The sequence below is a fragment of the Natrix helvetica genome (assembly GCF_964273705.1).
Source record: "Natrix helvetica genome assembly, chromosome: 9".
Classification (NCBI taxonomy): Eukaryota; Metazoa; Chordata; class Lepidosauria; order Squamata; family Natricidae; genus Natrix; species Natrix helvetica.
Window position 1 is genome coordinate 23,914,451 of NC_138560.1, and position 52,591 is coordinate 23,967,041.

The window sequence follows — 52,591 nt, forward strand, 5'->3', positions numbered from 1 at the left end:
CCTGAGACAGTTCTCCAAAACATATAAGATGTTGGGGGGGGGGGGGAGAAACCACCTGCATTTGAAAGCTTGTTATTCACATTTGAAATAACTCAGTGGTGTCAACTGAACTTTCTTGTTGTTGTTTTTTCTTTGAAGACATTTCGCTTCTCATCCAAGATTGTATATGCTAAATGTCTGTAAGATGAACACTCTTTGGGTGGTGTGGGAGTAAGAATGGATTTCCAGCAAAAAAAATGGGAGACTAAAGAAACCAGAAGCTCCACTCAGGTGACCCTGAGGACACCGATCAACCTTCAAGTGCTTCAATGACCCTCTAAAGAGGACGCAAATGGCCAGCTGACTTCAAGGAATATCGGTCTTTCCGTTCCCTGCTATCCTGTCAGAGCCAGGGAAGCTTCTTGGATGAGAAGCGAAATGTCTTCAAGGAAAACAAAACAAAACAAGAAAGTCCAATTGCCTTGTGAAAAAGCACCTTTGGGACAAGTGTGACCTGGATGACTGAGAATCTCAACAGACAGGTATTTATTTTTATTTATTTCTTTAGTTTGTCATTCATCTACAAGATAACAGGAATAAGAATAGACATGAATAAGAACGCAGGAAATGGGTACAAATAAATGGGGACAGCAGGACAGGGACGGTGGGCACGCTGGTCTCTTAGGAATGGGGTGAGGTCAACAGTAGACAGATTAAGGTTAGAGTTATGGGGTTTGAGGATGTAACAACCGAGTCAGGTAGTGTCAAGAAGTAGTCCTTGACTTGCAAGAATTGAGCCCAAAACTTATGTTGCTAAGTGAGACATTTGCTGTGAGTTTTGACCCATTTTATGACTTTTCTTGCCATTTTTTGTTAATGGAATCACTGCAGTTGTTAAGTTAGGAACCCAGATGTTAAGTGAACCTGCCTTCCGCATTGGCTCTGCCGGTCAGAAGGCCGCCAAAGGAAACCCTGGGCCATAGCAACCGTCCTAAGTAGGAACCAGTTGCCAAGTGGCTGAATGTTGATCATATGACCATTGGGAGGTTGTAAGTGTGAAAAACGGTCATAAGTCGCTTTTTAGGGCCATTGTAACTTTGAATGGTCACTAAATGAACTGTTGTAAGTCAAGAACTTTATTATTTATTATTATTACTCTATAAACCTGAAAATAAATTGATCCTCAAAGAATTCTTGAGGCTTCCGGCTTGGAAAACAGGCCTAGAGCATTTTCTGAAGAGATGTTGTGATGGCCCTTCCCCTGAAGGAAAGCAGTGTCATTTTCTATTAAACTGCACCATCTGGTGGTCAAAGTCAGAGGTTGCAGCCAAAAAAGCACCTGCCTCGTTTGGACACTGAAAGCAGCTGGAGGAGAGACATTTTCTATAGCAGGGCTGTCAAATTCACGGATCAGATGCGTCATATGGTGGCCACACCCACACCCGGTTTAGCAAAAGGGGGGGAGTCCCATGACGCCCCCGTGACGACCTGAGTTTGACACCCCTGTTCTACAGACTCTCTTTCCCTTTACCATTTCTTTATTTTATTTATTTTGTCAAGCATGTACAGTATAAGATAACAGATATAAGTATGTTGGAAGAAATGTCCTTCCTCCAAACGAGGAAAAGACTCTGGAAACATGGCGGCTGCTTGGAAAGATGGTTTAATGGTGGACAGGATCACATGGCTTGAGCTCCTGAACAGAAAAGGGGGATCATCAGATGCTTCCAGATGTTGGGTGAAGAAGAAAAAGGGGCAGAGATGCTGAAAGTCCCTGGTTTTATGCCCTCTCTGGCCTTTGACCTTGATCTTGTCTTCTGATTGGTTGTCAGACTCCCATGGGACCATGCAGGGGCAACTCTCTATAGGCTGTGTTTTGAATCCAGGTTTGGTTGAGCATTGCTTCTTCCCAGGTGCCCTGTGGTGAAATGGGTAAAGGGTTAATGCTATTGTGCTTTAATCCCATCACCCTGGGGCTGAAGGGGGGATCTTTGTTATGCAGAATAGACTGGCTCAGGCATTTTAATGTCCCATTGACAAAGGTGGGGGCTATTAAGAGTGAGTCTGCTTCCTGCCTAAAAACACGTTTCTCCATTTCTTATCCAGGGAAATATAATATTCTGCCTTTTCAATATCTCCCAGGATATTTCATTTTTCTAGGAGAGGGCGGGGTTTTAACTTCCTACAAGTATAAACATGATTATGAATACAGGAAATGGTTATGAATAAGTGGGGACAGGAGGACAGGGACAGTAGGCACATTGGTGCGCTTATGCACACCCCTTACAGACCTCTTAGGAATGGGGTGTGGTCGACAGTAAGTCTAAGGCAGTGATGGATAACCTTTTTCCCATCGCTTGCCAAAAGCGGGGGGAGCACAGGGGGAGGTCGTCCACGGGTGTGCCACACCCATAATGCCATGAGCGCGATCCCCACCCTCCTCCCCCTCGCTTTTGGCACATGATGGATCCATTTTTCACTTTCCCCAGCCTCCAGAGGCTTTCTAGGGGACTGAGGAGGGCAAAAACAGCCTTCTCCCCCCTCCAGAGGCCCTCAAAATTCAGATGCTTCACAATTGGTTCATATTTATGATGATTGTAGTATCCTGGGGTCACGTGATCCCCTTAACAACTGTGGCAAGGAAGGTCATAAAATGGACCAAAGCTCAGCTAACAAATGTCTCGCTTAGCAACAGAAATGTGGGGCTCAATTGTGGCCGTAAGTTGAGGACTACCTGTAGTAGATTTTGCCCATAATGGAAACAGAAAAAAAAATGAAAGAATTCGGGGGGGGGGGGGAGAGAGACTTGTTTTGCAGAAAGAGAAAAGAGTTAGAAGAAATGCAATGAAAAAGTGGGGGGGGGAGGGAAGCCTGCAGAAGCTACTCTTCAGATGGTTTAGTTCAGCGGTCACCAACTGGTGGTCCATGAGAAAATTTTGGTGGTCCGCAGAAAAATTATTTGCATTTTTTATATTGCACTAAATCAGGGGTCCTCAAAACTGCGGCCCCTTGAGACGGACACGTGCACTGAACGTTTGTGTTGCTGCAGAGAGTCTCCCCCTTCGGGGTCTTTTTGTGCAGGACAGAGAGGGGCAAAAATTCCAACTTGGGGTCTGCTTATTTATTTATTTATTTATTATTAGCGTTTATATACCGCCCCCTCTCCCGAAAAGGACTCGGGGCGGTGTACAGTCCGTATTAAAATACAACAGATTAAAACGTAGAAATAACTATATAAATACATGTATAAGAGGAGGGTAAAATATACCAAACTGTACAGCTAATAAATAAATCAATACAAAAGTTTAAAATATCAAGTTAAATTTAAAACAATATCCCTCTAAAAACCAGTAAGAATGTGTATGCCAGGAGGTAGACGTTAAAATTATGCCAAACCAGCCAGTTGGAACAGGTGTGTCTTCAGTTTCTGTCGGAAGGAGCGGAGGTCAGTAGTGGTTCTAATATCGGGGGGGGAGGTCATTCCAGAGGGTTGGGCCCATCACAGAGAAGGCCCTACTCCTTGGTGTCGCCCGTTGGCATTGCCTCGTGGACGGCACCAGGAGAAGGCCCTCCCTGTGAGAGCGGATTGGCCGCAGGGATGTATGTGGGAGGATGCGATCCCGCAGGTAACTAGGCCCTATGCCATGGAGCGCTTTAAAGATGGTGATCAGAACCTTGAAACGCACCCGAAAGACCACAGGTAGCCAGTGCAGCTCGCGCAGGAGAGGTGTTACGTGGGAGTACCTAGTACTCCCCATGACTACCCGCGCGGCTGCGTTCTGGACTAGCTGCAGTCTTCGGGCGCGTCCCAAGGGAAGCCCCATGTAGAGAGCGTTACAGTAGTCCAGGCGAGACGTCACCAGTGCATGAGTGACTGTGCGTAGGGCATCACGGTCCAGAAGGGGGCGCAATTGGCGCACCAGGCGAACCTGGTGGAACGCCCCCCTTGCCACGGCTGCCACATGATCATCCATTGACAGCCGGGCGTCTAGGAGGACGCCCAAATTGCGCGCCCGTTCCACAGGGGGCAATTGTTCGCCCCCTATGGCCAGTGATGGAATCAACTGGCTGAACCGAGGCGCCGGTAGCCACAGCCACTCAGTCTTGGAGGGGTTGAGTTTGAGTCTGTTGTCCCCCATCCAGACCCCGACGGCTTCCAAACACCGGGACATCACTTCGACAGCCTCGTTGGGGTGGCTTGGGGTTGAGATGTACAACTGAGTATCATCAGCGTACAGATGGTACTCAACCCCAAAACCACGGATGATCTCACCCAGCGGCTTCACGTATGCGTTGAACAGAAGGGGCGAGAGGACCGACCCCTGCGGCACCCCACAAGAGAGTGGCCTCGGGGTTGACCTCTGCCCCCCAGTCAACACATATTGCATCCGGCCGGAGAGGTAGGAGCCGAACCACCGTAAAACGGTGCCTCCGACTCCCATCCCCTCCAGCCGGCGCAGTAGGATACCATGGTCGATGGTATCAAAAGCCGCCGAGAGGTCTAATAGGACCAGGATAGAGGAGCAACCTCTATCTCTGGCCCTCCAGAGATCATCCACCAACGCGACCAAGGCTGTCTCGGTGCTGTGCCCGGGTCGGAAGCCGGACTGGCGTGGGTCTAGATATACGGATTCGTCGAGGTGACGTGGAAATTGCTGCGCCACCACATTCTCAACAACCTTCGCTAAAAAGGGGAGGTTGGAGACTGGACGATAATTAGCTAGCTCCGTTGGGTCAAGTGAAGGCCTCTTGAGCAGGGGCCTCACCACCGCCTCTTTCAAGGTAGTCGGTAAGGAACCCTCGCTCAATGAGGCGTTCACCAGGCCCAGAAGCCAGCCTCACGTCACCTCCCAGGATGCCAGTACCAACCAGGAGGGGCACGGGTCCATTGAACATGTGGTGGGTCGCAGCCGTCCACGCAACCCGTCTAAATCCTCGGAGGCAAACTCCTCCCAGAGTGGGCTCACAAGACTCACTGATGTCGGCTCGTCCGGTCCACTGAGGGGGGCCCATCCGCTCCGGATCTGAGCGACTTTGTCTTGCAGATATTCCCCAAACTCCTCTGCTCTTCCCTGCAAGGGTGCCTCCCGCGTCTCCTGCGACAGGAGAGAGCGGGTCACCCTAAACAGGGCGGCAGGGCGGTTATCCGCAGACGCAATGAGAGCGGCACAATGTCTATGTTTGGCCGCTCTCAATGCCACAAGGTAGCATTGAGAGCGGGCCTCCTGGTGCGGGGGCCTCCTGGTGCTTGGGCCTCCTGGTGCGGGGCTTTGGGCGAAGGTGGCAAAGAGCCAGAGGGCCTCGTTCCACTGAATCATGGCCTGGAACTGGCTGACCATCTCAGCCCACTGAGCCCCCAGGCGCCGGTACCTGGCATTGCACTCCCCTCTGCTTAGAAAGCCTATGTTCCTAGCCCTCAGTGAGGTGCTTCTGCTGAGCCTCCTTCTCGATCAGATCCAATTTGACCTGAGCCAGCTGTTTTGCCAACTCTTTCTTGTGGTGGCTGCTTAGCTCCAGCAACTGATTCCTGTTGGGGCCCTAAACAGCCCAGGTGGGCAGGCAAGGAGTGGCTGGGAGAGAGGAGAGGCAAGTAGAGTCCGGTGAGGAACCCCTCGATGTGAGTGACATCAAGTTGGCCACACCCACCCAGTGACATGACCACCTAGCCACACCCACCCACCAAGTCATTAGGCAGATCATATTAATGGTCGGCAGGATTTAAAATTATGAATTCAGTGGTCCCTGAGGTCCGAAAGGCTGGTGACCCCTGATATAGTTGGTCCTGAGTGAAAAGGAAGGAAGCAATGGGTGTCTGCATGTCTGCAAGTCATCTTTTCTTTTGGACTTCAGACCTGCCACATTTTCTACTGTCTATTTTCTATTGTGGGAAAATAGGAGGGGGGATTATACGGAGTTGGGTGATATGTAGTCATAACAACATTCTTCTTAGAAAGCCTAGGTCATTTTTGTCTCTGAACCTGCCTGGAACTGGAGGGGTGGAAGCTGCCAGCATGGCAGTGGAAGATTGGACCATGGGATGGGCTTGTGGGTGTGAGGGGAGGCAAGATCTTGAACTTTCAACTGGGTGGGGAAAACCGGGAAGCTTTCATTTTCGGATTTTCCCAGATGTGCCAACATGGCTCTCTTAATAAATTAGAACTTTGAGGAATCCTTTGCCTCGGACTCTGGTTTAATTTTGGATGCTATTTAGAACCCTGACAGCGTGGCTTGTATGACTGCCACATATTTTCAGCACCAGAAAGTCAAATTACTTTCAGAAACCTACCTTACAGCCTTCCTGTCCTTGGACAACAGTAGCTGCTGAAGGCCACAATTCACTCCATCCGCACACCTGCTCTCTACTTCCAGCTTGTCATTCACAGGGCTATATACAACCTTCGATATGCGACCACAATTGAGCCCAACATTTCTCTTGCTGAGCAAGACGGTTGTTAAGTGAGTTTTGCCCCCATTCTATGACCCTTCTTGCCATAGTTGTTAAATCAGGGGTGTAGTCCACAAGTCTTAAAGTTCCCAAGTTTGGACACCCCTGTGTTAAATGAATCACTGCAGTTGTTAACCGTGCGGTAACATGGTTGTTAAGTGATTCCAGCTTCTCCATTGACTGCTTGTCAGAAAGTAGCAAGGTGAGGACATAACCCCGGGACATTGCAACCGTCATAAATACGAGTTAGTTGCCAAGTTTCTGAAGGTTGATCACGTGGGGCTGCTGCAGTAGTTGTGTGAAAAATGGTCATAAGTCCCTTTTTTCACTGCTGGTGTAACAATAATCACTAAATGAACCGTTGTAAGTCAAGGACTACCTGTCCTTACAGACAGGTAAGGAAACAAACAAAAGGTAAGGAAGATAAAGGGAAAGGTTTCCCTCGCACAAATGTGCTAGTCATTCTCGACTCTAGGGGGCAATGCTCATCTTATTTTGGCACTTCCTTGTCATTTCAATTTCAGGTGAGGATATTTCTATTTTCCCAGCATTTCCTTCCTTCCTTCCTTCCCTCCCTTCACACAGAATGTGATTTATGCTCTATCAGTGGTTCTCCTAGACATATGGTAACTCCATTTATAATGTTATCCTGTATAAAGGTAAAGATAAACGTTCCCCTCGCACATATGTGCTAGCCGTTCCTGACTCTAGGGGGGGCGGTGCTCATCTCTGTTTCGAAGCTGAAGAGCCAGCGCTGTCCGAAGACGTCTCCGTGGTCATGTGGCCAGCATGACTCAACACCAAAGGTGCATGGAACGCTGTTACCTTCCCACCAAAGGTGGTCCCTATTTTTCTACTTGCATTTTTACCTGCTTTCGAACGTCTAGGTTGGCAGAAGCTGGGACAAGTAATGGGAGCTCACTCCGTTACGTGGCGCTAGGGATTCAAACCGCCAAACTGTTGACCTTTCTGATCGACAAGCTCAGCATCTTAGACACTGAGCCACCACGTAGTAGAGTATCGTTCTTCTAAACAGGAAACTGAATGTGAGAAATTTTTCCTGGTGCAATTATTTAGCATTTCCTTAACAATAGTAGCACCCAACTAGAAGCTGAACAGGCCTCTGTTTCAGAGATGGTCTGTTGCAGTGTGTATCTCACTCTTAGCATCTTTAAGATGTGTGGACTTCAACTCCTCAGCCAGCATATTTGGAGTTGCAGTCCAGCCATCTTAAAGTTGCCACAATTGAGAAACATTGTTCTAATGCAGAGGTCCCCAACCACTGGTATGTGGACCGGCACCAGGCCAGGGCATGCCAGAAGCTGGACCACGCAAACAAGTGAAGTCCCATTCACGGAATGCAAGCCACACCCCCTCAGGTCCGTGGGAAAACTCTCTCCATGGGACCAGTCCCTGGCGCCCAAAAGGTTGGGGACCGCTGTTCTAATGTATCCTACAATGAGAAGGGAGTTGGACCACACCAGCGTTTCTCAGTCTTGGCAACTTTAAGATGTGGATTGCAACTCCCAGCATGCTTTCTGGGGAATTCTGGGAACTGAAGTCCACACACACATCCCCCCCCCCTTACAACTCTGAGATTCTATTCAGAAAACAACCATTCTAATTTTTTCTTTACCTCAGCACAGGTTTTGAAAAAAAAAAGATTTAAAAAAGAAACTCAAAACCCCATAATCTTACAAAAGTAATAAAGCGTTTATTTATTTATTTTTAAAAAACACTTTTGAATGGTTTCTTAACATGGAAATAAACGTCAGGAACAGTTGTCTTCTATTCAGACAATAACTTCAACCTCCAATGGAATTCTCATTCTCCTCATGGAATCTGCCTCTTGCCCAACATACATATTCAAAATCATCAGCATATAACATAAAACCATAAAACTATCCATCTCTTTTTTTTTTTTGCCCTGGAAATTACCCAATGCCAATGCCCATGAGCTTCATGGGAAATGCTCATTTTAAGTCACGTCTTTACAATGGTTTCTGGTGAGCCAATTGGCTACCTGTCTGTCACAACCAGGGTATGAGATGGACATACGAGGATTCGGGTAATTTACAGTATCCAACTCAGTGTTTTTCAATCTTGGTAACTTTAAGGTGTGTGGACCTTTAACTCTCAGAATTCCCTGCTGGCTGGGGAAGTCGCCAAGACTGAGAAACGCTGATCTAAATAAACTTTTAAACCCCAATCAATGCACAATTGAAACCTAAATGTATCCCCGTCTCTTAGAATTATAAGGAATAAATATGCAAGCAGGTTAAGGGAAAAAAAGTAATGAAACCTCCTTTGCCTGCAGCTTATTCTACCCTTATTTCTACCCTGTTTGCTCTCAAAGAGGAGTTGCCCTCTATTTTGCAGCTTTAAGCTGCCACCAACACATCTGTCACCCTCCCAAGCATCTCAGGTTGGTCCTATGTAGTATCTACCGTCTTGCTGGACTGGAAACGACTCTAACCCAGCTGGAATCTGAGACAATGCCAAGATCATTTCCTGTGTAAGGAGACTACATGGTTGAGCTTCCAGATTTTGAATGCTGGACTGCATCTGTGTCACATATTGGAGGAGACCTAGGGTTTCCTGCACGGATGGATTTTGCGCTCCAATCGTGTTGGCATAAGGAATCTGGGGTGGAAGTTGAGCCTGGCATTCTTCCACAGGGGTCACGGCTTCAGCACAAAGGACACTCGATGGAAGTGGATTCCCAAAGATGTTTATCCCTTGTGCTCCATAGGGTGAGGCCATAGGAGTTCCATGTTGATCTGGATGTAAAACCCCAGAAGGTAAAAGAGGCCCACGCAGGCTACAGAAATCCGATAGACCAGGATCGATACAAAACTGTATCTCTTCCCCACTCGGACATGGCCGTGATCCCCAAGTTCCCAGGGTTAAACTGCCCAATTGTTCTCCAATTGAAGCAGAATCTGCTGTTGAATGGAAAGTATCGCCCAGAGGAGTTTGATGGACTTCATCTCTTGCATCTTGGGGGCAAGAAGAGGAAGGCGCTCTACACAGTATGTCTCTTTTGAGCTGTTCTATGAGACCAAGAAGACCATCAACTGTCAGCTCCTCTTGCTCTGGAAGGCTTGAGAGAAATTCCCTAGAGGAAAGCTCCCCTGTGCACAGAGGCTGCAGGGTCTGTTCCTGACCAACATCTGCCTGTAAATGTGAAGGGACAGTGAAGCAGCTGTTTTCCAGGCTGACCTTAGAAGTGACCCTCTTTCTCTTGGCTTTAGGTGGAAGATCATGACTTGTCTTCAGAATGTCCGGACGAGTCCTTTTGGGCAGGATCAGCCCTAGCAGCAAAGCTGGGTGGCATCGATCAAGCCCTGTTGAAAGAAACAAAGCCATGGAATTAAAAGGACTTGCCCAGGGACAACTTCACAAGCGTCTCACACATTTTTAAACGAAGCCCTTTCTCTTCACTGGTTGCCAATATTGAAAAGAATGAAGTTTGTAGGGCAGGAATTTGTAGCTCTCGCGCCAGAGAGAAGCATAATGTGAACCTTAAGCATCTCCTTTCCATTCTCATGGCTGTGAAGAGAACGGCCAATTTTCTACCGTCTTTTCTGCAGGAAGTAAAAGCCTACAATTTAAATATATATGGCAATGTGACGGTGAATCTTTTGGGCTTGGCATGTCAAAAATTTGGAAAATGCCTACCTTGACTCCACGGGCATGTCTCTCTTACATACACATATAATACATCCTGAACAAAAGAGACGCAACTCTTTACATATTCATTCCTAATCCAATGCACATCTGGTTGACACAAAGTTGATTACACACAATTGCTGATAGGATGATCATTTTGCAGACTTTGGTTGCAGATATTCTCTATGCTTGCGCCTCAAAAACGATCTTTGCTGTGCAAACAACCACCCTGTGCAGCAGTTGGGATACAAGTGAACTGTGCAGCTGCCATGTTCCCATTGCATTTTGCAAGCTGTGCTCTCTTTTGTGTCACCATCAATCACACCTTTGAAGATGACAAATCATATGCTGTCAGTGATGGGGAGAATCCATTTTAAATGATCTTTGGGTGGTGCCCAAAGATATTTCTCGTGTTTGTATTCATTCAGTTTCTTTGGTCATTCGAACAGGGAGGAAAGTTGTGGTCGGATGTTGGTGAACCCTGGCATGTCACGCAAAATGTCATGGGGTATCATTTTGGACACACATGTCATAGGTTCACTGTTGTGGCCCACACATGTCATAGGTTCACTGTTGTGGCCCGTTGCCGCTGCCACCAGACTCCGAGAGTGAGGGTCCCTATGAGTCGGCTCCAGAGGAGGTGGGGGACCCTGGACAGGGTTCCGACGCTGAGCAGGGATCGGAGAGTCTGGTCGGCCACCAGGAGGCGCCTGAGGCATGGAGCAGCAGTGAGAGCCAGAGGAGGGGGGCTCCCGATGCCATGCCTTGGAGCAGCGGGGAGGAGTCACGAGACAGTGAGTCAGAACTGAGCAGGGAGTTCCTGGATGCTCGTTACCACCGCGCCCATAGACGCAAGGAGCGTGGGCGTAATTATAGGCGGTAAAGAGCTCTCAGCTGCTGATCAGGAGGCTCCTCTCCAGGTTATAAAAAGGGTTGACTGTGCATACGCCCTTTGCAGCAGTCAACAGATGACTTATGCCAGACGTTCTAGTCTGGAATTCTAGCAAGCTGGATAGCTGCTTTCGTGTTTTGTTTTTGTGAGTTTTGTCTTGGTGGTTTACTGCCACGGAACCTTCTGTTTGTTTGTGCAATAAACCTTGTTCCCTTGTACTGTTCCGGAGTGTGTTCTGTGTGGGCAAAGGAGGAAGGGGGGGCAGAACAGTTCACCATCACTGGTACAGATATATAGGCACAGATTACATAGAGATAGAGAGATGGAGATATTTATTTATTTAGTGTGCAGCAGATAAAAATATTGATTTTGGTGGACTGCCATAAACTATGTGTATATGGTTTTCTTCCTGTCTCCATTGAAGGAATTAATCTAAGGGTGTCGTATCCCCAAGCTCTTGCTATACAACACATATTGGTGGGCATGCGAGCTCAGCTCTGGCTGAGCTGATTTTCAGGCCTTCTTCGGGGCCCCCATAAGTCAGGAAACAGGCTGTTTTCAGCCTCGGGGGGGAGGGGGGGAGAGACCATTTTCGCCCTCACTGGGCTCCTAGAAAGGCTCTGGCAAAAAACGGGTCCACCGTGCCATCGCATGCCAAAATCTGGGGGAACGCGGGGGGAGCACGCACATGCACAGGGGGCAGACACATAGAATTATGAGTGTGGGCACACGTGCGTGAACCCCCGCCCCCCACTGTGCTCCCCCCGCTTCTGGCACGCGATGGCCAAAAGGTTAGCCATCAGTGCTCTAAGCAGTTTCCTGAACACGGACATTCTGTAAGAGTCAGAAGCAGAGCTGGGTTCCTACTTCGGATCGGTTCGGCCAAATAAGTGGTAACTTGGCAGGCTGGGTGGCTGGAACCAGCAGCGACCCAGGCCTGCCACGCCCCCGAACCAGTTCTCTCGGTTCATCTTGTTTTTGACTTCTGCGCATGCAGAACAGCGTTCCGAACAAAAGTATTGCACATGTGCACGCAGCTTGCATCAAATGTGCGCACAGTGCGTCCCTGAGCAAACCGGCAGTAGCAGCAGCTGGAACTCAGCCTTGGTCTGAAGAGTCGTGATCTACTGCTCTACGTACGAGAAGCCTGTAAGATATAATAAATACATCCTAACAGTTTGTAAGTCAAACTTGACACGGAGTAGGGGAGGGGGTGGGGGTGGGGAGGAAGGGAAAGCAAATCTTTTGGTAATCTTGGGGTTTTAAAACAAGTCTTCAAACTTGTTGGCCTTATTTATCCAAAAGATTTAACTAACATTATACAGGTGCTGTACAATTATTTACCTTAGTTGCCCTACGGATGCTCAAAGTACAACTCTCAGAACCTTTTCCTTCGATCTGAAACAAACCAAGGCGGTGAAGGAGACTAATCTGCTTTATTTAGAAAATGATGGGATGAATCGCTTTGACCAACTGGTATGCACTCCCCTGCCTCTTCCTCTTCATCCCTCACCCCGGATCTAAGTAAATAGCACACTTGGTCGCTGTACATATGATTCTCTGGTATTTTGCAATGCAAAACGAAAGGACGAGGCCAATTCCAAATGTCGATGGAGAAATTTTAATATCCTGTTCCAGTTGCCGCAGGACAATCAAATACCATGTTGTCTCCAAACAGGCATGCAAAGGTCATCATAACAAAGCCAGTGAAAATGACACATTGGAGGAGGGGAGGGGGAGATGACAGCTGAGGAAAGGAGACATCCTGAAAGGCCCATCATTAAAGATTCTGCAACAGTGCAGGATAGTCTCGGCTGTTTGGAGGTTGATTGTAATCCGTCCCACACCTTGGAGATTCAGCGAAGTTCAATAAAAGTTCCAACATGCCCATGTTTGCCCCTGGTGCATACAAAAGTATAGGACACTGAATCATCCAAGGGGCCTGGTATGCATCACACCCAGCAAAATCAAAATTGAACCCACTGATATAACAGAAAGTTGCATCACCTTCTTAGCACCTGGGGCTAAGTCCATCTTTGCCTTTAGAACTTCATGTGAAATATGAATTTTATGTTATTTTTCTGCAAGAGTTCTCAGTGGTTTCCCTCTCAGGTCACATTAAACATAACAAATTACTGGCAACTTTTAAGGGAGTTTTTGGTACTGTCCATGGAGTTTTCACGGCAAAGATAGTGGAGTGGGTTGCCATTTCCTTCTCCAGTGGATCATGTTTTGTCAGAGCTCTCTGCTATGACCTGTCCATCTTGGGTGGCCCTGAAGAAATTAAAAGAGGCTTGCTCCTGGGGAGGAAAGCTATGGAAAATCTAGACAGCATACTAAAAAGCAGAGACATCACCCTGCCAACAAAAGTGCTATGGTTTTTCCAGTTGCAATGTATGGTTGTGACCATAAGGAAGGTTGAGCGTCAAAGAATGGAGGCCTTTGAACTCTGGTGCTGGAGAAGAGTCCTGCGAGTCCCTTGGACTGCAAGGCGATCAAACCGGTCAATCCTAGAGGAGATCAACCCTGACTGCTCTTTAGAAGGCCAGATCCTGAAGAGGAAACTCAAAGACTTTGGCCACCTAATGAAAAGGAAGAAGGACTCCCTGGATAAGAGCCTCATGCTAGGAAAGATTGAGGACAAAAGAAGAATGGGACAACAGAGAATGATGTGGCTGGATGGAGTCACTAAAGCAGTAGGCATGAGCTTAAATGGACTCCAGAGGATGGTAGAGGACAGGAAGGCCTGGAGGAACGTTGTCCATCGGGTTGCGATGAGTCAGACAGGACTTTGCAACTCACAACAACAAAAGAGGAGTTTATTATCATCTCAAAGCTGTAGGTTGGGCATCCTTGAAACAGATGATATCCTCTTTGGTGCACATATCAAAGCTTTCTGACTAGTGACTCCTTTGCCAACTATCATTCACTTAACTCAGTGGTTCCCAAAGTGGGCAGTACCGCCCATTGGGGGGGGATGACTTGGGGGGCGCTAAGAGGCAAGGGGGGTGGCAGGCGGCAGAGAAGGAGCTGCGCTGAGCCTACAGCTTCAGCTGGCCAGCCTGCCATAAATGCCCTTTCTTTGTTGATCTACTCGATACTACCACTGCTGTTTCTCGCTGCTGCTGCTGTCCACCGCAACAACTTAAGCAACAGCAGAATCGATCCTAACTATCAGCGGCCTCAACCACCACCCAGCAAGAGAGAGAGAGAGAGAGAGGGAGGGAGGGAGGGAGAGAGAGAGAGAAAACATACAGAGAGTGTATGAGCAGAGGAGGGGAGGGAGTCAAAACAACTAACTATTAAACAACTATCTGTTAAAACAATTGCTTTAACAGAGTGACATCACATTGAGTTCCCTAACAATCTTGCTAGCTGCAAAAGGTCTTGACACCATTTAATGTATCTTCCCACAGAAAACTTCATTTCTACTCCCTCCACGATCTTGTGTTCGCTCAGGCTTTCTCATGCCAGCTTTCCTGGATCCTGTTTCTTTTTCTTCGGGTTGAGTTCAAACTGCAACTTTAGAACTGCCTTCTCCTTTGGCCAAGTTGATTACATTGACTGGGGATCTGAGTTCAATTCTTCTTCTGCTTCCACTTGCCTTGTATGTTCTCTTGACATCAGAGAACTCGTCAACCACGGGTGAAACAACATTTTCGTTTGGTTACTCCTGTTCTGCCAGGTACCAATAATCCTAGCAATTATCTGTGTGGTCCTTGATGCTCTCTGAGCTTACTTGTTTTCCTGTAGGGGTTTCATGACCCAACTAGGTAACATCCTCAGTACCAGCCGCTTTCTGACATTCCCTTTCTTCTTCTGATCTTTTTTTGTTTCTTCATTTCTCGGGTTTCACTTGAGCTCTCATCCTTCAGCTGCAAAAGTTCAGGTGCCACTAGATGGTAGCAAAAAGGTGCAGAACACTCTCTTTCCTGTCATCTACCATGTTTCCCCAAAAACAAGACCCGGACTTATATTGGGGGGGGGAGATGCATTAGGGTACTGATGGGGAATCTTTTCAGCACAGAGTGCCCAAGCCGCCTTCTGGTCTCCTTCCTCTTTTCTTTGGCACTCTGGCATGCTGGCCAGCTGGTCTTTGTGTGTGCTGGAGTGCCAAAAACCCGAAGACCGGGTGGCTGGTGCACATGCAGCTGGTCTTTGAGTTTCCGGCAAATGCAAAGGCCAGCTGGCCAGTCTAAATGCACATGCTAGAAACCAGAAAAGCAGCTGGCCATGGTGTGCGTGCTCACCGAGAGGGCTCTGCATGTCACCATCCAGGCTGTTTTTCGGGAAAACATGCACAACGCGGGCAACCAAGAGACAGCGGAACAGACTGACACCCATTTGAATAGACGCAGGCAATTCCAACACGCAGCAGCACTGGCAGCAGGCATAGGCCGGGTTTGGTGGGAGGAGAGAGGGGAGCTGATTTCTGCCATTCTCTTTCTTCTTCAGACTTTTTTTTTTCATTTCTCTAATTTCACTTGAGCTCTCATCCCTCCGCTGCAAACGTTCAGTTGCCACTAGATGGCAGCGAAAAGATGCAGAACACTCTCACTCTCCTGTCATCTAGTGGCCATTCCAATGTCTGCAGTCCAGAAATGGCAACTGTACAAAACTGCTGAAACAAAGAGAAGTTCGCTTGAAAGAGAACCCATAACAGAGAGGTCGTATTAAATTATAATAGCCAAAGAAATAAAAACAAAAAAAAAATGCATCCATTTTCCTTAACGGGAAGCTTAACTTACCAAGAATATTTGTCCTGGTTTTAAACTGTCCAGCTTCCTAAGAACCAACAACCTAGAAGTGACCTGGTCTGGTTCCTACCTGGTCCACCTACTGGATGGAATTGGGAAGGCACCAACTGGTAGGCTGGTAATGGCACCAGGAATATCTCCATCGAACTGCTTTCCACAATGCCGTATCTCTGTCTGTTGTTCAGGTAGGTATACAAAGTGTGGTAAGAATTGAAATCTCTGGATAAACTGGGGCGGAATCGTATCACCCCCATTTCCTAAATGGAAAGGTAAGAGAAAGGCCATTAGTGGGAATAGAAATAAATAATGGGAAAAAGATTTTGCAATATAAAAATTTGTCTACATAATTTATGGTTTTTCTTGCAAGAATTAAAGCAGCACCTGCACACTGCAGGAATAGGCAAACTCTTTGTGAAGTGTGTGTGTTCGGAGATTTACTATACTTTATGTTAAGAGTTACATTGGCAAATTAAGCCTAACCCAAGAAATAACTGAAGAAAAATAAAGAACTGGGTCTGCTCAAATGTCATCCCAAAAATGTATCAGATTGAAGTTATCACAACAACGAAAAGAGCGAAGGGAGAGAGGAAGGAAAGGCAGGGAGAGGAGAGGAGAAGGAAAGAAGAAAGTGGAAAGGAGAGGAAGACATGGAGGGGAAGTAAGTGTAGGAGAGAGGGCAGGAAGGGGAAGAAGAAAAGAGAAAGGAGAGGAGAAAAGAAGAAAGTAGAGAGGAAGGGAGGGAAGGAGAAAAGGAGAGGGAAGGAAAAGTAGGGTTGTGATAAAATAAGATGGATGAATGGGATGGCAAGAGGAGCAGTCCCAATTAGATGGAGAAAAGAATTGTTATAAATGTTAAAAGATATACACACAATATTGATAATAACTATGAGGATGTATAATTGTGAATGTATGTATGAAGAATAAAAACAAAAAAACTTTAAAAAAGAAGAAATAATTGAAGAAGTAGAAACTGCAAAAGTTTTGACTTGTGAGTGTAGAATTTATACCCAAGGGGTGTTCCAGATTTCAACACAGCCAGCTGACTCCATAAGGCAAACAGAGAGGATTTCAAGAAGGGGAAAAAATTCTTCAGGAAGCTTGGGAGGGTCTTGAAAAACAACATAATTAAAGCCCAAACATAAACAGTGCCAGAGAGAAGGGAAAACTGAGAGACAGCTGATGAGACCAGCATCCTTTCAAAAGATGCTCTCTGTTGTGGTCCAGCAGGATCCGGTTGAGCTGCTGATGGACTCGGATAGCGAGGAACCATATGAGTCTGCCCTGGATGATGTGGAGGACCCTGTGCAGGGTTCAGACTCAGAGCAAGGACCAGAGAGGCTGGTTGGCCACCTGAAGCATAGAGCAGTGGGGAGGATCAAAGGGAGTTTGTCCCTGATGCTAGCTTGAGAAGGGCTGAGAAACGGAAGCAGCAACTCCGTAGGCAGACTCACAGAAGATGATTAAGCACAGGTGGTTGTGGATTAGCCCCTCCCAAGAGAGATTATAGGTGAGGCGTTGGGAGGGGACATTTGCAGGAAACAACCATTTGAATTAGTAGTTAAGAAAATCTATCTGTGTATTCTAGCCATGTCTGTTCGTTTGGACTATCTGCGTTGCTTCGTTTGAATTATCTGGGTTGCTCTATTGAACGTGAGTTGTCTGGGCCCTCAGCCAAAGGATTCGTTATCTCAGTAATTAAACAGTGGCAAACAGCCAAGCCAATGTTCTGGTTTATTCACAGGCATGGAGAGTGGGATCAGAACACTCTCTTATAAATTGAGAAACACAAAGGAGAACTTTTTAAAAAATGGAACAAAAGGTTGTATAATGACACTAGAATACAGCCCAAAGATGGGGTCGGGTTGATTAAAACTGAGAATGAATTGAGGCTAGTGATGAATGCAATAAATAAATAAATAACAAAATGTTTTCTTTGAAGTATGTACAGAACAAAAACCAAGGCAACAGAGAGTCTGCTGGTTGGAAAAGATGGCAAGATAGACTAGGAAGAGACCCTGTGAGTGCTAGTCTTTCCTTCAGCATGCAAGCTTCCTAGGTGACTGGCCAGCCACACTCTTTCAGCCAAATCATGGGACTCCAGCTATGGGGAGAAGGTTGGATTAGATGGCCTCCAATATCCCCCACATTGAGTGGTAGGATTCAAATAATTTAACAACCGGTTCTCTGCTCTAATGACCAGCTGGGTAGGTGGAGCTCAGTGGTCATATGACTGGGTGGGCATGGCCAACTCAATGTCATTCACATCGATGGATGCTTTGCTTTAGCTGTTACAAGGTAATAAGGGTTAACCGGAGAGGCAGTTTCTGTAAGCAGGGCAATAAAGATGAGGCTAGAAACAACACCAGAATGTTTCCTTCCTGCCTGCCTTCCTTACAGGATTAGCCTTGTAAAGTGGAAAAAAACAAAAGGAGATTTCTTCCAACAACCAGTTCTCCCAACTGCTTAGCAAGTTAACAACCAATGTTCCCGAATAGGTGCAAACTGGCTGAATCCCACCACTGCTCGCATCCTCTATTTAGAAGTGGAAGTTGGTTTGTTAGGATATGAGTAACCATCCCTAAACAAAGGAAGAATGAAAATACCTCCCTCTTTGTTGGCCATATGCTGTCTACATAAGCCCAGACATCCTTGGGGACAATACATCCCGCTGACCGAAGAACTGTTGGTAAAGCCTGCAAGAAAATAAAAAATGCAAACTTTCAGTGTTGCAAAAAAGAAAGCTCCATATTTGGAAGTAAGGTTAAGCCAATGGATGCACTTTTTATCAGCATTCTTTATGGCAAGGTAAAGATAAAGAAGTCCCTGCACATTTTATTCTGCAAACTTGCCAACTATAGGAGTCGGTGCTCATCTCCATTTGAAGGTCAGTGTTGTCTGAAGACATCTCTCCATGTGGCCAGCGTGATGTCCCAGACTGCTGTTACCCTCCCACCGAAGTGGTACTTATTTATCTACTCGCATTTGCATGCTTTCAAATTGCTTGCTTGGCAGGAACTGGGACGAGGACAGGAACTCACCCAGTAATGGTAGGCTATTCTTTTCACTACCGGTTTGGTAGTGGGAGCGCATGGGCAGAGGTCCATGATGACATCAGGGTGGGTAGGCAGAACTTCGCACCACCACCACTACCGGTTCTGAACTCACCCCATCACATGGTGCTTGGGTCTCAAACCTGGGCTGCTGGTTTTCCAGCCAAAAAGCCCAGCATCTTCACCATGGGCTGAGCCACCACAACACCCATTGTTTATGGATCATAATAAAATAAGAAAACCAATAGGGCCAAAACACCACAGCAAAACCCCATAGATATATTTAAGGCTCTCTAATAAGCTCCTGATGTCAGCCATCTTTTCTTTTGGATCTTTGGCCTGCCACACTTTCTATTATTCTACTATGCATTTTCTATGGTGGGAAAATGGGAGGGGGGATTGTATGGAGTTACATACTATGAAGCCATAACAACATTCTTTCTAGGAAGCCAAGGTCATCCCTTGTCTCTGCACCTCTGCACCTGACCGGAATTAGATGGGTGGAACTGCCAGCATGGCAGTGGAAGATTGGACCATGGGATGGACTTGTGGGTGTGGGGGCAAGAACTTGAACTTTCAACTGGGTGGGGAAAACCGGGAAGCTTTCACATTCGGGTTTTCCCAAATGTGCCAGTATGGCTCTCTTAATAAATTGGAACTTTGAGCAATACTTTGCCTTAGACCAGTGATGGCAAACCTATGGCACGTGTGCTACAAGTGGCACGCGGACCCATTTGTCAGGGCACGTGAGGCGCTGCCCTGTCACTTGGCCAGCGCGCATGTGCGCGCTGGCCAGCTGAGTTCACCTTTTTAAAAGCTATTTTTCGCCTTCCCCAGGCTCCAGAGGCTTTATAGGAGCCTGGGGAGGGCGAAAAGAGCCTTCCCCCCCCCCCGGAGGCTTCAGGGACCGTCCGGGCCTTCGGAACGCTTAAAACCACCCTCCAAGCAAACCGGAAGTGACTTTTAAGCGTTCTGAAGGCTTCAGGGACCATCCGGAGGCTTCCCTGAAGCCTTCGGAGCTCGGCGGGTGGTTTTAAGCGTTCCGAAGGCTTCAGGGACCGTCCGGAGGCTTCCCTGATGCCTTCGGAGCGCTTAAAACCACCCTCCGAGCAAACCGGAAGTTCCGGGTTGCTCGGAGGGTCGTTTTAAGCATTCCGAAGGCTTCAGGGATCGTCCAAAGGCTTCCCTGACGGTCCCTGAAGCCTTCGGAGGACCTCTGGGGGGGCGGGGGAGGCTCTTTTCGCCCTCCCCAAGCTCCTATAAAGCCTCTGGAGCCTGGGGAGGGCAAAAAAAGCATGTAAAAATGGGGGGGGTCACGCGTTGTGCGCGCATGCGCACTGGGGGGTCGCGCGTTGCATTATGGGTGCGGCACGCCCACACACGACCCCCCTGCACTCCCCCCACTTGTGGCACGCGAGCCAAAAAAGGTTCGCCATCGCTGCCTTAGACTCTGATTTACTTTTGGATGCTATTTGGAATGCTGGCACCTGATGGAAGGAGAACATTCCTGCCCCACCCATAAGAATATAAGAATAACTGTGGTCCATTTCTGTAATCATAACCAATCTGATTGCTCCTTCTTTTCTCAATTCCGCAATATCCCTCCAGGAATTCAGTGAACAAACAGTACACATTATTCTAAGCATAGGTGCATTAGAGATGTATACAGTGAGTCCTCACTTAACAACCACAACTGAACCCAGAATTTCTGTTGTAAGTAGTTGCAGTCATTAAGTAAGTCATTATGTGACCTGACTTAATGGCAAATTCATTCCCCTGAATGGGTGTAATACTATATTCCAAATTTCAAATGCCAAAACCCAGCGAAAAATACTGGAAACCTGCAAAAATTGCAGTCACATGACCAGTGTTTCTCAGTCTCAGCAACTTTAGACTGTGTGATTTCATCTCCCACAATTCCCCTCCCAGCATTCATTTAAAAAAATCAAACCACTTATTTGAGATGTGGAGCTATCAAAACTGAATGGATGGATTCACTGCAGTCTGTTTCTTTGCAGACACCACTTCTTGCAACTAAGTGCATTTGCAATGCATTATGTAGTAATATATTTAAAATTTAGCCATGCTGGGTAATGTTCTAATGCCAGAAGTGGAATAATGGAGAAATTGCACACTCCTTCTAGGGGACACAAGAGGGGCTGTGCTAATATTATGTAAGTCAGGACATCAGAAAATTGTCTGCTGCCATCACTGCATCCCAATGTGGAATAGCACTAAAATATGTTGGCCCTTTTTGGTGGTATTATGGGCAAGAAGAGGAATCAGAAGGTAATTCCCATTTCAACTTACAAATGGGAAAGGTGCCCAAAATCACATTGGCAAAATTGACCATTCGGTAGCCGAATTTCAGCAAACAGGTCAGGTCTTGAGGTGCTGACAGGCTGCAAATGGGGTGTCAGGTGTGCATCTCACAGGTAGCCCATAGCTGATTCCGTTACTTAAAGCTACCACTAGCAGCGGGGTCCTTCAGAGCACTCTGAACTTGGTTGTTTTCTGCAAACATTTCATTACTCAACTAGGCAACATCTTCAGTGCTAGACTAGCGCTGATGTCCTAGCACTGAAGATGTTACCTAGTTGGGTAACGAAACATCAGCAAGCAACTAAGCTCAGAGAGCACCAAGGACCACACAGTTCAACTCTTGAGCTACAAATATTCTCTGACTACCCCTACCTGACAGAGATGAGGACCAAAACCAGAAACAGGATATGCTTTGGCTACAAACTGCTTCACGCTGAATGTCTGGATAAGCCCATTCCAGATGACTGAGTAGTTGGACTGCTTTGCCGCAGGTCGATTTCGGTTTGCAGTGCCAACAAAGGCAGACCTAAAGAAAGAAAAAGAAATCTGCAGACCATGGTCTGTTGCACCGGTACACACCAGCTACTTTGGGCAGAAGTGGGTTGCTCCCGGTTTTACTATCGGTTCGCTTCGTGCATGTTTTGCATGAGCACATACTAGATGCGCGATGCGCGCGTGTGCACACTTTAATGCAAATTGTTCTTTGCGCCTGCACATTGCTAAATAGCATGCTGGCAATGTCAGCAGCGACTGGAGAATCAGTTCAGGGGCGTGGCCAGCCTGGGTTGCTGCTGGTTCTGTGACCCAGGCCAAAATACCACTGCCGGTTCGGCCGAACCAGGAGGAACCAACGTCTGACTTTGGGTCTTCCTATTTCATTTCTTAATTAATCACTATGGGTTTCCACTCAATTTTAATATACTAATATTTCTACATAATAAATTTCAAATAGAAATGACTGCTGAAAGCCAAAGCACATTTAATAGAGATTATCTGACATGGATCCAATTGAAAGAATCACTTTGTCGCAGTTTGCAGCAATCCAGCCAGCACACAAGCAAACAATTCAGCAGGATTCATTTATAGAAGAAACTTATATATTATATACAATAATATAAAACATGATGCATGTATACAATACCCATGCAGCTCTTGCAACATGGTAGAGAGAAGTAGAAGTGACAAGGATAAGAAGCAATGAGGCAGAGCACTCAATCAAAGACAAACAAACTTTTATATACAGAGAACAGTTAAGCTAAACAATACCCAGGCTCCAAGATGTCTCACACGGCTCACAACAAATCCTGTGTCTCAGTCTCCGAACAGTTCCCATTGGCTGACTTGTTATTATGGCTATTCCAGTTCATAAATTCTTACACACTGACACACTTCGATCATGAGATGGGCAGCATATACATTTAATGATTGAATAAAATTAAAACTTAATAAAGAAATGCACAACATGTATTTGAGGGATGGTCACAAAACAAGCAAGCTGAGAGATGAAAGATGGGTTTAATATCTAGCTGCCAACTGCAGGGCATTGACCAAAAGGATCTAACCAGATTCTTCCTGGTTTTGCTGATACCTTCTTTTGCCAAAATGCATTGGGCTCTTTTGGCCAAAGGACAAATGCTGACTTTATCTCCTATTCAAAGCCCGGAGAGAAGAAATAAACAGGCCCCACATTTTCTTGGTTCAAATATCTTCTTTCAGAGAGAAGACAGACCAATTTGCATGGGATGGAAAAAGGAACCACTGCTTCAGCCTTTTAAATCTCCATTAAACACGCTTCTTGCTGTCCAGAAAAGAATCTGGAAGGCAATCAGCCATAAATTAGGAGAATAAATTTGCAAAACGCAACCTTGACTGCTAAGAAACTCAAATAATTTAGAAATGACCATTAGATGAAAATAAACAGTGCCACATTTTGCTCTGGCTTCACTGTGTTTGACTTTCAGTATGTGTTCCTCTCCTGAATGTGATAGCGACTGGAAATTTGGGGGCAGGAAGAAGTTTTGTCATTACAAAACTCTGCCTGGTGTCAGCTTGGATGGTGTCCAGCCACCACGTTCTTTGGCAGCCTGATTTCCTTTTACCACTAACTCTTCCAAACACAATTGCTTTCTCCAGGGAATTCCCCCACATGACATGGCCATAGCAGAAGTGGTATTCAGCAAGTTCTAACCAGTTCTGGAGAACCGGTAGCGGAAATTTTGATTCGTTCAGAGAACAGGTAAATACCACCTTTGGCTGGCCCCGCCCCATCTATCCTCTACCTCCCGAGTCCCAGATGATTGGGAGGGAATGGAGATTTTGCAGTATCCTTCCCCTGCCACACCCACTAAGCACACCCACCAAGCCACACTCACCAAGCCACGCCCACAGAACCAGTAGTAAAAAAATTGAATCCCACCACTGGGCCATAGTAAGTGAGTTGCAGTTTCATGATTGTGCCTTTTAGTGATACGTCTGGTGTTATACACTCCAGTACTTTTTTGTTAGTCAGCTGAGAGCCTGGAATATTGACACAGCATTCCTTAAGATTTCTGGAAGCTTTTATTGAAAAGGTCAAGACACTCAAATAGTTTAGATTCACAGAAGGTGGACACATCATTTGAAAATCATAAATTGAGACAGACCTGCCCTCATCCTGAGGTCTCTTGTCAATCTCCGAGCATGTGATGTTTTGATGCAAAATCTGAGAGGGATTTGCCTCCTGCTGAAAAGTAAATTTATAGGTGGCTGGCTCAAACAGCCGCTCATTGTCAGCAGCCAACTGTCCTGCAGAGTCAGAAAGAAAGATACTTCTAAGTGTTGTTTTCAATTACAGGAAGTTCTCAACTTACGACTGCAACTGGGACCACACCTTCCGTTGCTAACGAAGCCGGTTGTTAAGTGAGTTGTGCCCAATTTTACAAATTATTTTTGCCATAGTTATTAAGCAAATCACATGTTGTGAATACATTATGAATGAATCAGTTTAAGTGAATACATGGTTAGTACCATATTTTTCAGAGTGTAAGACGCACAGGAGTATAAGACGCACCAAGGTTTTGAAGAGGCAAATTTAAAAAAAAGGTTTTTCCACTTTACAAACCTCTCAAAATGTTTTTTAATCTTCAAAAAAAGGGCATGAATAGCACTTAGGAAGATTGTAGAGTGCTCCCGGGGGGTGGGGGAGCAAAAAACGGCCCATTTTTTGTAGAAACAGGCCAGTTTTTCACCCAAAAAAGGGCATGCATAGCCTTACAGAGGCTTATAGAGTGCTTTTGGGGGCTGGGGGGGCAAAATTGAGCAAAAAACAGCCTGTTTGTTGCTCATTTCCGCCCTCCCCAGCCCCCAGGAACTCTCTAAAAGCCTCCATAAGGCTATGCACGGCCATTTTGGTGAAAGGGTGGGGCTTCAGGAGGCAAAAAATGCTGTATTCAGAGTATAAGATGCACCCAGATTTTCAGCCTCTTTTTGGAGGGAAAAGGGTATGTCTTATACTCCGAAAAATACGGTAAATGATTCCAGCCTTCCCCCATTGACTGCTTGTCAAAAACCAGTTGGGAAGGTCACAAATGGTGATCACATGACCCAGGGATGCTGCAACCATCGTAAATACCATATTTTTGGAGTATAAGACGCACCCTTCCCCCCCCAAAAAAGAGGGTGAAAATATGGGTGCCTCTTATACACTGAATACAGCATTTTTAGCCTCCCAAAACCCCACCCGCTTTGGAAAAATGGATGTGCAGAGGGTTTGGGAGGCCTGCAAAGTGCTCCTGGGGGCTGGGGAAGGCAAAAACAAGCAAACATGGCCCATTTTTGCCCCTTCTAGCGCCCAGGAACACTTTGCAGGCCTCTCAAACTCTCTGCATGCCTGTTCCGGTTCCGGTTGTTAAGAGCGACGGGCGTGTTTCACTCGCCCTGCGCGCTCTTGGTGGGCTCCCCTCGATCGGGGGGGCACAGGGTGCCTTGAAGGGGCACCCTGCTGAAGGGGCGGCTAGCTGGGGGTCCCCTGCATCGGCGGCGGCCGCAGGGGGGCTCCCTGCATTGCCCTAGGAACTAGGAGGCGAAAGGGGGTGCGCGAGGAGCTTTTATGCTTCCACGCGCTTTCGCGTCGAGGCAGCTGGACGAACCTGACAATCTGAAGGCTACAGGTGCAATGTGGTGAGATGGGATCGCTCCCCGATTCCCTTTTTTGACGGACTGCCAGCCCTTTAAAGGTTTTTTTTTTATTATTTATTTTTATTTTTTTATTTTGTTTAATTACAGTTTATCGATTAAATCACAATTGACATGGTTGAAAACATAGATAACCATAAATTTTGTTTAGAGTGGCTAGATTTGCAGAAAACCACTAAGTGAAAACAAAAAAACTGAAAGAGCTAAATGTACCAAGGCTGTACCGCGCTCATATTATTTTCCATTTTGCATTGGAAAAGGCAATGATGCTTGTAGTTTGCTCATCATAGTTAGCTATACTCTAATTTATTTGGTTTAGCATAATGTATAATCTTAGCTATTATTGCTTTTTTTTGTGTTGTTGTTCATTTTCTTTTTTTCTTTTTTTTATTTATAAACATTTATTTATTTATGTAACAGACATATACAGGTTGTCTTATTAGGAGTAACATTTTCTCCCTCCCCTCCCCCTCCCCCCACCCACCCCTCCATTTCCCCACCCTAACCCTCCCTAACCCAACCCCTGACTTCCCAGATAGAGACAGAAGCATAGTTACCAGCAAATCTGAAAAACAAATATCCCAATAATAATATGCATATATCAGAATAAGAACAAGATAATACGAAAAAGACAAAAAAGGAGAAAAACCATCATAACCTCCTTTCCAAAACCATTACTACATATTTATGAAGCATTTCTCAACCAAATCCCATAGACACTTCCTTTGAACCGTACCTTAATTTTACAAAATCAATCCAGGGATACCAATCTATAATATACTTATCGTAAGAGTGATCTTTTAGGTATACATAAATTTTATCCATTTCGGCAAGATTTGCTACCTTAAGTATCCATTCTTCTATAGAGCATAATTCTGCTTTCTTCCAATATTGTGCTATCAGCAGTCTAGCTGCTGTAATCATATACAATATTAATTTAGTTTCAGCAACAGTGCAGTCAGGTACTATGCCCATGAGCATAGCCCTCATATCAGTAGGAAATCTCTTAGGCCTTGCTCCTCCCAGGGCTTCTGATTGTGTAGGTACATCAACAGAGATACTCGAAGTTTGCTGTATAGTCTTCTCCGTTTTCTTTGCCGTTGCTCTGGTAATTCTCTGTTCTTTAAATTCCAATCCCAAGCCTTCTGCTTCTTCCAGTCTCTCCACAAGCTGTTTATCAACTGACGCAAGCGCCGAGGCTGCTATCTCTATTGGCTCCTGCTGAACAGGCTGGGTCTTTTCCAATTCCAATCCTGGCTCACCAGCATTCAGAACCTTGGAATAAAAGTCTCTGGCCTTCTGAGTAGAATCCAATCGATATCTTTTCCCAAAGTAAATCAAAGTAACGCCAATTGGCAACTCCCATCTAAATTGCAGGTTACGTTTCTTCAGTTCATCCGTCAAAAATTTAAACTCTTTGCGCAGCCTAAGCATTTTCAATGGTATTTCTTTCAAAACTTTCACCTCCTGATCTTGCACAGTACATCTCTGATGATATGCAGCCTGTACAATCTCATTACGCAGGTATCTCCTTTCCAGATGAACCACCACATCTCTTGGCAAATTTCGCTGTCTTGCATACCAGGAGTTAACTCTGTAGGCTTTCTCAATCTGTTGGAGAATCTCTTTTGGATCCACTTGTAGAAGGGGGGCAAAAGCCTCCGCGCAAATCACCCTCAAATCTTCTCCTTTCCCGCTGTCTTTATCCTCTGGCAAACCCCTTACCCGCAAAACAGCCTCTAACTGCTTGTACTGGAATAGCAACTGCTCAAGCTCAATTCTATCCGCCCTCTCTTCCAACTTGTCTGCCCAGTATTCCAATTTTCCAACATCCTTCTGAGTCTCTTTAACCACATCATCCAGGAATTCCAAATTTACAACCAATCCAGAAAGGGCAGAAACAACATCATTTCTAATATCTTGATTAGCCCGAGCTGCCTGATCCCTCATCTCTTCCATAGTTTGGTTCATTTGATCCATTTGGTCCTGTTGGCTTCTCATTTGTTGTTTCAAATCCAACATATTTTTCTCCATATTACCAAACTTAATGTTCAAAGTATCCAATATTTCTTTATTGGTATTTGCTGCAGGTGGTGGATTTTGGGATTGAGATTGAGGTTGTGCCAACAAGGACAGCTGAGATTGTTGTAAAGGAGAGGAGGTGCCCTTAGGCTTGGTACCTCTCTGTGCAGCCATAACTTGCCATGGCGCCAAGCAAGTCAAAAAAAAAAAAAAAGGAAAATCCTCTTTTCTTTTCAATTCCAACCACCAGATGGCACTGTTGTATAAGGTTTCAGTAAGAGTCAATTAAGGAGAACAAGCAGAGAAAGAAAAGTAGCCATTTTAAAAGGAAAAAGTTCTCCGTTTTTTTTCCCCCAAAGTGAAAGTCTTTGTTATAAAGCTGTAGAATAATAAGAGAAAGCAGAAAAAAAAACCCCAAAATACTTGCAGCCATCGCTTCAGTCTCAGTCTGTCCGTTACAATTCAGCACCAATCAACAATGTAAACGGAGACGTGCCTTCCAGAGCTTGCCCTGCAAAGCAGGGGGATCCAGCTGTTGGAGCTTCCTCTCGGGCTACCTGGGGAGCACCGCTTCTACCTCCTTCCTGGAGGGTCCAAACGGGCTCAACCCAGCCCGAAAAAGCTCTCCTCCGCCTCTTTGCCCGAGGCAGAGGATTTTCGCCCCTGGAAATCGGCGAAACAATCAGCTGTAGATCGGACGCTCTAAAGGGAGCGTCCTTTGCCCTGGTGGCATCCGCCGGAAGTCAGCCCTTTAAAGGTTTTCAATATGTTCCTGAGAAGTGTGATTGGAGGGAGGGGGATTTTCCCCCCCCCTCGGAAAAGCGGCTTTGGACTGCTCTCTACTCTCGGAGGAGAGAGAGAGCTTTAAAAAGAAATTACACTCATTGCAAGCAAGCAGATGAATACCCTGCTGCAATTGTGAAAGAGAAGTGATGATCTGATTCCTTTAAAAAAAAACTTTGAAAACTTTTGGTTTGTTGCCTTTTGATCCCGGTGCTGGCAAGGCAAGATGGCACACTTCCGTTGTCTCTACGCACTTTGAAATTTGACTCCACCCATAGAAATTGCTGGCATTTTGTCTTTGCCTCCGTGACACTCAGAAATATCTCTTGATATACTGTATCCTGGACTTGGAATAATTGATTTTATTGTCTGGATTTGAACTATAGAAAAGGTCCCTATTACTCTCTGGACTGCCTGCCTCGTGATCTCTCTTTGCTATCCCCTTTTATAGCAGCTATCTCATTGTATGGACACAGACACCTCTGAGTTTTTTTTTATTAAAATGGCACCGAAGAGACCATGACCTGGGAAACCAGGTTTTGCTGGTTCTGCCCCAACATCTTCAACATCCAGCCCCAGCGGACAACAGACATTAGTATCGCTATTACAACCCAAAGCCCCTGAGGAGGAGTCAACCCATCAACTGCTTCAAAAGATCTTAAAGGGGCAGGAGGACTTGAAAAATCAACTGAAAGAAATGAATGAACAGCTCAGAGAGAATCAAAACCAAACGGCTCAAAATAAACAGAGACTGGAAGTTTTGGAGGAGGGGACGGCTGAGATGAGGGGGGAGGTGAGGGTGGTCCAGAGAGGAAATCTAGAACTTGAGAACCATCTGATAAAAATGGAATTTGAAAGGATGTCTTTTTTCCTTAGATTTCAAAATGTAATTGAGACTGACGGTGAAGATTTGAGGGAGATCATGACAAAATTATTGGCTGAATATATCAAAAAAGACAGACAGCAGTTGGGTGGGGATATTGACCTGGTCTATAGAGTTAATTCAGCTTATGCTAGAACACACAATGTTCCAAGAGAGGTTCACATTAAATTTCTTAGAAAGACTACAAGAGATGAGATCCTGAGTGCACAAAGGGGGCAAATGTTAAAATACAAGGATAGAGAGATAGTCATACTGAAACAAATCCCAAAGAAAGTTAGAGATAAAAGAAAAAAATATGCACTTTTAGCGAAAAAACTATTTGGAAAAGGGCTTTGGTTCCGGTGGCTTTTGCCAGAAGGTATGCTGATATTCTGGGAGGGCAGTAGAGTCAGAATTAATACAACTACGGAGGAAGAGGCCTTCATAGAAAAAAACAAAGCTCTCCTAGATAAAGCTGATGATACTACACGAGACACACAAGACACGGGAGGTGCTGAAGCTTCGCTGGCGGGGGGGGGGAGGCAACACTGAGAAAACTTTGGTCACAGAAGTGAGCTAGAAAAATAATGCAATTGCTGATACAGGGAATTTTTTTTCTGTTAGATATAAAATAGATTGAAATTATTGGAAGATATAAGGTAAAAACAAGCTGTAAAAATAGGTAAGTAATAATTATCTTGTTTAGTAATATGTGAAAGTTATGAGAACCGGGGGGAGTACCATTTCCTGCATAATGTAGCTGTCAAAATTTGTAACCATACCCATTACCCTTTTCCTCAAAACTTTGTAAAACTAATAAAAAATTGTATTAAAAAAAAAACTCTCTGCATGCCTCATTTTTCACAAAAAAAAATGAGGCATGCAGAGAGTTTGGGAGGCATGCAGAGTACAAAAATTTTACCCCTTCAAAATCTTGGTGTGTCTTATACTCCGGTGCATCTTATAGTCCAAAAAATACATGCTGGTTGCCAAAGGTACAAATTTCGATCACATGATTTTGGGTACTCTATAACTATTGTTAAGTGCAAAGATCAGTCATAACTTTCCACACTTGTTAAACGAATGATTGTAAGTCAAAGACTACCTGGGCATTTTAAATGCTCCTAAATTTTAAATTTTTCAAAACCCATGTTCACAAACGCTAACATAAAAAGTTAATAAACAAACACAGAAACAGCAAGCCCCGATGTTTGGGATGCACTGTGTCACTTAGATTCCATGATTGACCTTGCTCTATTTATTATTTATTCAAAAAACACCAGTATGTCTTTCTGGTTAAAAGGGCTGGACCCTTGCAGGGTTGGTTTTTCTCCTCCAAATCATCCCAGGCTCCCTCTGACAATACCATTCGCTGGTGAAAAAACTGATCCTGAAATAAAGTAGGAACACAACCTAAGAAAGAGAGGCATGGCCGTGCCATCACCTGAAGGTTTGCAGACTCCCCAAAGGTGGTTAAAAAGAAACCATTTGAAAATCAACATTCGGTTCCATTCCTTCATTTCAGAATGACAGTCACTGGAAAAACAGCCCGTAGATTTTACACCAAAGCCTGGAATCCGTTGTTTCTTCCAGAACCTCGAGTGGCTTGAATGCAAAATTCCGAAGCACCAAAAGCAGTTTGTGAGCCTCCCCTACTCTAAGTTCCAAATACAAATAAAATAAATTCCAAATCTTTTAAAGCGCAGGAGTACTTAGAATCACTTGGAGAATTCAGCTATTTTTAATGTGTTTAGTTTTATAGATTTAATACGGTTTTAACTGATTTGGAACGGGAGCAGCCAAGACGTGGTGAAAAAATGGGTAGCGAGATTAATGCTTTCAATCAATAAAATATTAACCAAAGAAATAAACTTACTTATTTGGTTGTTCCCATCTAAAGATGGCACCTCGAGTAGCGATGATTCCTAAAAATAATGTACCACCAAGGAGATTTACTGTGCTTTTAATGTTAAGCCTCACCAGTTGACATCTATGATAAAGTCAATGAAGCTTGCAACTTTAATACTATTTACTGGAGCATGGGGGTTTAGCCAATAGAGCTGTTCTAACAAGAAAAATACAGTTTGCTACAGGTAAACCCCAACTTATGATCACAAGTTGGGACCAGAATTTCCGTTGCTAAGCAAGGCAGCTGATAATTGAGTTATACCTGATTTTGCATCACTTTTTTTGCCACAGTTGTTAAGTGGATCATGCAATCATTAAGCAAATCCAGCTTTCCCCCATTAGATTTACTTGTCAGAAGCTGGCCGAGAAGGTTGCAAATAGCAATCGCATGACCCTGGTGGGACACTGCAACCCTTATGAATACACCCTGGTTACCAAAGCCTCAAATTTTGATCAGGTGACTGTAGGGCTGCTGCAAATATTGTGTGAGGACAGCTCAGTGGTGGGATTCAAGTAATTTGACAACCGGTTCTTTGCCCTAATGACCAGCTGTGTAGGCGTAGTTTGGTGGTCATGTGACTGGGTGGGCATGGCCAACTCAACGCCACTCAGGTCGGTGGGCGCTTCGCCTGAGCTGTTACAATATAATAAGGGTGAACCGGAGAGGCAGTTTCTGAAAGGAGAACAATAAAGATGAGGCTAGAACCAACACCAGAATGTTTCCTTCCTGCCTTCCTTACAGGATTAGCCCTGGAAAGTGGGGAAAAAACAAAAGGAGATTTCTTCCAAACCAGTGACGTGCAGTCATGTTGGCTCAGGAAAGAGGGGAATGGGACCTGAGTCTAGCGCTAAGGAGTCTCCTGCACAGCGTGGCTCTTCTCTGCAGTGCAGCGGAAGGAGTTGCTGTCCCCGCCACCATGATCCTGGGGTATTTTGCTTGCACGGGCATGAAAGAGATGAAAGAGAAAAGGGGAGAAAGAGAGAGAGAGAGAGAGAGAGAGAGAAATGAAAGAGAGCTGGAAGGAGAGAATGGGAGAGAGGGGAAAGAGAGGGGAGCAAATTAGAGAGAGAAGGGGGAGAGGGAGAGAGAAATGAAAGAGAGCTGAAGGGAGAGAATGAGAGAGAGAGAAAAGAGAGGGAAACAAATCAAGGGGAAAGAAAGGAAGAGAAAAGAAAGAAAGAAAGAAACTAACTTCCTCAGACCTATGACGAAAGCAATGGCAAGCTAGATCTCTTGCCAAGAAAACTGCACTTTGCCAGAAGGCACAAATTGGAAGCAAGTCTGTTTTTTTTTAAAGAAAATAACAGATGGCAAAAAATGCATCTGAAAATAAGATTATTTATAATTTTGGATAACATGTTATATTGTCAAACTCAAAAGGTTTTTGATACTTAATTGTCATCATCATCATCATCATCATCATCATCATCATCATCTCTCCCCCCCCCCTCGGAGGGACTGTCCTCCCTTGTGGAAAACACAACAAGGAATTCCTCGACTCCTTGCTCCCCCCCCCAATCTCTTTTTTGGGGGGGGCCGCCAACCCTTCAAAACGTGCAAGGACGGGACAAAATGGCGAGGATCCTTTTATTAAAACCCCCTGCATTACAAAGGCATTTTAATAAAAAACATTGTGGTGGTGTCAGTGCCTCACCAGCCATAAACCTCACCGCACGTCACTGCTTCCAACAACCGGTTCTCTGAACTGCTTAGAAAGTTAACATCCGGTGCTCCGGAATAGGGAGCTGGCTGAATCCCACCACTGGGAGAGCTGTAAGTCATTTGTTGCAACTTCAAATAGCTTACAAATGATTGCGTCATTGTAAGTTGAGGACTGCCTTTAGCAATAACAGGAAAGGAAATCAGTAAGAAAAATCTAAACATTAGATTTTAGACACTTTTTCCCAAGAGTTCCATTTCCAGTGTAGAAACACCCATTTGGTTAATTCCTATGGCAATTGAAGGAAATGTTAATACCAAGTAGAGTAAGGTTGCATGTAGGATGGTAAGAGTCAAAAAGGAACTTGGAAAAGCATCTAATCCAGACTCCTTTTCCAATGTTGGCTCCACCAATGATACAGAATCCCAAGAATTTACCATATATAACATGAATGCAAACCTTTTCTTATTTGGTTGATCTGCTGCTTCCTTTTTTCTGGGAGGGGAGGGGGAGGGAGGGAGGCAGCAAGCAAAAGCAAAACCAAATCAGCACAAAAACTTGTAAATACATTGAAATAATAATAAATAGGGAAACTACCCAGGAATTAAACTTCTGATGAAATCTCTATAAATTCACTGCAACAGAAAACAGAGTCGAGAGGCAATTCCCAAAGTTACATAGCAAGCAGGGGTGGCTTCTGGCGGTCACTACTGCCTGTTCGCTCAGGGATGTAGCGTGCACTTGATACGCACTGTGCGCACATACCACTGGTGGGTTCCGGATCATGTTGCAACTGGTACAGAGCAACGGGGCCGGGTGCCCACCACATGAATGCATGCAGCGAGCGCATGCGCACTTACCACCCGCGATGCTCCAGCTGTATGGCAGAGCGTCGCACAGGCACCATACACTTCAAATACCGGTAAGGAGCGCGGGCAGGTGGGCCCTCCGGAGCACCATATCGGAACGGTACCTGCTGCTCCCGGCAGGCACCGGTACCCCCTTACCGGGGTGTATCGGTCATAACCCACCACTGCCACATACGCAGTGCAACAAAAATTGCTCTCACAGAGGGCAAAAACAAGATGGCGGCGCTTACACAACTGCCGAGAGAACTGGTTCGGGGATGTGGCAGGCCTGGATCGCTGCTGGTTCCAGTGACCCAGGCTGCCAAGTTACTACCAGTTTGGCTGAACTGGTCCGAACCAGTAGGAACCCACCTCTGATAGCAAGGCAAGAGAAGACCTCCAAGGCAGGAGGATGGGTCTCTGACCGGAACATATCTTCACAAGGGCCTCTTCCTCAGATCTTAACCATCCAATTGGGGGTAACCTTTGATATGTCTCCCTTCAGACTCAAGGGAACTGCCTACAGCAAGGTTCAGTTGGTTGCCCTGGCTCGAACATTACCCTCTACTCACAATTAACTCTTCAGATGCCACATCTATATCTGCTTCTTTGTAGATCTCTACAATTCCTTTGTGGGTGAACTTTTCAGAGCAACGTCTTGGCACCTCTCGCTCCTCTTTCTCAATCATCTCCAGTTCCTGTAAGCAAGAGAACGACACAGACATGGCCCCAAGGAGGAGGGTCATTTCACACATGACATTCAAAAGGGACACATATCTGATATTGGAATCAAGAGGGTTGGTGGCAGACCAGTGGCTTCTGAAATAAGCTGCTGGCTTGTGACAGGCCTTCCCATTTTTGGCTTCATCAGACAATCCCAAATGCCACTCAAGGATCAGAAAAATACCCAAACTACCCCCAGCAATGGTAGGACCCAGGGGTGAAATCCAGCAGGTTCTGACAGGTTCTGGAGAACCAGTAGCAGACATTTTGAGTAGTTCGGAGAACCAGCAAAGGCCACTCCTGGCTGGCCCCAGAGTGGGGTAGGAATGAAGATTTTGCAGTATCCTTCCCCTGCCACACCCACAGAACCGGTAGTAAAAACATTTGAATTTCACCACTGGGTGAACATATTCAACACACTTTCCTCCTTCTACTGGTGGCAAGAGTTCCCTGAAAGTAAGCTGGGTGGCATATAAATTTACTAAAACAAACAAACTTGGCTACCAATATTAACTTTTGCAGATGGGAGAAATACAAGGCTGAATTTGTACCCGCAGCAAATTCTTATCCTTCCAAATAAGCCAACTTACATGTTTGTTCTTCTTGGCTCTCCACTCTGCTAGTTCCTTGGAGGCCATCTCTAAAGAGTTCATCTGAACTAGTCTCCTTGGGGTGATTTTTCCAAGCATCAACTTGTGGAAGAGCTGGGGAAAACACAAGCAAAAGATGTTTTGCATGAGAGCTGTAATTAAAGCAATAATAGCTGGCCTAAAATAGCCTTATTTTCCTTTCCATGAAAGAATACAAGAAACCAGCGATGCCTTTGAAACAAAGTGTCATACAGATTGCAAAACAGGATCTATAATACAATATTCTAGCAAGCTGACTGGGTCACCAGTGCCTTCTCTAGATTTCTCCAACTCAAACTGGATAAACTTCTTTCTTTCAAATCGGTGGATGGGCCCCCATTTGCATCTCACCATCCATGGACGGCAACTGTTTTCTGTCCCGTGAATTGCCTTTATCTCACCAGACAGCCCACAAACAACCTTAATTTGTGCTTAGCTGCAGAAATGTTAAAGTAATATTCGCTACTTATTCCAAAGGTGGTCTCCAAATATGTCATATTTGTTCGTTTCATCACCTATATAACCTTCCAGGAAAGGTTGGGAAATGAGTCAGGGTAATTAGTCCCCAACTTGCAACCGTTTGTTTAATGTTTGAAGTTTATTTTTGTTTAACTACTTATTTGATTAATATGTCACCCATCTCAGAATAACAGACTTGGAAGGGACCTTGTAGGCCATCTAGGCCAACCCCCTACCCAAACAGAAGACCCTACTACACCATTTCTGACAGATGGCAGTCCAGTCTCTTCTTGAAAGCTTCCAGTGATGAAGCTCCTACAACTTCCGAAGGCAAGCTGTTCCATTGGTTCTTATGTCAGAAAATTTATCCTTATTTCTAGGTTGAATCTCTCCTGGACCATTTTCCATTCATTATTCCTTGTCTGGCCTTCGGGTGCTTTGGGAAGTAGGTTGACCCACCCCTCCTCTCTGTGGTAGCCCCTCAAATATTGGAAGACTGCTATCATGTCTCCCCTGGTCCTTCTCTTCACTAGACTAGCCATGCCCAGTTCCTGTAACTGTTCTTCATATGTTTTATCCTCCAGTCCCCTAATCATCCTGGCTGCTCTTCTCTGTACTTTTTCTAGAGTCTCAACCTCTTTTTTATAGTCTGGTGGCCAAAACTGGATGCAGTACTCTAGGTGTGGTCTTACTAAGGCTTTATAGAGTGGTATTAGTACCTCACTTGATCTTGATTGTATCCCTCTGTTAATGCAACTTAGGATGGCATTGGCTTTTTTGGCTCCTGCCGCACACTACTAGCTCCCATTTAATTGGTTGTCCACTAAGACTCCAAGATCCCTCTCACTGATGACTGTACTCCTATATATGTACTGTATTTTTGGTTTTCTCACTTTGGAAAGTGCTGCAGTTACAATGGCGTTGAAAAAAGAATTACAACTGACCCTGCAGTCACATGATCAAAATTCGGGCACTTGGCAACCAACATGTAGTTATGAGGGTTGCAGCATCCTAGGATCATGTGACATTTGTAACTTCCCAGCTTGTTTCTGAGAAGCAAAGTCCATGGAAGAAGTCAGCGTTGCTTAACAACTACGGGATTGACTTCTCTGTAGGGGGTAGGGGAAAGATCATAAAATCAGGGGTGACTCATTTAATGATTACATAGCTTAGAGATTGAAATTTTGGTCCCAACTGTGATCATGTCCATAACTACCTGTAGAGGCAGTAGATGGACCAACAAGGGTGACAGCTAATTTCATGCTGATGCAGCTTTCTGGCAACTCAAGAATGATTACACTTGTTTAGCAACCACAATTGGAACTGGCAACTTGGTCATTAAGCAAAATGCTTGTTAAGTAGAGTTATAAGAGTGCCTACAGTTCTATTTCAGTTTTTCTTTGCTTTACAGACTTGCAAAGGTCATAAAGACAAGGATTGGCCATAAAGTTACTTTTTCGTCACTGTCATCTGTGAGCAGTCATTAAACACAGAAGTTGCTAAATGAAGTAGCTACCTGTACTATCCCTCAGTACACAGTTAAACCCAAGAATTGAATGAAAAGCTCATTTTAAACCTTGTCTAAATTGCAAATTATATGACCCAAATTCTAGCAGAATTTGGAGGAGCCATAAACCACTAATCTGCAGCCTCCTAATCCTTCCTTTTATACTATATTGAATAAAATCCGGGCAAGAATGATTTATAATTTATCTTATAATTTATCATTTTATCTTATAATTTATCTTATAATTTATCATTTTATCTTATAATTTATCATTTATCTTAATTCTTAATTATTCTTATAATTCATAAGAATAATTTATTCTGCTCACTACATATTGGTTTAAAAGTACCCTTTCTGGTTAAATGTTATTTTAAATGGAACAAAAAAAAATGAATGACAGCCCGAGATACTGTAGTAATAAAGCAAGCCATATTTTACGTTTCTTGCTTCATAGTTAAGATTCTCTTTAATGTTTTGAAATGAATTACGAGGCAACTTAGCTTGCTTTTGGGGGGGGGGGGGTTATGACCTGGTTGTCTGTTGATTTCAGATTGAAGAGCAGACTGCGATACTTGTTTTTATAAAGCCGATCCACACGGCCAAAATGTTTGAATATCTCTGTCTCCACTCTCTTTGCTATTTTCGGTGCTATATTTTTCTGCACATCCATGTCAAGGGAATCATTCAGCCTGAAATAGAGAGGCAGGAGATAAATTGGTCTAACCAGTCAATTGCTCAAACCAAATAACATGTGTTCTTTTCATTTCCACCCAAAATTAGAAAACAGGCCATTTAGAATGCTGTTCTCTTTTCAATTAAACACATTATTTAAAGATACTGGAAAACACCAAGGAAGAATCTTTGCTTTGGAGTTCTATGAATCAGAGGCCAACTCCACTCTATTCTGAAGCATACTGCATGAATGTTGGTGATCCTCATTATCTTAACCTATCTCAAAAAGTATCTTCATGAGGAACGGATGCTATTTATACTATCACATATGTAAGTAAAACAGATGGGACTTCCATTTGCCACCATCGTTAAGTACTACTGTGTTAGCAAAATAAAAAACATAGAAGGATATGTATCCTTGAAGTGACTGTTCTCAGTAAGCTTTATCAAAATTTCTATTGCAAACTGATAGGTTTCTACCTATTAAGACAATAATTCTTTCTTGAAGACAGTAACAGTATAATCTCCAGCGCACACTGTGAAATAAGTAAATTCTTCAGTGAGCGTTGGTTATTGGTTTTGGAGTCCTGCATTTGAATCCACATATCAATTCATTTTTAATTGCCATTATTGAATTTGAAATCCCAAATGGATTAATAATGGTAATTAAAATTAATTTCATCAGGTTTGGCCTCCTGTATACCAAGGATGTCCAGCCATATTGACCTACCTTTTCTGGAGGGTTTCTGTCAAGGCTTCCATAACTTTAATGCGACTTTGCTCTTGAGAGAACCAACACCTAGATATTGGTTTGGGCATCTTTTTTGGTGTTGTCTTCTCTTTTGTTCTGCAGTCTTTTAAAATAATAGAAAAGTCTTGAGACAATACAACAAATGAATTTGCAGAAGGAAATTTGAGGGAAGCCTATTACTTCCTTGCTAAAAGCTCTGCTTTTTGGCAAATGTATGTACGCATTTAGCAAGCCCTAGTAAGACCACACCTAGAGTCCTGCATCCAGTTTTAGTCTCCACACCATTAAAAATTATGTTGAGACTCTATAAAAAGTGCAGAGAAGAGCAACCAGGATGATGAGGGAACTGGAGACTAAAACATATGAAGAACGGTTGCAGGAACTGGGCCTGGCTACTCTAGTGAAGAGAAGGACTGTTGCAGCGGATTGGGGCCTGTGCCTCAATGCACGCCAAAGACTGGACGTGAGACCATGAAGGTGCAAGAGAAAACAGGTTTATTGATGCATCGAGTTCAGGGTGTTCACACACTAACATCTGAACTGCCCTGGCTTTGTTCAGGACAGGAGTTTTATACCCACCTAGGGTGGGGGCGTTTACACAGGTATTACTTCATCAGCAAAAGAGGAGTATATATTTCATATTTAGCAAGGTTCCAAAATACATTTAGGAAACTTACAGGAAAGGAAGTGAAAAAGGTATAGATCAGCAGTTCTGAATGTCATCTTCTATTAATATGCTTTCCGACAATTTCTATCCTACACAAACAACATTGGTTTCCTATACCCCTCTCTTGAAGCTTCCTGCAACACTTATTCCAGTAATATTTGTAACAACTGTTAAGAAAGAGATATTATAGGCTATTTTAATATGCTGACTTGCTTTTCCTATTAGTCTCCTATGGAGTCTAGGGGCTCCCAACCCCAAAGGTCAACTGGCTAATATAGGTTCGGTCTCCTCCTACTGCCTCAGGATCAGGGGAGACATGATAGCAGTCTTCCAATATTTGAGGGGCTGCCACAGAGAGGAGGGGGGTCAAGCTATTTACAAAGCACTTGAAGGCCAGACAAGGAATAATGAATGGAAAATGGTCGAGATTCAACCTAGAAATAAGGAGAAATTTTCTGACATGAGAATGAACAGAAAAGCTTGCTTTCGGAAGTTGTAGGAGCTTCATCACGGGAAGCTTTCAAGAAAAGACTGGACTGCCATCTGTCAAAAATGGTGTAGGGTCTTCTGCTTGGGTAGGGGGTTGGACTAGAGGACCTACAAGGTCCCTTCCAAGTCTGTTACAGAGAGGAGGGGGGTCAAGCTATTTTCCAAAGCACCTGAATGCCGGTCAGGCAATAATGGATAGAAACTGACCAAGGAGAGATTCAACCTGGAAATAAGGAGGAACTTTCTGACAGGGAGAACAATCAACCCATGGAAAAGAAGTTGCCTTCGGAAGTTGTGGAAGCTTCATCACTGGAAGCTTTTAAGAAGAAACTGGACTGCCATCTGTCAGAAATGGTGTAGGGTCTCTTGCTTGGGCAGGGGGGTTGGACTATAAGGTCCCTTACAACTCTGTTAATCTGTTTAAAAAAATGGAAGAATGTCGCCCTAACTTCTCAAAAAAATCCAACCCTTCATTCTCAATCTTCCAATCCGTTTAATGAAATTTGCCTCAACTGAGATAGTATCTTGTGTGGAGACAGGTACCAATTCAAAAGCTCTCTCTAATTATCAATCCAGGTTCAAAAATTAAAATCATTTCAGAACTAAATGAGAGGATTAGGTTGGGGCACTTTAGAGCTTTGTACTTGTTTTCGAGTAATAAAAAAGAACTTGCTGTAAAGCCACATTTTTCAAACTGGCATCTTTAAGATAAATGGACATTGACACCCAGGATTCCACAGAAAACCTGCTGGCCAGGGAATTCTGGGAGTTGAAGTCCACACATTTTAAACTTGCCAAGTTTGAAAAACACTGCTGTAAAGAGACTAGCGCAGGAATTCAAATTGCCATTCCAAATCACAAAAGATTCAAAACAGAAATTATTGAGCTCGTTATCTGAAGCATCCCTTTATTCTGTTTCTCTGCTTCAATTTTCTTGGACTTCTCTTCTTTCTCTGAAAATTCCAAGCTTTGCTTTCAAGATCTGGGAAACAGGGGCAATCACATATCTCTTTATCTATGTGACATGAAGATGTGGATTCTAACTTTTCTGACTTGGAAATTCGCAGGCTGCCATTCACCTCCAGTGCAGTTACTAATAGCAATAGCCCTTAGACTTATGTATCACTTCGCAGTGCTTTCCAGCCCTCTCTAAGCGATTTACAGAGTCAATATATTGTCCCCAACAATCTGGGTCCTCATTTTACCCACCTCAGAAGGACAGAAAGCTGAGTCAACCTTGAGCCTGTTGAGATTTGAACTGCCAAACTGCAGCTAGCAGTCAGCTGAAGTAGCCTGCAGTACTGTACTCTAACCACTATGCCACCGTGGCTCCACAAAAAGCTGCTTATGACCCCATTGCTAATGCTTTTTACAAGATATCAGCCCTGAATTTAAATCACACAGAATTTTGTATTTTTCCACATACGTTTCAAACTGATTCTAGAAATTAAACAGGGGAGTTTAAAACATCCACCGAATGAAATGCATGACCCATTAGTGCCTGACAGATATTCTTCAGAGCCTACCAGGGCTTTCAACATTTTAAGACCTTAATGAGCACTCCTGAATTATTGCTGACATTGCAATAAACATTCTAGCAAGAAGAATCTTACCTTCTTCACAGCTCCTTCTTCAGGGAAGCTGTTTCACCAACAGATGCCCCTCCAATTCCTTCCTCAACGTATGTGTCTGTGTGTGTTGGTATACATATATATCTATATATACCTACCTACCTACTGTGTTTCCCTGAAAATAAGATAGGGTCTTATTTTCTTTTGATCGCCAAAATAAACGCTTGGCCTTATTTTCGTGGAGGTCTTAATATTTTGGAGGTGCAGGAGATAGCGAACGTGGTCACCTCATGGCTGCTGCTGTGTTTTCAGGAGGGCTTATTTTTAGGGGAGGGATTATTTTACCATATGCGCTCAAAAGCCTGATTGGGCTTATTATCCAGGGAGGTCTTATTTTCAGGGAAACAGGGTATCTATCTCTCTATCTCTCTATCCATCTACATACATACATACATACATACATACATACATACATACATACATACATACGAGAGACGGGGAGCCTCAGTGGCTAAGACACTGAGCTTGCTGATCAGAAAGGTTGGCAGTTCAGCAGTTCGAATCCCTAGTGCTGCGTAACGGAGTGCGCTCCCGTTACTTTTTCCAGCTTCTGCCAACCTAGCAGTTCGAAAGCACGTAAAAAATGCAAGTAGAAAAATAGGAACCGCCTTTGGTGGGAAGAGCGTTCTGTGCTCCTTCGATGTTTAGTCATGCCGGCCACATGACCATGGACAGCGCTGGCTCTTCGACTTTGAAACGGAGATGAGCACCGCCCCTAAAGTCGGGAACAACTAGCACATATGTGCGAGGGAAACCTTTACCTTTACATACATACATGAGAATATACAGTGTATATATTGTGCATGTGTGCGCGCGCACACAGAGTATATACACTGTATATTCTCATACATTATATATATATATATATATATATATATATATATATATATATATATATATATATATATATATATATATATATATATATATATATATATATATATATATATATATATATATATATATATATATATATATATATATATATATATATATATATATATATATGAGAAAATTCTGCCTGTGTTGCATTGGTCTCTACCACGCTCACAGGCATGTCTATTAATCAATCCTTGGGAAATTCCCTAGCCAAAAAAAGAGATTCTGAGATTTGTCAAGTATTTATGATGATTGAAATGTAAAAAAATGCCTGAACTGTGTGAGATTCATGGAGATTTGAAAAGTCAAGATATACAAGAGACTACGGCTTCAACCACACAGCTATAACTACCGTCTTGGGGTTTTTTAAATCTCCACAAAGATGCCTCTAATTTATCCTCATAATCTGTAAAATATTGTATATGAGGAAGACACTTTTTCAAGATATTAATCCTTAGCCAATCACAAAGCAGTACCCTGACTTTGGACCAGCATCTAAAACCCTTCTCCCAGCCAACAAATCCATCCCATAAATTATCCCATTACTGCATTGTGATGGATCAAACTGAGAGCTCTTATATATTCTATTTACTCTTTATGACCAATAAATTTCACAATTCCCAGTTGATCGTCAATATGATAGAGGGGACAGGCCCACAGGAAGCTGACATTTGTTCAAACTTTTACTCCATCATAAAGCTTATCACGCACGTCCCCAGGGCAGGGTTTAAAACCACCAATATGTCTACAGACAATTCCGTTTGCGCCCTCCAGGCTCTTGCGCACAACGGGATGTTTAATTAAAAAATAATTGTAAGCAAAATTAAGGAAGAAATGGGGAAGTTATAAAGGAAAGCACCAGCTTCCAGCATCAGCCATATTTCAAAAAAATGCCTCTGGGGGGCATAACATTCCTATAAAATAAAAATAAATGGGGTTATTTTGTTTGGAGATCTGCCTCTTTGCCAAGAACTACAGGAAAAATAAACTGCGGAGCCAAATGGCGTATTCTGCAATATTGGCGGAAAGCATCCCCCGTTTTTCTTTTTTGTTTTTTTTAAACTGGAAGCCAGCCATCATAGCTGTGGGTAACACAGCCAAAATGCAATTTCAAAATTCCCAGTGTGGCCACCAGCCCTTGAACTGGGAGTCACTGATAATGGGATTAACCTTAATCCAATCTATTAATTTGATCCTGAATAGATAACATAAACAAATCCTCAAATCCAAGACTCCTTCCTACTACAATATGAAGGTCTGAAGTGTCTATGGAGATTCTCAGTCATGCAGGTCACGGTTGTCCCAAAGGTGCTTTTTTCAAAAGGCAACTGGACTTTCTTTTTTCTTTTTATTTGAAGACGTTTCACTTCTCATTCAAGAGGGTTCTTCAGTTCTGATTGAATCAGAGATGGTATTCAGCAGGTTCTGATCAGTTTTGGAGAACCGGTAGCGAAAATTTTGAGTAGTTCAGAGAACCGGTAAATACCGCCTCTGACTGGCCCTGCCCCCATCTATTCTCTGCCTCCTAAATCCCAGTTGATTGGGAGGGAATGGGGATTTTGTAGTATCCTTTCCCTGCCATGCCCACCAAGCCATGCCATGCCCACAGAACCGGTAATAAAAAAAATTGAATCCCACCACTGGACTGAATGGTGGAGAATGGAAGGAGTTATAATTCCTTGCAGTCCTCTGGTGGTTAGCACTAAGTTACTGCAAGGATCATAAAATGCTTCCATTCTCCACCATCAGAACTGACGAAACTTCTTGCATGAGAAGTGAAATGTCTTCAAGGAAAAAAGAAAAGAAAGAAAAGTTGCCTTTTGAAAAAGCACCTTTGGGAAAGATTGAAGTCAGAACTGATATCTGAAAGCATAAGACACATTTACTTTTAATAAGATGCCCAGATCCCTTGACTGGTTATAAATACTATAAATAAATAAACTAGCGGCAACGTACCTAAGCGCATGGCTCTGTTTGCTAAACAGAGTCTATCTTCTTTTTTTCTCTTTGAAGAGCTGTTGGTGTCACTGCCTTCACGTTTCTTGCATTGCAGGAATTATGACAATCATGCAAGGAAAACAACCAGGATTTAATGAATGGCCTCTTGCAGACTTGAATATGAATTAAATTATCCATTGGTTACTGTCAGTTGTTAGTATGCATCCCAGAGTTGCCTTTGGGGGGTGGGGGAAGGAAGTTTACTCAGGCATCACATAAATCCATGGATTGTTTAACTATTGTCACTGTTACCGTGTTTCCCCAAAAAATAAAGACAGGGTCTTATTTTCTTTTAACTCCCAAAATAAATGCTTGGCTTTATTTTCAGGGAGGTCTTATTATTTTTGAGGTGCAGGAGGTGGCGAGCGTGGTCACCTCATGGGTGCTGTGTTGCAATGCTGCGGCAGCGAGATGCTCTTTTTGCGGCGGCCATTAGTGTGACAGAAGGGGCACGGTGGGTAGGGTTGCAGGAGTGGCTGTTAGGTAAGGGCGTGGGGTGTGGGGGGCATGTTCCCCCTCCCTTTCTCCCACCTTCGGCCTCACCTCCTCACCTTGTGTTGTTTGTGCGGCAAGCAACCAGAGGAAGTGGCAAGGACCGGATGTGCATGCATTTAAATACAATACAATACAATACAATAGCAGAGTTGGAAGGGAACTTGGAGGTCTTCTAGTCCAACCCCCTGCCTAGGCAAGAAAATCTATACCATTTCAGACAAATAGCTATCCAACATCTTCTTAAAGACTTTCAGTGTTGGGGCATTCACAACTTCTGAAGGCAAGCCATTCCACTAATTAATTGTTCTACCTGTCAGGAAATTTCTCCTCAGTTCTAAGTCTAAATATTTTCAGGGAGGGCTTATTTTAGCGCATGAGCTCAAAAGCCTGATTGGGCATGTTATCTGGGGAGGTCTTATTTTCAGGGAATCAGGGTAGAAACAGTACGAGTTCAATGACAGAACTACTCGAGACAATAACTTCGAAGCAGCAAAGAATTCATTCACATCGTTGCAAATACAGGCGCACACAAGGGGGATACAGCATGAAGAGTTCACCAGCTTTTTATCCCCTAACACAAGTTCATTCCCCCCACCACACCTTTGGCTCAGCATCCTATCAAAGACATCTACCTTCTAAGGTACTTACTTCCCCTCCTCCACCTCACCTGGGTCATATCTACACTTTAACCATAACCTAGTTTTTGTTAGCATAAGCTCTATTTTTATCTTTGTGTTTCCTCTACTTGCAGTGTCAACTGATATGTAGTTGTTAGCTGCTTATCTAATATCGGAACAGCTCAGAATTTCCCTTGTAGAACATAGGTTAAGTATTTACTTTAGAAACAATAACAGTTCCATTTAGAAAAAAATAAATGACACTGCCCCAGAAGGCTGGCCCTGTGTGCAACACCTACTGGAAACACACAGTGTGGTGGAGATTTCAAAAGACTTTATTCTGCACAAAAGAAGGACACGGGGATCACTCCTACTAGGCCTGTATAAAGGCCATGCCTTAAACCAGATGTCTTCAAACTTGGCAACTTTAAGACTTGTGGACTTCAACTCCCAGAATTCTCCAGCCAGCTGGCTGGAAAATTCTGGGAGTTGAAGTCCATAAGTCTTAAAGTTGCCAAGCTTGAGGACCCCTGCCTTAAACAGTACATTTTAAAAGATTTATTTGCTCACTATTGTGGTCTGTCGGCAGCCTGGAGAGCTGGCAGCAGAGTCGAACAGTGAGGAGGTTAGGGAGGAACATGGGCCGGTTCTGGAGTCTGGGGAAGGCTCGGAAGAGGGCTCTGCGTCAGAGGCAGAGAGGGAGCCAGGACTATCTGGGAATTATGTGCTGCCTCCAGACCCTCCAAAGTCTGACATCAGCAAGGCAGAGGAACAGGGGGAGTCTGTTCCCAGTGCGCATATGCACAGAGCTGCCAGAAGGAAAGAACAATTAAGATAAAAGGGGAGACTTGGTAGTAAGGCTTGGAGATGACTGGCCTGTCCCATAAGAAATAAAGGAGGAGCAAAGACACATGAGCTTTTGCAGGAAGCAACTTTGTTCATTCTGGTCAGTTTAAACTCTGAAGCTCCGTTTTGACTCTGTGCTCCGTTTGACCTTGCAAAGCTAATTGGCAATTAGGTCTTTGGCAGCATTTCAAGGTGAGTGCTTATCAGCCTTATCTTGAAAGACTGTAGCAGACCTCTGTTGGATGCTTTACATACTATTTGGGACTCATTATGGACAGTGAATGAACATAATTTACAGCCGTTGAAATAAAAAGAGGGTTTTTGGGACTAAGCATGTGTATTTTACTATCTCAGGAAGCCTAGATCAGAACACCCACAAGCTCCATAAGCCATCCCCTAAAAGGCCAACCCACTTCCATCCCCTATATTCAGTCAATCAATATATAATTAATCATTATGTAGGCAATTCCTAACATTTACTATCCCCAAATTCCCTTTTTTTATGAGGTGGCCTTACCCCATGGCAACATATGGGGTTTCATCAGAGCAAGCATTTCTGAGGGTTTTACTGACCAAGCTGTTTTCGTTACCTGTCCCCACCCCACCCCATGTATTAGCAACTGGTTGCAAAAGATCTGAAAAGCAAAAACAAGAATTTCTGGCAAATGCGAAATGTTTAGGGTCTTTTGGACCTTTCCTTCACTAGGAATTTCTAAATAAATCAATATTGGTTGTACAACAAACAAGAATCCATCAAACTTTCAGATATCCAAAAGAAGCAAAGGAAGAATCCAAAGGGAATTTTGCTATTGTGCTTTGAAAATTATTTCATAGCAAGGAGTCCTGGAAACTATGTTCAAAATAAATGATTTTGCTATATAAGTACTCTTTTGGCTAAATGCTCTGGTTTTGAACCTGAGAATCCGCTCAAGATCACCAGAAAATGAACCAATAAATGATCAATACATCAGTCATTGCATTGATGAGAGGGGTCTTATTTTCTGCAACATCAATTGCTCTGGGTAGAAATTTATCAGAATTCTTCTTGGCACAAATTATTAATTTTTTTTGCCTGAATGATGTGTGCATTCTATTCCATCTTCCATCATTCACAGCTGTTCTATTCTGTCATTTATTCAATTATTCCATGACGTTGCAAAGGACAATGTAAAATAACAACACCAAATGAAACTATGGAATGATTCACCTCAGTATCTGTAGAATCCTCCAGTTCTGTAAGTCTTCCCAATCTGGACTTTTTCTGATTAACGCTGGGGCTTCCAAGAAGTTTCACTAGTGACCCAAACAGTTCCTGGAGGAAAAACCCCCACACAATTACATATAGTCCTTGACTTATAACAGCTTGTTTAGTGACCCACCAAAGTTACAATGGCACTGAAAAAAAATTACTTGTTTTTCACACTTAGGACTGGAACAGCCATCCCCACAAGAACTAGTAATTTCAGATTTTGCATTCTAGATATAGCAGTTTGAACCTGGAACATCTGTGTTGCACATTTAGCAATTTCTCCAGTGGAAAAATTTTATCAAAGGCAGTTTCTATCTATTATGCTGCAAAGAGAAAAGGAACTTACATAAAAGACCATTTTTACGCTCTGAGACTGACACAGCGGAAAGTTTTCTTCTTCCTTAGAAAGAACATACAAATCTTAAGTTATTTTTTCAGATTGCTTTATCTCTTTTTTAGTGACTAGTTTAAACAAAAGGATCGTCTCCTGACCTTTTCCCCTTAAATCCATCATCAAAATCAAGCACAAACACGTTTCTGACTATTCCATTCGGCACTAGGACCAAATAAAGATATTTCCTAGACTGCTCTCGGTTTTAAATTTCCCTTTTCTGGAAGCTGGGACTGAAATTCGTGCCTAAGAAATGGCACTTTGAATTCTCCATCGGAGACTCTCTTTTACCAACCAACCGTAGACTAAATCTGACCAGATGATAGAATGTTTATGCTGATGAATAACATTAATATATTTTGTTGGGTGTGTTTTGTGACAAAGACCCAGCTTGTATTATTTATGCTGATTTTTGGAATTTAGGATCTTAAGCAGAGGTGGGCTTCAGCCGATTCAGACTGGTTCAGGAAAACTGGTTGTTAAAATTCTGCCCAGTTTGGCGAACCGGCTAATCCCACCACTGGCTGGTCCCAACCCATTTTTCAGCCGTTTTGGGGACATTTTCCAGGCCATTTCTGGTTGTCTTTGAGCCATTTTTAGCTGTTTTGGGGCCATTTTTTGAAAATACAGTTGCCTTTTGGAAAAGCACCTTTGGGACATCATTTCAAAATTTCCCAGCCAAGATTCCAACAAGCAAAATCAAGGGGGAAAGCCACATTGGCTTCATGACCACAAGATTCACTTAACAACTGCAGAGATTTACTTAACAACCATGGCAACAAAAGATCATAAAAATGGGCCTAACTCATTTAAGAGAAATTCTAGTTCCAGTTGTGGTCATAAGTCAAGGACTACCTTTATATTTTTAGATTTTCTTACTTCTATTCCTATATTAAGAACCTGGTCACATTTGATGCAGCCGAGAATGCATGTGGGACGTTTTCCTAAATTGAATTGGTACCCTCCTTAAAGAGAATATCTATAATCATACTTCCACAGAAATGTTTTCTTCTGCTGGCGGACAATCCACATTTTCTTTTTCATCATTGAAGAAACTGACTTCCTGGTCTTCAACTGGCATTGTTGCTTTTTTGATCTCAGTGTGTATGATGGCTCCATCACTTTCATCTGGATATATCTGATTTGCTAAATTCCCATCTGATGGTAAACATTCAGCACTGTGATCTGAAACGCCATCATCTCCACACACCAAATATCCAGCCATTCTTTCATCAGCTACACACACCGGAGTGTCATCGTATCGAATTTCGTTGTTTTTTAGCATTAACCAGAATCTCTCTACATTCTTACTGCTATCCCCGGTATTACTTTCCTCCTCTTCCAGGGTCATTTGATCTTCACGGATCTTTTCAGTTAATGTGTTCAGACTGAGACCCATCATTTCCTTGATTGGCAGCTTAATTTCACTCTTGTTTGACATTAGACTCTGTAGGTCTAACTTAAGATTGATTTTTGAAAATGATGAGAGAAGTTCAGAGTCCTGGCATCTGCCTCCTCCTCCTCCTTCATGAGATTTTTCATCAGTCAAGATCATTCTGCTAATTGATGTTTTGGAGAAGGTGTCCCTGCTAAAGGCAGGGATCATTTCCTGACTCTGCAAAGCTCCTTTGTCAGAGATAGAGATGGAATGTAGGCTGTGGGGTTGGATTACATCACTAATAGTCGTTTCACTTGAACCTCTTGAGAGCATTATTTCCACATCTGTTTCATCATAGGCACTTTCCTTCTCTGTTTCTTTAACCACATGGCTTCCAGACTCCATACATTTTTCAATTGGTTCAAGACATTTAGTATTCAATTTTTCTGCGTCAAAAATCAGAACAGAAGCCTTTTGAAAGTTTCTTTCCCTTTCTTCATCTGTTTGGGCATGACAAGGACCCATTACTGCATTTCCATGGTTTGGTTCGATAAAAGATAATGCTGCAGACAAGCTCTGATCACTCAAGGCCAAGAATTCGGAAGATTTGCCTCCATTTCCAGATTTTCTAAGGTCACAATCTGAATGTGTTTGCCCAGGGACCAATTCTCCAGAAAATTCCCCTGCTTCCATAGAGCTATCTACCTCTTCTATTGTGTTCTTTTTTTCCTTTTCTACCAATGCTCCAACATTTGAAATTTGGAAGGACTTCTTTAGCGTGGGAACACAATTTTTATCCAATATGTCATACAGTGCGACTTGCAGTTTTCTAAAAGCTGGAAACTTCTTGTGCTGTGTTGGGGGTGCCAACTGCTTTCCACGTGGAGCCGTTAAACAATAATCATGCTTTTCTTTCCTTCCACGGTTAATGTTTTTCAGCATTACAAAGGACGCCTTTATTATTGTATTCTGTTTTAGAGATTTATTTCGGCTTCTGCAAGATGTTGATAATATTTCTGAGGTCAAGCCAATCTGTTTTCTACTCTTTTCTTTCTTTGTTCCTGCTTTTTCGGAATGATATGTTGTAGATTCCATTTGTAATTTCACCAACTGATGCTTTTCGTAGAAAAGGTTCCTCAGTGTATTCTCTCCTTGCAAGGCAATTGCTATTTCATGTTCTTTTCTCTGCACAATCCTTCAAAGACTATGGATTCTGTATTGTGAAAAGAAGAAAAATCAAACACAGACACAGCACAGTCTTTCTCCCATTACTTTTATCTATTTTTGCCCCCTCCCCATCATCTTTTCCAGCTGAGGTTAAAATCAGAGCCAAGTCTTTAATGAGGGTTTAAATGAGGGTGCATTATTTCACTCTTTCAGACTCTTTTGGTCTTCAGATTTAAAAAAAAAAAAAAATCTTCCCTACTTGCTCCCTTCCCTTCTGCAGACTGTAACCAGTAACTCCGTTCAGTTCACTACTTTGCTTCCCTCTTAAAAGGCAGCAGCTTACAAGCAAAGCATATATCACAAAAGAAAAACAAAATCAAGGAAAATATACATTTAGTGTTTAAGAGAAAAACAAGATAAGCAAATGAACATTTACATAACATTTTAAAACTGTTAAGAATCCAAACGCTACGTGTCCCTGAAGAATGTTAATTATTCAAAGGAATAGAATAGAATAACAGAGTTGGAAGGGACCTTGGAGGTCTTCTAGTTCAACCACCTAGTCAGGCAGGAAACCCTACACCAGCCATGGTGAATGATTTTTGGCTTGCGTGCCATAAGGGGGGAGCGCAGGGGGGTCGTGAGCAGGCGTGCCGCACCCATAATGCAGTGGCATGCGCGCAAGGGAGGTATTCCCCCCCTCATTTTTTCCATGCTTTTTTCACTCTCCCCAGGCTCCAGAGGCTTTATAGGTGCCTGGGGAGGGCGAAAACAGCCTCCCCCACCTCCCCCCGGAGGCCCTCCAGAGGCTTCAGGGACCTTCAGGAGGCTTCTCTGAAGCCTCCGGAGGACTAAAAAGGACCCTACGAGCAAACCGGAAGTCACTTCTAGTTTCTCGTAGGGCCAGTTTAAGCCCTCTGACCCTACGAGCAAATTGAAAGTGACTTCCGGTTTGCTCGTAGGGTCCTTTTGACTCCTCCAGAGACTTCAGGGAAGCCTCCTGAAGGTCCCTGAAGCCTCCGGAGGGATTAAACCGACCCTACGAGCAAACCGGAAGTCCATTCCCGAACTTCCGGTTTGCTCATGGGCCGGGTTTTTTTGCGCTCCGGAGGCTTCAGGGAAGGTCCTGAAGCCTCCAGAGGGCCTGGGGGGGGGCTCTTTTCGGCCTCCCTAGGCTCCTATAAAGCCTCTGGAGCCTGGGGAGGGCGAAAAATGGCTTTAAAAAAGGGTGAACTCAGACATGCGCACTGGCCAGCTGACAGGGCAGCACCTCCCATGCCCTGACAAATGGCTCCGCGTGCCACCTGTGGCACACGTGCCATAGGTTCACCATCCCAGCCCTATGCCATTTCAGACAAACGGTTATCCAACATCTTCTTAAAAACTTCCCAGTGTTGGAGCATTTACAATTTCTAGAGGCAAGTTGTTCCACTGGTTAATTGTTCTCACTGTCAGGAAATTTCTCCTTAGTTCTAAGGTGCTTCTCTCCTTGGTTAGTTTCCCCCATTGCTTCTTGCCTGGCCTTCTGGGGCTTTGGGGAATAGCTTGACTCCCTCTTCTGAGATATTGGAAGACTGCTATCATGTCTCCCCTAGTCCTTCTTTTCATTAAACTAGACATACCAGTTCCTGCAACCGTTCTTTATATGTTTTAGCCCCCTGTCCCCTAATCATCTTTATTGCTCTTTTCTGTACTCTTACTAGTCTCAACATCGTTTTTACATCATGGCAACCAAAACTGGATGCAGTATTCCAAGTGTGTCCTTATCAAGGCATTATAAAGTGGTATTAACACTTCACATGATGTATTTCCCATCCTAGATTCTCAAAATAATCCTTCCTTATTAGGCCATCTTTTTCCATTCTCATCTACATTCAGCTATAAAATACAGAATAACATAATTGGAAGGGGCCTTGGAGGTCCAACTCCACTTGAGCTGAAGACCCTATAGTATACCATACTGGTCAAATGGTTGTCTTAAAAATCTCTTCTTAAAAATCTTACCTTAATCTTGTATTTTCTGATTCTTATCCTGCCTTTATTTACTTTTTCAGTAACTCAAGGCAAAATACATAATACTCCTTTCTCTCCTATTTTTCCCACAACCCTGAGAGGTGGATTAGGCTGAGAGAAAGGAACTGAACCAAAGTCACTCAGCCAGCTTTCATGCTTAAGGCAGTGCTAGAACTCACAGACTCCTAGTTTCTAAGCCTGCACCTTAACTGGCCCAAGCTGACTCTCAAAATCATCCATTTTGCTTCATCACATTTTAAAATTCAGGGATTGTAGAAATTAGAAAGATTCCCTGCCATTGTTAGACAGCCTGATTTGTTAAGCTTCAATTCCCAAGAAGGCTGTGAGAATCTGGAAATTCTTAAGAGTTGGTCCAAAATATCTGAAAGGCAGTAATTAAAAAACGGCTGTTCTTAGCAGTGGCAGTCTGGCATTATATAATTGTGAATCTGTTTCCTGGAATAAATTTTGTCTATGAATAGCATTGTTCTGATAAATGAAAATAAATTCAGTTATAACCTGCTAATCAGGAGGATTCAGAAAGATCTAGAAATTCAAGATATGGGAATTATGGGGGGGGGGGGGTGAATCTAATACTAATGAACTATTTTATTGTATGGAAATGACATGACCAAAATAGTCCTTCCCAGTTTTGA

General features: G+C 43.9%; 1 protein-coding gene across 1 annotated transcript; it reads right to left on the reverse strand.

Annotated features, from left to right (window-relative positions):
* Positions 1-8,125: 8,125 nt before the first annotated feature.
* SPOCD1 (SPOC domain containing 1) lies at positions 8,126-49,967 on the reverse strand. The gene is made up of 14 exons (XM_081962689.1): positions 48,369-49,967; positions 47,333-47,386; positions 46,945-47,049; positions 43,738-43,822; positions 38,095-38,218; positions 37,222-37,381; positions 34,688-34,801; positions 33,947-34,072; positions 30,834-30,882; positions 23,760-23,901; positions 21,490-21,643; positions 18,349-18,438; positions 15,816-16,002; positions 8,126-9,771 (listed from the first exon to the last, which is right to left on the reverse strand). Exons 1-14 carry the CDS (start codon positions 49,848-49,850, stop codon positions 8,846-8,848), a joined length of 3,798 nt encoding a protein of 1,265 aa, XP_081818815.1. The 5' UTR covers positions 49,851-49,967; the 3' UTR covers positions 8,126-8,845.
* Between the last annotated feature and the right edge of the window lie 2,624 nt (positions 49,968-52,591).

Coding starts and splice junctions, on each gene's coding strand:
- SPOCD1 (XM_081962689.1), bottom strand. CDS start 49,850: ATGGAATCTACAACATATCATTCCGAAAAAGCAGGAACAAAGAAAGAA. Junction 37,382..38,094: donor ACAGAAACCCTCCAGAAAAG/GTAGGTCAATAT, acceptor TCTCTATTTCAG/GCTGAATGATTCCCTTGACA. Junction 34,073..34,687: donor GAGCCAAGAAGAACAAACAT/GTAAGTTGGCTT, acceptor TCTTGCTTACAG/GAACTGGAGATGATTGAGAA.